The sequence below is a fragment of the Coffea arabica genome, chromosome 5e (assembly GCF_036785885.1).
Source record: "Coffea arabica cultivar ET-39 chromosome 5e, Coffea Arabica ET-39 HiFi, whole genome shotgun sequence".
In the NCBI taxonomy this organism is placed as follows: Eukaryota; Viridiplantae; Streptophyta; class Magnoliopsida; order Gentianales; family Rubiaceae; genus Coffea; species Coffea arabica.
In genome coordinates, this window is record NC_092318.1 from 11,767,612 (window position 1) to 11,839,700 (window position 72,089).

Sequence of the window (72,089 nt, forward strand, 5' to 3'; positions counted from 1 at the left end):
ACTAGACATTCCTAGCTTTAATTTGGTATATAATGTACGTTCTGATTCTTTGTGAGCAAGCCGAACCAAATGTTTTAAGTTCGCTGTCCTGTTGCTCTGTTCATCTGGAATGAAGTGTTCAGGCAGCAACTTGATGCCCGATTTTGAACCAGATGGGTGCCGAATTTGGAAACGATTTCTTCTGTGATATTTTAACTCTATGAATTTATTTTCCAACGGCGTAAGCCATGCTCGATTTCGAGCTATATTGACTGAGTTGTGACTGAAACAAGTGGACTGCTCTGTTTTGGAAAAAAACCTAATGTTTGGACTGGTTTGGAACAAAATCTTGGAGTGAACTTGTTAGTTGATGTTCTTGATATTAAACACTTACCAAAGGTATCATGGATGTATCTTAGACCCTTATTTCACAAATGAACCATGGTTGGATAACTTTCTTGGTTAAACGATTGGAAATTTGGAAAATGAAAGTCAAAGGCAGATTGCCTTAGGATTTTTCTTGAACTTTGGTTGGCTAATTAACTACCTTGCCGAAGGTATTTTTCCCCGAAATTCGATAGAGAGATACTTTCCATATATTATTGAAATACTGCCAATTTTGGTACCAATTCAAGTTCGTTTCGATACCCAATTAAATTACTAAAGTTAGAGGTTCAAATCTGGAAAATTCTCATCCAGTCTTGAATTTGCTCAACTTTGAGCTACCGTATCTCGGTGCTCGAAACTCCGATTCTTGATCCGCTTGTTTTGTTATACACCTCACTTGCAACACTAATTGAGCTGCAAATTTCAGAGGCCGGTTTGCAACGTGTGAATCGTGCCGAATTTTCAAAGTTGGCCGAAATCCAACTTAATGCTGCCTTGAAACCAAGTCTGCACCTTCAAGCCCATTTTTGAACACTTTCCACTTCGATTCATGGAAAAGCATCTTCTAGGAACTTATAGTACTTTCTAAGAGGTTTCCAACGGTATAAATTTTTCCAATTTTCGACTTGTACCGAGTGAGTTACGATTTTTCAAAGATTCATAATAAAGCTGAAAATTTTCCAATTTCAAAGAAATAGAGTTTTTCAAGAACTCTTTACTCTTTTGATATTATCTAAACGTTTTGCCCACGATTTTCATGATAAAAACTCAACTAATATTATACTTCATAAAACGCAAGTTGAACCTCGATTTACGAGTAATTGAGGTTCATTTTTGTGAAATATTCCTTAGATCGTACTAATGTACAATCTTACTTGATAATTGAGATACTTGAGTAATTATCCACTATTAAATGCCAGGCGCACAAGGAGACCTTCAAGAGGATCTCACCGTGGACACTTGAACCTCCAACGAATAATCTTTATTAAATTGCTCGGTGAGTGTCAAGTGTGTGAATCTTTGATACTTGCTTAATTGTGGTAATTATTAGAGATTTTAAAAATAAGGGCGGGTGTGTACTTTATCGCATCCGTTCTGATTTCAAATGAATGAATGAAATGTATTGAATGAATGAATGAAATGCAATGCTATGTAATGGTTACATATGTCGTTGGAGTGAACCTCCTCGACTTTCAAATGAAATGTATTGAATGAATGAATGAAATGCAATGCTATGTAATGGTTACATATGTCGTTGGAGTGAACCTCCTCGACTTTCAAATGAATGGGGGACGCCCAAACTCATAGGCCGACCTTGGACTCGAGCCGGCAATGGGCTTGGTCGGGAACTTGGGCGAGCCATGAGATTATAAGCTCGACCTAATTAGAGGTCTTGCTTGGCATACTCGTGCAGTATCGCCTTACAAAAGACTTGTGGGCCCTTGGGGTGTACGGTGGACGGAGGGAAGTAAGTGGTGATCTACGGAAATGGAAATACCGACCCGGTTGACAGGAGGGTCAATGCGGGAAGGTATACGAATGACATCGGCAGAGCGAGTGGAACTTAGCTCCCGAGAGCTACTATATCCTTGAATTGTTTCTGATTATTTTTTTTCCTGCTCAAATGGTACTTTATTGAAATATCACGGTTTTATTTAATAAAGTTGAGATTGCTATTTGAACAATGTGCTTGCATGTGTGTCCTTGGCCTCACGAGCGTTTTGCTCACCCTGTAGATTTGTTTTCCTTAACAGGACTGGAAATGGAGTTAACGCGGAGAAATCTCCTTTTGGATATATTTTGTTTTAGGGTTTTAGGTGTATTTTGGCTTGACCCCTTTATGATTGTACCTTGGAAGTTTAATGTATCATTCGGATATCTGTGATGTATATTTTGAAATTTAAGTTGTATTATGAACGCACGACGTGCGGGTGGCAAGCTGATAGGTACCTTGTGATGTAACCATGAGAACTGTCACAGTTGGCATCAGAGCCATATGCTGACAGGTTGGGTAATGGATGGATATTGTTAAGCATGAACGTTTCCGCACTATATGTATTCGTACTAATTTGATTTTGGTATCTAGTATCGCTTTAAGGTTGAACGTTTATTGCCTGAGTCCTAGCGAGAGTTAGGCAGGCGTTCCGCGGATACCCTTTGGTGCGCCTTAGGGAGAAGTGGGGGCGTCACACCACATATATAGAGTCAAAAGAGATATGGAGTCCGAAGGGGAGGGGGTTTCCTTCGGGGCTCGAGAGTGGAATAGATAAGGCCCACAAGTTTTGAATTCGCCACTAGGGAATTCACACGAAAGGGAACGAGGAATTCTCAACGAAAAAAGTGCTCTCTGAACCGAACGTGAAAGTACTTTTCCATCAGACGGCTGTTCCCGTAACTCTACTCTCGACTTGGATTATATATCCAAAAAGGTCCGCTCTCGTCCATTCCACACGCTGCCTAGCAGAGGCGTGGTTATCTGAAGTGGATTCTCTCTTCTGCAATAGATGTCGAACCTGCTGTGCCCCATTGACTAAGAAGGGGGCGGGCGCAGCAGCTACATGGACCCCTTCCTTTCTGTTGTTGCCAGCGCTTTCCCGGGCTGAGCCTTTCCTTTAATGATTGGGGGAAGCATTCCCTTATCTGAACTTGGCGGGCATTCTTTCCATCCTTAGTCAAATAGGGGGTGGGTTTGAACATAGGCCCGAACATGATTTGAAGGGTCCTAGCTACGCCATGCGTTCAATACAAAATCTGAAAAGCTGCAGGGATGACAAAAAGAGGGCTTCATTCCTCTCCCGTTCGTCGAGCTCAATTACATCGACCCTCTGTTGCACTGAAAAAAAAGGACCTAAGATAAAAGCGTCTTCTCTTAGGTTTCTTCCTCCCGCGCCCGTCGCCGCCCGGTTCGCATTAGAGGGGAAGATTAGCAAAGCGGGTAAAGACAGAGGGAGGGAGAGCAGCATCTTATTCTCTTCGCGAGAAGTTCCGGAAGAATATGAATACCTTTTGGGGAACTATGATTTTGAAGCGAGTTGAGCTAGTTTCATATTCTTTTGTATAGCTCCTCGATGGTTGGAAACCTTATATGTATTTTGAAACAACATTTCCTTTTGAGTTGTAAATTGGCAACTATATGTGTATATACGTGTTTGGTAATGGTCATGTGTTATTGTGGGTTATAAATGTTAAATTCCAAGGTTTATATGTTTTGTTGGTGATTGAATGGGATTCGGACAGGTTCGGACTTCGAACGGCAGAAGGAAAAAAATTTGGCGGGAAAGGACACAGGCGAATCCGGTCGAGAATCCGGCCAAAACTTGGCCGGATTGCCCTGAATTTTTTTGAATCTGGGCAGTTGGTCACTGCCTCCAATCAGGCCAAGAATCCGGCCGGATTGTGACGTGGCCGGCACTGTTCATGTGCAGCTCCGATTTTTCCATTTTCGTTTCGTGATTTTTGATTCGTTTGAGCGCGCTAATAACTTCCGGAACGTTTTAAACTGTAAATAACCGTCTTAGTAGTCCTGACGAGAGTTCGGTAGGCAGTCCGCTAACCCCTCTGGTACGCCTTAGGGGAAGGTGAGGCTGTCACAGGTGGTATCAGAGCTTAGGTTAGAAATGACCTAGGCAAATTTGAATTTTGTTCCTTAGAACCTGTGTGAGGGAAGTGGTAAGGTATCGTTAAGTGTGATTATGCTTACGTTGTCTAAGATATGAACCCTTTTGCTATTCTTGTAGGCCATGGCTGGAGCAAGTGGAGAGGGCGGGGGTGAACAGCCTCAGAGCCGCCCTCGAGTGATTAACTATCAAGAAAGGCCGGGAGGTCCGATTTGGTTTTGATATACCGCCAGTCGGGCCCGTCGTTGTAATCGTTGTCAGAACCACTCTTACGTCGATCACGTGGTCGTAGCAGTGTTAGGCGAACGGAGGAGACTTAGGCGTGCCGCCGCCAAGGATCACACGGAGATAGTTAGGCTGAGGGGCATCACGAGGATGCAAGCCGATCGGATATGGGAGCTCCGAGAGGATATAGCTATGGAGCAAGAACGCACTAATGCTCTTAGGGAGCAGTTGCAAGGGATCAACCATCGTCTTACCAATGTTGTCCGGGAAGTTAGAGACCGTTCCGACGGCATTATTAACGAGTGCGAGGCGCTAATCCAAGGTGTGATTGGCGCCAATGCGCAAGTGGAGGCTCCTAGTGGTGGAACCTCTGGAGAGGAAAGTACCCCTAGCTCTAGCCAAGGGGGAGAGTCTATGGCCTCCGTAGGGAACTAGGCTAGAACTCCTTTGAACTACTTTTGATTCCATGGGAACCGTAGATCGGGGAAAGAACCCTTAGCTAGCCGTTTTTGTACGTTTGGACTAGTTTTGTATATATAACTTTTGATGACGCCGATCTGTCATAGACTTTCGTTGTTTGTACTTGACTAACTGTTAATGTGTAAATTGTTTGACTTTGTGGTGTGATATGTGTATATGTTTTGCTTGTAAATATTTTGGTTCCTCACTTACATGTACCGTTATTATTAATGTTATATCCGCGTTTTACTCTAGATCGACTAAACTCCATGGAAGGAACACGTAGTGGTCGGGGTCGTGGGCGTGGTGGTAGGCAACCCATAACTGCAGGGGGTAGTCGAGAAGCCATGCCTGAACCCAATCCTGAGCCTAGAATCGACCCTAACGCTCAAGTAGCTGCAGCTATCCAACGAATAATGGACCTGCTAGCTCATGTCGTGGAGCACCAGGGTCAAAACCCTCAACCTCAACCTGTAAACGCTAATCCTGGCAATCACGTAGAGAGCGAGGATAGAGATCTCGTAAGGTTTCAGAAGTTTTCCCCATCCAAGTTTATCGGCAGGCCGAATCCTGATGGTTGGAAAAGATGGTGGACATCTTTGCTACCTTACATTATACGGGGGAGAGGCAGATGACTTTCGCTATCTTTCAACTGGAGGGGGCTGCCCGTTCTTGGTGGAACGTCATACGGCAAAAGTGGGAACGAGAACAGACACCAAAGACGTGGCTAAATTTCATGAGGGAATTCAACGCCAAGTTTTTCCCTCCTTTGGTTCAGGAAAGGAAAGAAGACGAGTTTATTCGGTTTCGCCAGGGGACTCAGACTGTAGCTGAGTACGAAAGCCAATTCACTCGCCTATCCAAATTCGCCCCCGAACTAGTTATGACCGAACAATGAAGGATAAGGCGCTTTGTCCAGGGCCTGAACTTGAAAATCCAGAAAGACCTCGCTGTGGCCCAAATTAACGCTTTTAGTGAGACCGTGGAGAAGGCTCAACGAGTGGAAAGTGCCAGGCTCCAAGTGAGGAATTTACAAGCTAAAAAGCGAGGATTTCCTGGTAGTAGCTCAGGGCAGGGGGATAAGAGTACCCCTCCCAAGTTTGGACGAGGAGCCGGAGGTGGAAGGCAGCCGGGAGTATCGAGAGGGGCTCAATCAAGAGGTGGCCAAGCTGGGCGAGGGCAAAGAGGAAATTTCCAGGAGGGCTTAGCTCTGGCATCTCACGGTCCCTGTGGCCATTGTGGGAAGTCAAACCACATGGAAGACAATTGCTGGAGGAAGGAAGCAAAGTGCTTACGCTGTGGGAGTACTGACCACCAACTCGCCACTTGCCCGGTCCTAAAACGAGATGGAAGGGGGAGCCCACAACAGCCGAGGACCAATTCTGGACCGGCTAAAGGGGAAGGGACTAAACCCAAGGTGTTGGCTCGAGTGTACTCACTAGAGCCACAACAGGTCCCTGACTCTTCCGAGGTCGTAGAAGGTATGATCCCTGTATTCTATCAATTTGTGAAAGTCTTAGTAGATCCCGGTGCCACCCATTCCTTTGTTAACCCCAATTTTATCTGTGAAATCGATATAAAAACTGTTAGTTTACCATATGACCTAGAAGTCAGTACCCCTACGGGGGACCATCGTTTGATCACTAGCATGGTTTATAAGAATTGTGAAGTCTGGGTAGGAGAGAGGAAGTTGCTAGGAATTTGATAACCCTGTCCATTAAGAGGTATGACGTAATTTTAGGTATGGACTGGTTAGCCAGGTATAATGCTCAGCTTGATTGTAAGAAGAAGGTGGTAGAATTTCGCATTCCTGGGGAGGCGACCTTAAGGTTAGATATAAGGGGTAGGTTAGCCTCATCTGCTTTGATCTCGGGTATTCGGGTTAGAAAATTGCTAAGTAGGGGGGCGCAAGGGTTTTTTGCCTTTTTAATCAATACCTCCACTGATAAATTGAAGGTAGAGGCTGTGCACGTAGTGAAGGAATATCCAGACATATTTCCTGATGAGTTAGTAGCCCTACCTCCGGAGCGAGAGATAGAATTCAAAATTGATCTGTTACCAGGAGCGTCACCTATCTCTAAAACCCCGTATCGGATGGCACCTGCTGAGCTTAAGGAATTGAAATTACAGTTACAAAATATTTTGGAGCAGGGGTTCATTCGAGAGAGTGGGTCTTTTTGGGGAGCCCCTGTGTTGTTTGTGAAGAAAAATGATGGAAATTTGCGGATGTGTATAGATTATCGGGGACTGAATAATGTAACGGTTAAAAATAACTATCCACTGCCCCATATTGATGAGTTGTTCGACCCGTTGCAAGGAGCAGTGGTCTTTTCGAAATTAGATTTTCGACAGGGGTATTACCAATTGTTGATTAAGAAGGAGGATATCCCAAAAACTGCTTTCAATTCGAGATATGGGCATTATGAGTTTGCAGTCATGCCTTTTGGACTGACCAATGCCCCTGCCGCTTTCATGGATTTAATGCATTGGGTTTTTAAACCCTACTTGGATCGATTTGTAGTTGTCTTTATTGACGACATTTCGGTTTACTGAAAGACTCGTGACGAGCGTGAACAACACTTAAGAATTGTCTTGCAAACCCTAAGAGAGCATCAGCTGTATGCCAAGTTTAGTAAGTGCGAGTTTTGACTGGAGAAAATTTCTTTCTTGGGGCACGTAATTTTCCAGGAGGGTATCTCGGTTGACCCGGCAAAAGTAGAGGCCGTGACTGATTGGAAGAGGCCAGAAAATCCCATGGAGGTTCGTAGTTTTCTAGGCCTGGCTGGATACTATATGCGTTTCATTAAAGATTTTTTCAAACTGGCCGGTCCTTTAACTGACCTGACGAAGAAATATGGTCGTTTCATGTGGGATGCCAAGTGCGAAGCGAGTTTTCGAGAGTTAAAGAAAAGATTAACCATGGCACCAATCCTAGTTTTGTCAAACGGAATAGACGGTTTTACCGTTTATATCGACGCTTCGCGGGAAGGTCTGGGGTGTGTGTTAATGCAAAACCGGAATGTCATATCTTTTGCCTCTAGGAAATTAAAATCCCACGAGCAGAACTACCCAACCCACGATCTGGAGTTAGCCGCAGTTGTTTTCGCTATGAAAAAGTGGAGACACTATCTGTATGGGGTAACCTTCGAGGTTTACTCAGACCATAAGAGCCGTAGATACCTCTTCTCGCAAAAGGAGTTGAATATGAGGCAGCGACGGTGGATGGAGTTTCTGGAGGACTACGACTGCACTATTAACTACCATCCGAAAAAAGCCAACGGGGTGGCGGATGCCTTAAGCCGGAAGGCTCAGATAGCGGGTTAATGATTAAGGAGTGGGATCTGTTAGAGTCGGTTTGTGACTGGAAATCCTGTTTAGGAAGTCAAAAGGTGATTTTTAGTAATATTAAGGTAACATCCACTCTATTGGAACGAATTAAAAAAGCTCAGAAGGAAGATTCTATGGTACGGAAGTGGGGAGAGAAAGTGGAAAAAGGGGAATTGGTCGACTTCAACTTTAGTCCCGAGGACGTTTTGAAATACCGAAACCGAGTGGTGGTGCCCAAAAATGAAATGTTAAAGAAGAAAATTTTAGAAGAACCTCATCGGTCCAAGTATATGATCCATCCGGGTAGTAGCAAGATGTACCAGGACCTAAAAGGAGCCTATTGGTGGGACAACATGAAAAAGGAAATTGCTTAATAAGTGAAAAAATGTCTCATTTGCCAACAAGTTAAAGCAGAACATCAAAAACCCTCTGGCTTGTTACAACCTCTTGAGATACCCGAATGGAAGTGGGAAAACATCACAATGGACTTCGTTTCCGGTTTACCGCGAACGGTTAACCAAATCGACCCATTTTTTACCGGTGAACATGAAGTATTCCATGGACAAACTGACTCAGGTGTATATGGACGAGATCGTAAGACTACATGGAGTTCCTGTGAGCATCGTTTCGAATAGAGATTCCCGCTTCGTGTCTAGGTTTTGGCAGAAATTTCAAGAGACCCTGGGTACTAAACTCAACCTTAGTACCACTTATCATCCTCAGACGGATGGAAAATCGGAGTGAACGATTCAAACTCTCGAGGATATGTTAAGGACCTGTATTCTAGATTTTGGGGGTAACTGGGGTCAACATATGACCTTAGTAGAGTTTGCTTACAATAACAGTTACCATTCGTCAATTCAAATGGCCCCAAACGAAGCACACTACGGGAGGAAGTGCCGGCCACCGATCTATTGGGATGAAGTCGGCGAGAGGAAGGTTCTAAATCCAACGGCTATTCCATGGATGGAGGAGGCACGAGAAAAAGTCAAGTTGATATGACAAAGACTCCGAACAGCTCAAAGCTAACAAAAGAGCTACGCAGACAACCGAAGAAAAGATCTGGAGTTCGAAGTTAGGGACCGTGTTTTTCTCAAGGTCACACTGTTACGAAGTGTTACAGTGGGTAGAGGAAAGAAACTCCAACCGAGGTTCGTCGGACCTTTCAAAATTCTCCAGAGAATTGGGAACGTAGCGTATCGACTTGAACTACCATAAAATCTGTCCAGGATTCACGACGTCTTCCACGTCTCAATGCTTAAGAAGTTATATCTCGACTCGTCTCACATCTTGCAATCGAAGGAAATTGAGCTAGATGACACACTCACCTACGAAGAGAAATCTGTGCAGTTGCTTGAACGAAAGGTTAAGGAACTGAGAAACAAACGAATTCCTTTGGTAAAGATTTTGTGGAGAAATCATGGGATAGAAGAGGCTACCTGGGAGGTGGAAGAAGAAATGCAAAAGAAATACCCTGAACTGTTTGTGAATTAAGGTGAGAAATTTCGAGAACGAAATTCTTTAAGAGGAATAGAGTGTGAGAATCCGAAATTTTCATATTTTTTAGACTTTATTTTATTTAATTGCACGCCTTTTCTATATTTTCTTTATTAGAAAAATTTTCTAGATATTTTTATGAGTAAATATAGGTTTAAAATCATTTTTCTAGTCCAAATTAGTTTTTGAGATTTTATGAGGGTATACCAGACGTGGGACCCGCTAGTGCTGTTAGTGCGATAAAATTCGGCCAATTAGGTTAAGTTTTGTATACAAGAATTAATTTATTAGGTGTTAAGAGATAATTAAAGGTTACCTAGATGGATTAACATTGGAGAGAGAAAGGAATAGCTTCAAACCAAAACGGTGACAAGTGTCACTTTGTAATTCAATCTTGGACTTTGACCACTATTCATTAACTTTACTAAATATGAAATTTGACCCAAAATTCACTCCCATTTCTTTCTTCTTGGCCGAGCTCTTCAAGAGAGAAAAAGAAAGAAAGTTTCAACCTTCATCTTCCATTTCTTGCACAAATCTTGTAATCCGACCATCCAAACTCGAAATTTCTCCATAAAACCCTTAGCTACGTAGGATTGAAGTAGTTGGTGGAGTGGTTTGGAAAAAGGAGGTACTAAGTTACTTCTTTTCTTGACTTTACAAGGTGAGTGGCTAAGGAATGCTTCTTTTGCTCTTGATAATGTTTAATTAGTGACTTGTGCTAGTTAAAGAAGTGATTTTGTGGAAGATTTCATGACTTTTGGTAGAGATTGATAAATTTTTATTTTTATTCATGATTTTTCTGATTTTATATGATTAATGTTGGTTGGCCATGGATGATGGCTTGGTTTGGTCTAAAATGGTACTTTGGTGTGTTAATTGTAGTTATTTGCGAAAAATTTTCGCTTTATACGGAAAATTTCAGATTTAGGATTTTGAATTGGGGCTTTTCTAGGGTTCTTATGGAACTCTTGAATTGGCTTTCTTTAGAGGGTATTGTAACTCTAATAAGGTGTATTGACTGACGTAGAACTTGTACTTGTTGTTATGGTTGTATTGGTTGAAAATGAATGTTGAATTGTAGGATGGAAATCTGAAATTTTAAGGGGAAATGCTGTCCAAATGTTAGGTTCATATGATTTCTTGGAATTGGGTTGCTAGAGTGTTAATTAGTGATTTTGGGGTTGTCTAAACCCTTAGATTCAAGTGTTCCTTATATCACTTACAAGTGCTATTGGCCTTAAATTAGTGATATGTAGTTTGGGTTTATGACTCGTATTCGAGTCTCATTGTATTTCCTTGCATGATTTAGGGCGTGTCGGTGACCCAAGGCGCTCGTTGGACGGAAATTTGTGAAATCTTCCTTTGCTTGATTGGTGAGTGTACTACTCACATGAATGTTACATCATGGCTTTGTAATACTTGAAATCTATGATTCGAATGCTTATGTAGCTAAGATTGGTTGAGATGAGAGTGTAGTTTATCACTCTCGCTCTCTATGGCTTATATGACTGGTTACTGTATCAATCGAATGTCACTTGAATATATTTGAACTGGTGTCGTTTGAACGTGTATCCAACGACTTTTACTGTTGACACAGAGCTCAACCCCATCGGCAGTCGATTGACTAGGGCCAGCAAGGGTATGGTCAAGGAGATTGACAAGCCATGGGAACTGTTTCTATGGAATTATTGGGTATGAGACTCTTGATTCCGGTATACTCGAGTATTATCATTTTGAACTGGTTGGAGTTCGGGCCCGGTAGGGGTATGTGAGGTGGAAGGAATTGGAGAAAGTGGGGTCTACGGTATTGGTTACTCCTTAAATGTTGACGGAGGGTCAACGGGGAGAGATCAAGTACGGCGAGCGGGAAAATGGCTCTTGAGAGCCGACCGTATCCTTTTAGAAATCTTTGTTGAAATGTGATGCTAGTGATTCACTTATTGAATGTGTTTGGAGTGAGTAGCTTTGTGCTTATATGAACTTCGTTACTTGGGTGATGGTACCACATTGGGCGAAAGCTCACTCTATTGCTTTTGTTTTCCTTACAGGGATATGAATACCTTTTGGAGAACTGTGATTTTGAAGCGAGTTGAGCTAGTTTCATATTCTTTGTATAGCTCCTCGATGGTTGGAAACCTTATATGTATTTTGAAACAACATTTCCTTTTGAGTTGTAAATTGGCAACTATACGTGTATATACGTGTTTGGTAATGTTCATGTGTTATTGTGGGTTGTAAATGTCAAATTCCAAGGTTTATATGTTTTGTTGGTGATTGAATGGGATTCGAACAGGTTTGGACTTTGAACGGGAAAAGGAAAAAAATTTGGCGGGAAAGGACTGCCCTGGATTTTTTTTTGAATCCGGGCAGTTGGTGATGCGGATACGGGTGTGCAATAATTAACTTCAACCTTGGGTCAAGGATCCTTTGGTCCACATTGGCGGTCCGATGACAAGATCAAGATCCAAGAGGGTGAAGGAAGCTTTACGAGCCTTGATCATTCACCATACAAGCAAGGAGCAAGCTAAGTTTGAAGATTTGATGGACCATGAAGTTACTTTGTTCACTTGTACGTTTAAAGTGAAAGAATGATCTCATACTTGTTAGCTTAGTTGGTAGTTGTTTTAAAACTGTCCCGTTTAGTAGTTGTTAGGCGTTGAGTATTTTATTACTTATCGGGCCTTATCGGAAAGCCTTAAAGAGCTGGCTCTTTAAGCTCTTTTATGCGGACCGAATCTCTTCCAGGTTTATGTGGGCCGGATTTTGCCCTAGTTTTAGCCTATAAAAAGGCACCTCTTGTAAGAGTAAAACACAGAATATTACAACCAGAAATCGTGAGGAATTTTCCTTCAAGTTCTTAACCGAACTTACTCTTGAATTCTTGAGTTCATAGCTTAGGATTCAAATCAGACTTTATCGATTAGCTTGTTCCCTAATCGTGGTGTCGCTTCATCCATCCTTATTTGCTTAAGGTTGCTGATTACCTTTGTGTGTCAGAGGTCTTGAGTTCATGAGAACAATCGAGTTCAATTTCTGTTGGGAGAAAAGATCCAACTCAAATAATTACAAGGTTGGGAGGTTCTAGGAGGGTCTTCCCCTAGGGTTGCCTATATCAGTTGGTAATCAGAGCATCAGGTTAATTCTCTTTTAATTGAAGTTGTTCATATCTTGTTAGTTGTGTCTTTTGTCAAAAAAAAAAAAAAAACTGTAGCGATTACTGTTCATCGTACTGTTCCGAATACTGTTCATCGTACTGTAGCGTACTGTTCACGTTACTGTTCAGCCGAGTCAAAAAAAAAAACTGTTTGGGTGTTGTCTTTTTGTGTTTTCTGTCCAAGTTCTTGGGTTTGTTATACTTGTGTTTGGGTTGTTAGGGTTTAAAGACAAAAAAAAAAAAGAGTCACGTACCTTATATTGTTTTAGTGTCCAAGTTGCTAGAGTATTGCTGGAATTTTCTTTTGAGTATTGCTGAAATTCTGTTTTTTGCCTATTTCTTGAGTATTGGTTGTTGTTCTTGCAAACCCTAGACACCACAACATAGTTTGGGGAAGTTCTTGAGCTCCTTGAACAAAATTCTTGAAGTTCTTGAACCACCAAGTCTTGTTTTGAAAGTTCTTGAACAATAAATCAAGAACTAGGGCCTTCTTGAAATTTGCATAACCTTTCATCCATTTTCTTGAACTTGTTGGTGTGATTTGAATTTGTGTTCCTTGAAGAGCCGAAAAAAAAGAGAAAAAAAAAACGAAAGAGAAAAAAAAAAGGAAGAAGAGAAAGAATTGGCTCTCACACAAAGGATATCAAGTTTCCCAAATCTTGAGTTTCCAATTCTTGATTGGTCTCCAATTCTTGATTGGTTTCCCAAAAAAAAAAAAAAAAAAAAAAAAACTTGAGTCTCCAAATCTTGATTGGTTTCCAATTCTTGAGTTTCCAATCTTAATTGAATTTCAACGACTCCAAACTACCTAACCAGACCCCAAGCACCCCAAAATCAGTTTCCAAAATCAAACCTAAACCGCCACAAACACCTTAGCCACACCGCCTTTAAGTTCTTGAGTTTCTAAAATCGGTTGAGCTAGTTTTGCGATCCGATTTGACTGAAATTTGAGGACTGGTTCGTACATTCTTTGAGCACCCCAAAAGCACCATTTATACTCCAAAATACTGACCGGAAACTAAGCAAAGCAACAGCTCAAAAAAAAAAAATGTTCCAGCTTCAGGTAGAGTTTTTGTTTTCTAGGATTCGCAAAAATTCTGCTTTGTGTCTTATTACTTATAGGGTAATTAATTCTGGAATTTTTGAGAGTTGAGTTGTCTTAAGAACTTCGAGAAGGAAAATTGAGAGTGAGTGTGTTTTCTTGAGTGATACACGAGTGCTTTGCAAGGTAGACTAGGATACACTTGTTTTGCAGGTTAGACAATATGTTTCAAGAGGGGAACATGCCTGAGCCGTCTGAAACCGACGTGTCACTCAAACTGGTGCTCCAAGCTCTTCGAAAACAAGCGGAGAGACATGAAGTTGTAATGACACAATTATTAGACAGATTGGCTGCCATTGAGATGCGAGGTACCGGAAATACACACAATAGGGCTTCGAGTGTTCAGAATGTTGAGCATGATGCGGATGATGAGGGGTATCATTCTAACACCTCATTCCGATCAAGGAGAAGCCACAGGGAAGTGAGGGAAGGCCGAGACCGACCTAGGAGAACCGATGACAATCTTGGTTCCATCAAGACTAAGATGCCTACCTTTCATGGGAAAAATGATCCTGAAACTTACTTGGATTGGGTTAGGCGAGTTGAGCAAGTGTTTGAAGTCCACAATTACTCCGAAGATAAAAAGGTGAAACTTGCAGCTCTTGAATTTCAAAATTATGCATCTATTTGGTGGGATCAAGTATGTGCCACAAGAAGGAGAAATAGGGAACAACCGATTGCCACTTGGACTGAAATGAAGCAAGTGATGAGGAAACGATTTGTACCCTTCCATTATACCACGGACTTGTACAATCGAGAGAACGAACATAAACTCAAGCAAGAGAATGAATCTCTCAAGAGGAGGGGTTCCATGCAATCTACCTCTTTAAAGCCGGTTTATGCAAGAGGTGATAAGAAGGTTCATTCAGCATTTTCTAAGACTAAACTTAGAGTTGAACCACCTCATGCGGAGTCATTTTGGGAGACATATCAACGGCTTCTACACCAAAAACAAATGGAGTCAAATGGATGCTATCAAAGTGAGTTTTCTAAGAAGGAGATAGCTGACCCTATTCCCAACAAAGGAGTATCTCATCCTATTGAACCATTTGTTGAGGAGGTTGATGATGAGAAAACAATCGAGGGCGTTAAACTAGATAAAGAGATGGAAAAATCTGATGAGATGAGTGGTAAAAAGGAAGAAAGGAGAGAAAGTGAGACGATTGTGAGCAAAAATGTGAGGGCTTATTGTTTTTCTAACGAACTTACCTTTGATTTATTTAGTGTTTCTTCATTTGTGCAGATTAAGCAAAGTCAAGTGAAGTTAGTCATGCCATGCTCCATTTCAAAGTCACTTATACAATTCACTAGTTTCCATGGAGTTTGTCTTTTAGGAATTGAATCTATTTGGAATCATCTCATGGAACAATTTCAATTCAAATCTGTCCATACCAAAGGGGAATCACGTCAAATCCACCATGAAGGGAGAATTCCGAAATTTGACTCTCATTTGCTACCTATGGGTCATTCATCATCTTTACCTTCTTTTGAGTATAATTTCCATCCTAACACTTGTATTTCTTATCCAGATTTTGAAGAAAAGTGTAAAAGGCTAGCAATGCCTTCTCAAATTGAATCAATTGGTGAAAGGAATGATGAAGTGTCAAAGGGAGTTTTCACACTTAAAACTTGTTCTATACCTTCTTACCATTTAGTTGATAATGTACCATTACTTCTTTACCCGATTTCAAATTTGTTTCAAGTTGAAGTTTATTTTGTTTTTGTAGGTTGTAAAGCTGTCCACAATTTTCCAGTTTTGATTCAAGACTTACAACCTGATTTCGTGCTTATTCCAACTAAAGGTGGTGATCTTTCATGCTTATTCACACAGCCAAAAGCTGGTGGCCAAGTGCTCAATTTGTCAACTTCAACTTGTGCTAGTTCGAGTAACTCTCATGAAGTGGAATTCAATTGTTTGCTACCTTATATGTTGGAAGATGAGAAATTGTATGTCACGCAAGATCCCAAAGCTGTCATTCACAAGTTGTTTAGTGCCTCATCCATGCAACAAGTTACTCCCATTTTATCCAAGCAAGATGATTCAAATCAATGTCAACTAGTGCTGGATTTTACACCTTTGCACAATCAAGGTGTCAATGTGAAGATCCATGACCAAGGACTAATTAGAGAGTTTTGGATTGCCACTTGGGATTTTCACACGCCTTACACAAGCTCTTTCCTACCTTGGCGCATGTCCTTGTTTGAGCGCTTCCCGAAGCTGACCAAACGACATGCAACATGGCTCGTAGTCATTCGTCTACTTCCAACACTGCTGTCCTTTAAGCGCACCATCGATTTGTGGACAACTCACTTTCAAGAGGAGACTTTGAAGATTCGAGGACGAATCTTTTCGAGGAAAGAGGGAATGATGCGGATACGGGTGTGCAATAATTAACTTCAACCTTGGGTCAAGGATCCTTTGGTCCACATTGGCGGTCCGATGACAAGATCAAGATCCAAGAGGGTGAAGGAAGCTTTACGAGCCTTGATCATTCACCATACAAGCACGGAGCAAGCTAAGTTTGAAGATTTGATGGACCATGAAGTTACTTTGTTCACTTGTACGTTTAAAGTGAAAGAATGATCTCATACTTGTTAGCTTAGTTGGTAGTTGTTTTAAAACTGTCCCGTTTGGTAGTTGTTAGGCGTTGAGTATTTTATTACTTATCGGGCCTTATCGGAAAGCCTTAAAGAGCTGGCTCTTTAAGCTCTTTTATGCGGACCGAATCTCTTCCAGGTTTATGTGGGCCGGATTTTGCCCTAGTTTTAGCTTATAAAAAGGCACCTCTTGTAAGAGTAAAACACAGAATATTACAACCAGAAATCGTGAGGAATTTTCCTTCAAGTTCTTAACCGAACTTACTCTTGAATTCTTGAGTTCATAGCTTAGGATTCAAATCAGACTTTATCGATTAGCTTGTTCCCTAATCGTGGTGTCGCTTCATCCATCCTTATTTGCTTAAGGTTGCTGATTACCTTTATGTGTCAGAGGTCTTGAGTTCATGAGAACAATCGAGTTCAATTTCTGTTGGGAGAAAAGATCCAACTCTGATAATTACAAGGTTGGGAGGTTCTAGGAGGGTCTTCCCCTAGGGTTGCCTATATCAGTTGGTCACTGCCTCCAATCCAGCCGGATTGTGACGTGGCCGGCACTGTTCATGTGCGGCTCCGATTTTTCCATTTTCGTTTCGTGATTTTTGATTCGTTTGAGCGCGCTAATAACTTCCGAAACATTTTAGACTGTAAATAACCGTCTTAGTAGTTCTGGCGAGAGTTGGGCAGGCAGTCGTTAACCACTCTGATACGCCTTAGGGGAAGGTGGAGCTGTCACAGTTCACCAGGTGAGGAGCCTTATAAACATTTGCAAGAGTTTGATGTCGTTTACAACAGCATGAAGCCCCCGGGTATTACAGAAGAGCAAATAAAAATGAGGGCATTCCCCTTCTCCTTGAAGGACTCTGCAAAAGACTGGCTGTATTATCTACCACCAAGTAGCAACACTACGTGGGGCCAATTGAAGAAAATTTTTTAGCTAAATATTTTCCTGCGTCCAGAGCTGCAAGTCTAAGGAAAGAAATTTGCAGTATCAAACAGCATCCAAGGGAGTCGCTCTATGATTATTGAGAGCGATTCAAGACGTTGTGCTTCAAGTGCCCTCAGCGCCAAATAAGTGAGCTATTGCTCATCCAATATTTTTACGAGGGGCTACTCTTCAGAGACAGGAGTATCATTGATGTTGCGAGTGGAGAGGCACTGGTGAACAAGACCCCCCGAGCAGTGTGGGAGCTAATTGAAGGAATGGCGGAGAATTCGCAGCAATTTGGTACGAGGGAAGATGTCCCGATATGCAAGATGAATGAGGTAGAGACATCCTCTATCTAGCAGTAGCTGATTGAGTTGACTTCTTTTGTTAGGCAACTAGCTGTAGGAAATGCATCTCAGGCCAAGGTGTGCGAAATTTGCACTGGCATGGGTCATTCTACAGAGATGTGCCTAATAATTCAAGAGGAAAGTGCAAAGCAAGTGAACATGGCTGGTCACGCGGCAACGCCAAGAAAGTCCTATGACCCATATTCAAGTACCTACAACCCCGGTTGGAGGGACCACCCGAACCTCAGCTATGGAGGGAACAGACAGTCTAACTTCGTGCAAAATAGACAATAAGGGTACCAGCAGCAGTACCAACCCCGACCACCTCCGCCATCGAGCTCTAGTCTATCTTTGGAGGAGATGATGAAACAACTAATGGCTACCACCGCGCAACATCAACAAAAGAAGGATTCCGATCCGAACTGCAGAACATAAGAAATCAGATGAATCAAATGGCCATAACAATCAATCATTTGGAGTCCCAAGTCCAAGGTAAATTGCCGTCTCAGCCTGAATTGAATCTGAAGAACATAAGCGCGATGACCCTAAGAAGCGGGAAGGAAATTCAGTGGCCTGAACCTGTGATCCCTAAGGACAAGGATGAGAAAAAGATCGAAAATGAGTTTGAGAGGGACGGCAGCAATGGTACAAATCCGAAGGTATTTCCAGACCCAGTCATTACAGTTAAAACTAACTCACCTCCTTTTCCTACCAGGTTGGAGAAACAGAAGAAGCAGGATAAGGAGAAGGAGATTCTGGAGGTGTTTCCGAAGGTAGAGATCAATATCCCCCTGTTAGACGCAATCAAATAGGCGCCGAAGTATGCAAAGTTTTTGAGGGACTTATGCGTCAATCGAAGGAGGCTGAGGGGAGAATGTGTCAGCGGTCCTGCAGAGAAAACTCTCACCGAAATGTGGGGACCCAGGTATGTTTACTATCCCCTGTAGGATAGGCAACGCTGTGATTAGGAAGGTCATGTTGGACTTAGGGGCGTTAATTAATGTAACGCCTAATTCTATCTTTGCTTCTCTGAACCTAGGTCCATTAAAAGAAACTGGAATAATCATTCAATTAACTGACGGAACCAATGCATATCTTGATGGGTTGGTTAAAGATGTGTTGGTAAAAATTAATGATTTGGTGTTTCCAGCTGACTTTTATGTACTTGATGTGAATGATGATCACTCTCCCGATCCCTCACCTTTGTTATTAGGTAGATCTTTTTTGAGCACTGCACAAACAAAAACTGATGTTAATAAGGGTACCTTGTCCATGGAGTTTGATAGGAAAATTGTGCATTTTAATATCTTTGATAGTATGAAATATCCTTCAAACTCTAACTTTAACTCTGTTTTTTCTGTGAGTGCTATTAATCTTGCGGTGCAGGAAGTGTTTGAAACTGTTGGCAGGGATGAGTTGGAGGTTGCCTTAACCAAGCACCTCGAGTTTGAAACAACTCCTGAGGTGAAGTGGAGTGAAGATTTGAAATGTACAATAGGGGCACTACACTTGTTGCCAACCACAACGACAAGGTATGAAATTTCACCTATTTTCATTCTCAAACCTCACCAAAGAATATTATCATCTGTGGTGTAGGCACCTGTGTTGGAGTTGAAGCCCCTGCCGAAACACTTGAAATATGCGTATCTGGGCGACAACGAAACACTACCAGTGATTATCTCAGCTGCACTCTCAGAAACCCAGAAAGAGAAGCTGATTCGAGTCCTTAGAGAGCATAAAGAGGCAATAGGTTGGACCATCGCAGACATTAAGGGGATAATCCCATCCATTTGTATGCATCGGATTAGGGTGGAAGAGAATGTCAAACCTGTACAGCAGGCTCAAAGGAGGCTCAACCCCCTTATGATGAAAGTGGTGAAAAAAGAAATATTGAAGTTACTGGATGTGGGGATCATATTTGCAATATCAGATAGCCCTTGGGTGAGTCCAATCCAGGTAGTTCCAAAGAATGCAGGAGTGACAGTGGAGGCCAACCAAACGGTTGAGCTCATGCCAGTGCGCAAACCCACTGGATGGAGGCAGTGTATTGACTACCGTAGGCTGAACGCCGTCACAAAAAAGGACCATTTTCCTCTCCCTTTCATTGACCAAATGGTTGAACGTTTAGCTTTTCGGGCTTATTATTGCTTTTTGGATGGATTTTCAGGGTACTTTCAGATAGCAATTGCACCAGAGGATCAAGAGAAGGCAACCTTCACGTGCCCGTTCGGGACCTTTGCTTATAGACGGATGCCCTTCGGGTTGTGCAATGCACCTGCAACATTCCAGAGATGTATGGTAAGCATTTTTTCTGAATATGTTGAGAAAATCATTGAGGTTTTCATGGACGATTTCAGTGTATACGGTGATAGTTTCGATACCTATCTAGATAATCTGAAACTGATTCTGTTAAGGTGTATAGAGACTAATCTTGTGCTTAATTGGGAAAAATGCCATTTTATGGTTGACCATGGGATAGTCTTAGGTCATGTTGTGTCTTCTAAAGGTATTGAAGTTGACAGGACGAAAATAGATATTATATCTTCTTTACCTTATGATACGAACAAGAGAAGTCCTTGGAGTAAAGCCATGAGTTTTTCTTGGCTGGTTGTGAGCATTTTCAAACTGACTAAGATACATGTGAGCTGAATTCTCATTTCCATCCAAATTTGAGGACAAATCCTTCTCAAGTGGAGGGGACTGATGTGTGCACGGACCTTAACCCAAGTAATGACCCAGTCCGAGTTCCATTGGGCCCAGTCACACATGCACGAGCAAAGCTCTTCAAAGAATCCCTCCAAGCCCTTGTTCGAATTATCCAAAACCAACATGGAGTCCATAGAGATATTGAAGGCTTGGAAGGAGACAATCAAGTTATCTACACCATGATCCAAGCCCATGAAGAGTTAAGTAGGCCTCCAAGTGAGTTGGCCGAATAGGGCCTTAGGCCTTGGTGTTAGAGTGCAGTTATTTAGAGTTGGATTAGTTATTTAGTAGAGCATGGGCCGGCCCATTTTGACCCCAAGATGGCCGAATTTCCCTTCCTTGTTTTTCTTAGGGTTTTAGTAACCCTTAGCCTATAAATAGGCTTGCTTTGTAAGGTTTTAGGTAGACGTTTTATCAATAAAATTAGTTACTTTCGTTCCTTCTTCTAAGAAGAGAGTTCGAGCACTTTACTTGCTTTGGCAAGGATTTTGGAGCAATCTTGCGTCTTGTCCTAGATTGTTCTACCGACCTATCCTGTGGAGTATCCACCTTCATTGGAGTCGTCGTCCTACCGTCTTGAATCAAATCGTGTCATTCGTTTGGTTCTAGATCTCGCAATTCCAAGCGTTGGTCATCCTCGCTAGATCCTTGGGCCAACGTGCTACGTGTCTTGAAACGAGTTGATCGAGGAACGTATCAGTTGGCTTCAGAGCTTTGGTAAAGGTATCTTTCGTTATATCCATTGTTTTGTTCTTGTTTCATCTAGTTTCCGTGTTTTCCGCTGCCTTGCCTTGTTTTACAAAAAAAAATAAATAAATAAATTCTGTTCGTATAGTTGTATCCTTGTTGTGCCGTTTTTTCGTTGAAAAAACAAAAAAAACAAAAAAAAAAATCTGTCCGCAATTTTTGTGTCTTGTTGCGTCAATCCTGTCGCGTCTTCGTTGCTCAATTCTGCCGCAAATTGGTCTAGTTGTTGGTCGAAAGTTTGCTCACCAAGTCTGCCTGTTTTCTTATTCATTGTTGGCGTCAATCTGTCCGACATAGTGTGGTGATTTCTGGTCGTCAATTGTGCATCAAATTCTGCCGTTAGCATCACCCTGTTGCTTGTCAAATCTGCCCGCACTTATTTCTTTCTTTGTTGCATCGAATTTCTGGTTTCGTGTTGTGCTCAAATCTGGCCGCAACTTGTTTCAGGCTTTGAGTCATTAGTCGTCTTCAATTCCGTCCATAGCCTTGTGTCTTGCTCGTGCAAAACTGCCTTGGGTAGTTGAGCGTCGCGTGGACAGCAAGAAGGTCGGACCTTGAGGCGGTTAGGGGTTCCTTGCGGCTAGGGTTTCTTTGTTTCACTTGGACACTCTCCTATATTCTCTCCTATATTTTGGGGCACTCTCCTACATTCTCTCCTACATTTTAGGAACACTCTCCTAAATTCTCTCCTACATTTTAGGAACACTCTCCTATATTCTCTCATCCATTTTAGGAATCTCTCATCCATTTTAGGAAACTCTCCTATATTCTCTCATCCATTCTAGGAAACTCTCCTATATTCTCTCATCCATTCTAGAAAACTTTCCTATATTCTCTCATCCATTTTTGGAAACTCTCCTATATTCTCTCATCCATTTTTAGGAAACTTTCCTCCATTCTAGGAAACTCTCCTATATTCTCTCATCCACTTTCGGAAACTACTCCTACACTTTAGAACGCTAGGGTTTCCTTTTCTTTGTGACGCACATACCATTGCTGACCACCACCAACATCCCTTCCAAATTCATCCATTTCACTTCATTTTGCACCCACATTTGTGTCCTACCTTCTTGGTTACTCTTATGGCAAAGGTGGTGACAATTATTGGACTTGAGCGGCATTTATCAACTACCTAAACCAACAGGTAAAGATATTTGGTAAGTCCCTTAGAGTGTTTTATTTGAGTGATACACACGAGGATGAGTGATACACGAGAGTAGAGTGTACATACGTGAGCTTGTGTGTGGGAGGAAAATTCCTTTTCGTTACTAACTTTTTGCAGGCTCCCTCATACATCATGGCGAGTACAAGACGCATAAAAGCTAAATCACAACATTGTCTTCCTGATCCTAAGGGAGTCAAAGAAGTGGCGTTACGTGGCTTAGATGAGCAATTGGACATCGTCACATCGCAATCACTTGGTTGGTTTTATACTCGTTGCGGTGTCAAAGATAAAATTTGTAGCTTGGCCATTGATGAGAGTTGTGAAGTCAATCTTGCAAGTGCTATCATGGTTGAGAAATTAAATCTTCCAACCATTGATAATCTTCAACCGTACAAGTTGACGAGCCCTCATGGTGATGTTTGGGTTACTAAGCACACACTTGTACCTATTCAAATCGGCAAATATGTGGATGAGGTGTTGTGTGATGTAGTCCCAATTCAAGTGACACACGTGTTGTTGGGCAAAGCATGGATGTCGAGACTAGAAGTTAAATATGTCGGACATACTAATAAGTATTCCCTCTTACTTAATAGTCATCGTTTGGCACTTGTATCACTTACGTATGACCAGCTTTGTATTGATCTAGCATACATGGAAAGTGAGCTTGAACGTTATAGAATGGAGAAAAAGCTAGATGAGAGAATTGTGCCTGAAGCGGTAAAACCCGAGGGAGTTGAAAGCAATGAGATGAAAGGGTCAGCCGTTGAACTGGAAGAAGAGATGGAAAAATTTGATGAGATAGGTGGTTAAAAAGAAGAAAAAAGAGAAAGTGGGCTGATCTTGAGCAACCCGGTGAAGGCCTATTATTTTCCTAACGAACTTACCTTTGCTTTGTTTAGTGTTTCTTCTTTTATACAGATCAAGCAAAGGCAAGTTGAGCTGATCTTGGTGTGTTCCATTCCAAAATCAATTGTAGACTTTGCAAGCCTCCATGGAGTTGGAACTTCAACAGTTAAACCCCGTTGGTATCCATTCATGGAACCATGTCAACCCAAATCAGTCCACACCAAAGAGGAGTTGATTCAAGCTCATCTTGAAGGGAACACTCCACATTTTGGGGATGGTTGTGTACCAAGGGTTCGTTTAAAGAACAAGTACTTCAATGACCATTATGATTTTCGTCTTGCCCTTAGTCTACATGAAGCTCCAACATCACCAAATCCGCCTTGGTGCCTTGCAAGTGTGTTCGAGCCGGAGTTCGATTTCATGGGATACACTTCACACCACTTTGAGGACCCCTACCTCATGACCACAAACGATCAAGTTGAGCATACATTGGAGATGGTTTGTGAGATTCAAGGTTCGACAAGGGTTATTTTTCAACTTAGCACGTGGGTTTTGCATTTGATGACATCTGTAGCCATCATAACAAGATTGCACCGAAGGCATGTAACTCGTCTTGTCACCATTCGTGCTTCAATTTGTGGGCAAATTGCTTTCAAGAGGAGAGGAATGATACGAACAAGAGGAGTCCTTGGAGTAAAGCCATGAGTTTTTCTTGGCTGGTTGTGAGCATTTTCAAACTGACTAAGAGACATGTGAGCCGAATTCTCATTTCCATCCAGATTTGAGGACAAATCCTTCTCAAGTGGAGGGGACTGATGTGTGCACGGATCTTAGCCCAAGTAATGACCCAGTCCGAGTTCCATTGGGCCCAGTCACACATGCACGAGCCAAGCTCTTCAAAGAATCCCTCCAAGCCCTTATTCGAATTGTCCAAGACCAACATGGAGTCCATAGAGATATTGAAGGCTTGGAAGGAGACAATCAAGTTATCTACACCATGATCCAAGCCCATGAAGAGTTAAGTGGGCCTCCAAGTGAGTTGGCCGAATAGGGCCTTAGGCCTTGGTGTTAGAGTGCAGTTATTTAGAGTTGGATTAGTTATTTAGTAGAGCATGGGCCGGCCCATTTTGACCCCAAGATGGCCGAATTTCCCTTCCTTGTTTTCCTTAGGGTTTTAATAACCCTTAGCCTATAAATAGGCTTGCTTTGTAAGGTTTTAGGTAGACGTTTTATCAATAAAATTAGTTACTTTCGTTCCTTCTTCTAAGAAGAGAGTTCGAGCACTTTACTTGCTTTGGCAAGGGTTTTGGACCAATCTTGCATCTCGTCCTAGATTGTTCTACCGACCTATCCCGTGGAGCATCCACCTTCATTGGAGTCATCGTCCTACCGTCTTGAATCAAATCGTGTCGTCCGTTTGATTCTAGATCCCGCAATTCCAAGCGTTGGTCATCCTCGCTAGATCCTTCGGCAAACGTGCTACGTGTCTCGAAACGAGTTGATCGAGGAACGTATTACTTGGCTTCAGAGCTGAAATTTTGGGCTGAAATTTTGCAGGTACAACGAGGACTTAGGAAGCTATAACTTTCATGTTTTGGAAAAACCCTGAAACAATACGTAGCATAAAGAAAAATGGAGCCAAAATTCGGGTTCTGGGCTGCCCTGATTTCCAGTTTGAACAGTTTCGCGCGACGCAAATGCATGATCCGTTTCTATGGTTCTCATGCAAGTTCTAACCAACTTCATACCAAATAAACAAACATATACCAGCTCCTAATTGCTCCACAAAAGACCCAAATCTCCTTTCCCAATTTAACCCCAAAACCTAACAAACACCAACCATATTCTATACTTTTAATCTTCCAAGTTCAATTAACCTCCAAACCTATCCAATCAAACCCTAATCATTTAAACCCTAACTCAACCAAAATAACTTCCCTTTAAACTAGGGTTTCATGGCCAAATCTGATTTTTGCTAAGAACCACCCATACAAGCGAAATTAATACATCAAAAACTCCATTTACAAGCCAAAAACCAACCAAATCAACTTAATGAATCATGAAGCAAGAAACCCTAACTTTTCAGAGCCTTGACCGAAATTGAGGCAGCAATATATCACCAAAATAACCCATCAAACTACACAATAATCACCACATAAACCAAACAAGTTCACAATCACAACAAAAACATCACTTTCATGGCTTCAAAACTCAATCACCAAAAATTAACTTCCAAGTGAGATAATTTACCTTCAAGTAAGCCTTGTAAGTGTGGAAGCTACCACAATCAAGTACCAAAGTTGTTTCCTTAATCTCCAAGATCAAGATGGAAAGCTAGAAGAAGATGAACTTGGAAGAAATTTTCCTCCTCCCTTGGCTTCTTGGTCTCAGCCCTCTCTCCCTCTTCTCCCTTTGGTTTTGTTTTGTTTTGTTTCTTATGTTTATCTTGTAAATCCTATGATATAAGATTAGTCAAAGCCTTGGAAGATATTTTTCCATCACAACCAATCACATAAAAGCTCACATTTTGCTCCTTAACCTTTACACCTTCACTTTCTCTTTCCTACACTCTTGCCCATAAATATATGAAAAGCTTTCAATTAACTCCATAGGATACAAACTTAATCTAGTTTAAAACTTTTAACCACACTTAATTGCTTCACTAATCACGCTCCTATATTAATCACCTATACTTAATCATACTTTATCCTACATAAAAGTAATTAAACAACAACCTTTTTGTCATAGGCAAAATTAGGGTTTTAAACCCAACTTAGGACTTCTAATAAATTATAACACTAGAGGTTTTGCTAGTTTAGGGTTTTTAACCTTTTAAAACCTACTTAACCTTTGAAAAATAAATCGAATCCTATACTTACATGTACCAAAACACACACTAGTATATCTAATTTTTAACTATAACTCGAACTTGTGATTAATGTAAAACTAGGGTTTTATAAATAATCCAAACTAGAGTTTTCTAATAAATTAGTACAAAATAGAACAAAATGCTCTTAATATCATATAATATCGAAATTAATGACTAACCGGGGTCTCACAACCTCCCCCTCTTAGAACAATTTCGTCCTCAAAATTTATACCTTTGTTCGTGAACAGAGAAGGATACTTCTTTTGCATGTCTTCCTCCACTTTTCAGGTGGCTTCCTCCATATCATGATTTCTCCATAAAATCTTCACCAAAGGTATCCATTTATTCCTTAGTTCTTTCACCTTTCGATCCAAAATCTGCACTGGTTGTTCTTCGTAGGTGAGGGTTTCATCTAGCTCCACGTCCTCAGGGTGTAGAATATGAGTGGGGTCGGGATGGTATTTCTTGAGTAAGGAAACATGAAAGACATTGTGAATTCGAGACATACTGGTTGGCAATTCCAGCTGATATGCCACTGTCCCGACTCGTCGTTGAATCTTATATGGCCCTACATATTGGGGTTTCAATTTCTTTCCTTTTTCTAGCCGCAACGGTTCCCCTTAGTGGTGTAACCTTTAGGAACACCATGTCTCCTACCTCAAACTCCAAGTCTTTCCTTCGATGATGAGCATAACTCTTCTGCCGGCTCTCAACTGTTTGTATTTTCTGGCGAATAATTTTGACCTTTTCTATTGCTTCTTCAATCCATGGTACTGTGGTCGAATCTAATACTTTCCTCTCACCTACTTCATCCCAAAAGATTGGCGAGCGGCACTTGCGCCCGTATAAGGCTTCATACGGTGCCATTTGTATGGTAGAATGATAGATGTTATTATAGGCGAACTCGATCAAGGTGAGGTGTTGGCTCCAGTTCCCTCCAAAATCCATAACACACGATCGGAGCATGTCCTCAAGGGTTTGTATAGTTCTCTCCGATTGTCCATCTGTCTGAGGATGGTAAGCTGTACTTAAGTGAAGTTTAGAGCCCATAGTTTCTTGCATCCTTTGCCAGAATTGTGACACGAAACGGGGATCTCTGTCTGAGACAATACTCACTGGTACTCCATGTAGCCGTATAATTTCATCTAGATACAGTTGAGCTAGTTTTTCTAGGGAGTACTTCATGTTCAGGGGAAGGAAATGAGCTGATTTGGTTAAACGGTCCACAATTACCCATATGGCATCATGTCCTTTTTTGTGTCCGTGGTAATCCTGAAACAAAATCCATCGTAATGTTTTTCCACTTCCACTCTGGCACTTCTAAGGGCTGGAGTAACCCTGAGGGTTTTTGGTGCTCAGCTTTAATCTGCTGACAGGTTAGACATGTTTGTACAAATTGGGCTACCTCCTTCTTCATACCATCCCACCAGTATAACTTTTTCAAATCTTGGTACATCTTTGTCGTACCCGGATGTACAGTATATCGTGATCGGTGAGTTTCTTCCAATATCTCCCTTTTAATGCCTTTATCCTATGGTACAACCAACCGATTACGATACCTCAATATCCCATCTGAGTTTATATTAAAGTCAGGTATCGTCCCTTTTCCAACTTTCTCCTTCCATTTTTGCACTTGAGAATCATCTTTCTGAGCTTCTTTTATACGAGGTATTAGAGTAGAAGTTATCATAATATTGCTAAAAAGCACTGCTGAAGACTTAAGTTGAGGATTCCATTCCCCAACTTTCTCAAATAACTCCCACTCTTTTACCTAAAACTGGACACCTGAGCTTTACGGCTAAGAGCATCAGCTACTACATTAGCTTTCCCTGGATGATACTTAATGATGCAATCATAATCCTCTAGGAATTCCATCCACCGACGTTGCCTCAAATTCAACTCTTTTTGCGAAAATAAATACTTGAGTCTCTTTTGATCGGTGAATACCTCAAAAGTTATCCCGTACAAATAATGACGCCACTTTTGAAGAGCAAAAATTACGGCTGCTAATTCCAAATCATGGGTGGGGTAGTTTTGCTCATGAGGTTTTAACTTTCGGGATGTGTACGCTATTACCTACCCGTTTTGCATAAGTATATAGTCTAAGCCCATCCGAGACACATCTGTATATACCACAAAACCATCCTTTCCGTTGGGCAACGTCAAAATTGGTGCGGAAGTTAATCGCCCTTTCAACTTTTGAAAACTGGCCTCACACTTTGAAGTCCAGATAAATTGATTATGAATTTTGGTCAAATCCGTTAGAGATCCAGCTATCTTGAAAAAATCCTTGATAAAGCGGCGATAATATCCTACCAGCCCTAAGAAACTCCTAACTTCTGTTGGGCTTTCTGGTCGTTTCCATTTGGTGACCACTTTCACCTTAGCGGGGTCCACCGCTATACCCTCTTTTGAAATAACGTGGCTTAAAAAGGATACTTTCTCCAACCAAAACTCACATTTGCTAAATTTAACATATAATTGGTGTTCCTTAAGAGTCTGCAGTACTAGTCTCAAGTGTTGGTCATGGTCCTCACGAGTCTTAGAGTAGACCAAAATATCATCAATAAATACCACAACAAATTCGTCTAGATATGGTTTAAAGACACGGTGCATGAGATCCATGAACGCGGCTGGAGCGTTGGTTAATCCGAAGGGCATGACAGCAAATTCAAAATGTCTGTACCGCGAATTAAAGGCGGTCTTAGGTACATCCTCCCTTCGTATCCTCAACTGGTAATATCCCTGCCGAAAATCCAATTTAGAAAATATAGCTGCGCCTTGCAGTTGATCAAGCAACTCATCAATAGGTGGCAGGGGATATTTATTCTTAATGGTGAGATTATTCAACCCTCGGTAGTCAATGCACATTCGTAGTTCTCCATCTTTTTTCTTCACAAACAATACCGGGGCTCCCCACGACGATTCACTTTCTTGTATAAATCCTCGATCCAGCAATTCTTGTAACTGTGTTTTCAACTCCTTAAGTTCTGCAAGAGTCATACGATAAGGAGTTTTTGATATTGGCTCTGCTCCAGGATGCAAATCAATCTTAAATTCTACTTCCCTCTCCGGAGGTAGTGATGTCAATTCTTCGGGAAACATCTCAGGAAATTCACATACCACCGGTACATTTTCTACCTTCAGTTGATCCACCGGAGCATTCATTAACATCGCCAAATAACCTCATGCACCCTTGTATAGTAATTTTCGAGCCTGAATCCCAGAGATAAGAGTAGAGGAAATTAACTCTCCTCTTACATCTAATTGTAATGTAGGCTCACCCGATATGTGAAAGTCAACCTTCTTAGTACGGCAATTCAACCGTGCATGATATTTGGCCAACCAGTCCATCCCTAAAATGATATCATATCCCTTAAGAGCTAACTCAATAAGGTCCACCAACAATTTCCGTTCTCCTATCCATATCTCACACCCCTTGTAGACCACATTGGCAATTAAACTCTTATTGGTAATAGCGGTTTTTATTTCTAAATCATACGGTAATTTTTCAGCTTTAACATCTACATGATGTGATGACTCGCAAAAACTATTATTTTATGCCCAATTTATGGCTTAATAAATTATTTAATTGGATTTTATTTCCAAGGAATATTTTCTAGTCTTATTAGACCTAAATACATGGTAATGTAACTTCGTTATATTTTTAAAATGATTCGTTTCAAAAATTAATTTCCTAGAGCGCGTTTCGTAAAAATAGTGAATAGTGCTTGGAGATTTTATCCGCGTAGTAGCACAATAAGCTTGGAATATTGGAGACTTGTACTATGGTCCTAAAATAGGTAATTTTATGAATAAATATTCAAGTGATAGTTAGTAGTGCAATCGTTATAAGAATTTTCGAAAGTTTCGCGTTATAGCGGTAAAATTGACGGTACGCGTTTTCACACGCGCGACTTCATTTGAGGGACTTTAGACCCTTATTTCGGGACAATTAAGAGTGAATAATATTTACATGAATATATATGCATTGGAGGTTTAGTGCACTAGCGAACCAAAAGCGCGAGAAAAATCGAGTCCAAACGCATCCTAATTGCACTATTTCAAGTTGACTTTGAGATGGGTTTTGCACCACACAATGAATCTTACTTAGGAAGCCACAATTGAACCAACACCTTCTCTCTCCTCACTTCATTTGGCCGTGCAACAAGAAAGGAGAAGAGCTCTCCATTGTTCTTCATTTTTCATCTTCAATCCATGCACCAAAATTCATCCAAATCACACCAAACTTGGAGACCACTTAGCAAACCACTTGGAGACTATATCTAGCTAAGGAAGAGGGGAGCTTTCACGGTTTCTTGGAGCTTCAAGAGGGCCGAAAATTCTGACCTTGCAAACCAAAGGAGTAGGTAATGATCAACCCATGGATTCTTATCTTTTGGAGATTATATGGCAAGATTAAGCTCATGCATGCACTTAGTTACTTGATTATGGTGTAAAAATGTGATTGTGGGCTCTTGGAATTCCCACACTTGGGTTGTTGTTGCTGATGTGATAATTAATGGTGATTATATTGTTGGTTTAGTGATTATAATGATGCATTAGTGGTGGGTAATTAGTAGAAACTTCATTGGGTGTGAGAAGCAAAAACTTCCGATTCTACCCCTGTTTTATTCGGCCATTTTAAGGCCAGTTTTTAATGAACTAATGGCTTGAACTGGATGCTTATATGATGTATTAGAGGTGTGGAAAATTTCATTGAAAAATAACGAGGTTTGAATGGGCAAATGAATTTTTTTTAGAAACCAGCAAATCTGGAAACTGATTCGCGTTTGACTCCGACCAGCAGTAGTATTTTGGCTATAACTCTGTCCTCGGACTGCTCTGTTTTGGAAAACCCTAATGTTTGGACTGGTTTGGAACCAAATCTTGGAGTGAACTTGTTAGTTGATGTTTTTGATATTAAACACTTACCAAAGATATTATGGGTGTATCTTAGACCCTTATTTCACAAATGAACCATGGTTGGATAACTTTCTTGGTTAGACGATTGGAAATTGGGAAATGCAAGTCAAAGGCAGATTGCCTTAGGATTTTTCTTGAACTTTGGTGGGCTAATTAACTACCTTGCCGAAGGTATTTTTCCTCGAAATTCGATAGAGAGATACTTTCCATATAGTATTGAAATACTGCCAATTTTGGTGCCAATTCAAGTTCGTTTCAATACCCAATTGAATTACTAAAGTTAGAGGTTCAAATCTGGAAATTTTTCTCCAGTCTTGAATTTGCCCAACTTTGAGCTACCGTATCTCGGTGCTCGAAACTCCGATTCTTGATCCGCTTATTTTGTCATACACCTCACTTGCAACCCTAATTGAGCTGAAAATTTCAGAGGCCGGTTTGCAACGTGTGAATCGTGTCGAATTTTCAAAGTTGGCCGAAATCCAACTTAATTCTGCCATGAAAACCGACCCTGCGTCTTCAAGCTCATTTTTGACCACTTTTCACTTCGATTCATGGAAAAGTGTCTTCTAGGAACTTATAGTACTCTCTAAGAGGTTTCCAACGGTATAAAGTTTTCCAATTCTCGACTTATACCGAGCGAGTTATGATTTTTCAAAGATTCATCATAAAACTGAAAAATTTTCCAATTCCAAAGAAATAGAGTTTTTCAAAAACTCTTTGTTCTTTTGATATTCTTAAACGTTTTGCTTACGATTTTCAAGATAAAAACTCAAATATTATTGTACATAATAAAAGGCAAGTTGAACCTCGATTTACGTGTAATTGAGGTTCCTTTTTTTGCGAAATAATCCTTAGATTGTACTAATGTACAATCTTCTTGATAAGTGGGTTAATTGTATGATTATTCGCTATTAAATTGCCAGGCGCGCAAGGAGACCTTCAAGAGGATCTCACCGCGGACACTTGAACTCCCAGAAAATAATTCTTATTGAATTGCTCGGTGAGTGTCAAGTGTGTGAATTTTGATACTTGTTTAATTGTGGTATTTGTTGAAAGTTTTAAAGATAAGGGCGGGTGCGTACTTTATCGCACTCGTTCTAATTTCAAATGAATGAATGGAATGTATTGAATGAATGAATGAAATGCAATGTTATGTCATGAATGCTTGTGTCGTTGGAGTGAACCTCCTCGACCTTCAAATGAATGGGGGACGCCCAAACTCATAGGCCAACCTTAGACTCGAGCCGGTAATGGGCTTGGTCGGGGACTGGGGCGAGCCATGAGATACACATAAGCTCGACCTAATAAGAGGTCTTGCTTGGCATACTCGTAGAGTATCGCCCAATAATAGACTTGTGGGCCCTTGGGGTGTACGGTGGACGGAGGGAAGTAAGTGGTGATCTACGGAAATGGAAATACCGACCCGGTTGACAGGAGGGTCAATGCGGGAAGGTATACGAATGACAACGGCAGATCGAGTGGAACTTAGCTCCTGAGAGCTACTATATCCTTGAATTGTTTCTGATTACCTTTCATGTTTGATTGATTGAGTATTGAAAAGACATGGCTTTATTTATTAAATTTGGGATTGTTATTTGACTAAGTGCTTGCATGTGTGTTCTTGGCCTCACGAGCGTTTAGCTCACCCTATAGTTTTGTTTTCCTTAACAGGACCGAATCTTGGAGAAATATGGAGAAACCATCCGTTGTACTTTTGTTAAGACTCCTGTGATATATTTTTACTAGGCCCTGGTTTGGGTTGTATGTTTGGAAATTGTAATCTTGAAAGTTTGGGCCCTGACGCGTATTTTGAATTTAAGTCGTTTTATGATTACCCGATGTACTGGTTACGCGTTAAGTGACTTGTTAAGCTTGAACGCTTCCGCATTATTGTATTTATGTTGCTCTCTTCGAAGTGTTTAGTTCGGTTTGAAATTGAATGGAATTGCTTGAGTCCTGGCGTGAGCTGGGCAGGCGTCCGCGGATACCCTTTGGTCCGCCTTAGGGAGATGTGGGGCGTCACAGTTGGTATCAGAGCACTAGGTTAGAGGTCTATATGGGAGACATATTAGATACTCTACCTTTAAGACTCGATATGGGATGACTTAATCCTACCCTAAGTGATACTTGAGGCGAGCTAGCAACTAAGTTAGTCCTACCTCAGGTGACGAATGGGATGAACCAACGATTAAGATAGGCATGCATTGCAGGATATTGGAACTGAGTAGTGATTTAAGTTTCTAACCTGAAAAATATTATTATTGTTATTATTTTGCAGGGATGGCTGATGGAAACGGAGCCCCGGCAGCTAACGGGAATGGCCATGCGAATGGTCATTACGAGCCTCTTAGGACTATCTTCTACCGAGCTCTAGCGGGAGGAGATCGAGTTCGCTACTCACCTTACGATAGATACCCTCGATGTTCGTGTAGGTTGACTTTCGCCTACCCGAACCACTTAGTGCTTGCTTTGGACGACGAGCGTCGTCAGTTGGTGGATGCCAACCTTGATCTACAGGCTGAGGTAGATGAGCTTAGGCAGATGGTGGGCGCTCAGGGTGAGCGGATTGCCGAGCTCGAGGAGGTGCTGGAGGGTGAGGTAGCCACATCTGCAGTGGTTAACCAGGAGCTTCGGGATACTAGGGCTCGACTTACTAGGCTAGGACGGGATGTCCGTACTCGGGCTTTCGAGATTCTGGCTGATGCGACTAGTTTGGTTGAGGACGCTGCTGAGGTGATTCCTGATGAGGAGGAGGAGGATCCGGAGGAGGATCCCGAGGAGGAGGTTCCTCCTGATAGCCCTGCTATGGACTAGGATCTTGGTCGTTGACCCCTTTTGACTTTTGACTGGTACAGTTAGGACTAGTTAGGGTGACGCGAGTGCTGAGGCCATTGTATTTTGCATGCTTGTGTGGCCTACTTTTGGGCACTTGTTCTTACTTTAGTCTTCTGTGACTAAAAGTATACTTTTGAGCACCTGTGTGCTATATTTTGTGAATTGTCCCTAACTTGCTAATTGTACAAACTTGACATGCTTATGAATGTAAATTATTGTTAATTTCAATGCTTTCTTGGTTAGTTCTAAATTCGATATAATTCTTGTTTTCTGCTTAAATTAATTTATTTCTTGCACTAGGCACGTCTAGACTAATGGAAGGATTAAGAAGTGGTCGAGGCCGTGGGCGAACGTCTAGACAGGCCCAACCTCAGGGGGGTGACCAGGGATCGGCAACTGGACCGACCCAGGGACAGGAAAACGTTGAGGGTAACCAAGTGGCTACTGCCATCAATAGGATGACTGATATCCTAGAACGTCTAGCGGAGAGACAGGGTCCTGGACCATTTAACCAGCCTGGGGGCCAGGATAGAGGAGAGGATAGAGCCTTGGAAAGATTCCTAAAGTTTAACCCGCCTAAGTTTATGGGTGAACCTGACCCCGAGATAGCGGAGAATTGGTTAGAAAGGATGACCAATATATTCGCCGCACTAGACTACACTGAGGATAGGCGAGTGAACTTTGCTGCTTTTCAATTTGAGGGAATGGCCCGTGCTTGGTGGGATTTAATGAAAGGAAAATGGGAAAGAGCTCGAACCCCTTGGACTTGGGAGAATTTCACAAGGGAGTTTAACGAAAAGTTTCTTCCGCCCTTGATCCAAGAGAAAAGGGAGGACGAATTTATTAAGTTGAAACAAGGAACCCTTACTGTAGCAGAGTATGAAGGGAAGTTCACTAAACTTTCCAAATATGCTCCTGAGTTAGTAGCCGATGAACGGAGGAGGATTAGAAGGTTCATACAGGGACTTAATGTGGAACTTCAGGAGGGCTTGGCTGCAGCCCAAATCTCTACTTTTACTGAGGCTTTAGAGAAAGCGCAAAGGGTTGAGAATGCAAGATCTCAAGTGAGGGATTTCCACAATAGAAAAAGGAATTTCCCTAGTCGCACTACTGGGCAGACCAGTAAGTTCGTACACCCTTCTAAAAAGGGAAGAGGAGAAGGAGGAACGAGAACTACTGGAGCTTCTAGGGGAGCTATATCGAGGGGAGGTCGTAGCGGGACGACTCAAGCTAGGGGAACACCATCTGTTGGATCGACTGTGACCCCTCAAGTTACTTGTGGGTATTGTGGTAAACCCAACCACTCTGAGGATGACTGCTGGAGAAAGCTGGGAAAATGCTTACTGTGTGGGAGCACTGAGCATCAGATTGCAAATTGTCCGAAATCGTCAAAGACAGGGGGAAACCTGCAGAGACCTGAAAAATCGACCTCTAAGCAGACCAGTGCCGGAGGGAGTCGACCGAAAGTACCGGCTAGGGTCTACGCGTTGGACTATCCACAAGCTCCAGAGGCGACCGAAGTGGTCGAAGGTACAATTCCAATCTTTCACCGCCTAGCTAGGGTTTTAATTGATCCGGGTGCAACGCACTCTTTTGTAAACCCTGACTTCATGAGTGGAATAGACTTGAAGCCAATTAAGTTACCATATGACTTGGAGGTTAAAACACCCACTGGGGACAAAAGTCTAATTGCTAATATGGTGTATAAGAATAGTGAAATTTGCGTGAGGGAAAGAAAATTGCTGGCCGATTTGATAGGCTTAGCGATTAAAGGATATGATGTGATCCTAGGGATGGATTGGTTAGCCCGTTATAATGCCCAACTGAATTGTAGGACGAAAATTGTAGAATTGTGTATTCCAGGGGAGACAACCCTGAAATTGGATGTGAGGGGTAAGTTAGCCTCGTCTGCACTTATTTCGGGAATTCGGGCTAGAAAGTTGTTAAGTAAAGGAGCTCAAGGGTATTTGGCTTTTCTTATTAATACCCCTAGCGATAAGGTGAATCTGGAGGACACACCGGTAGTAAAAGAATTTTCTGATGTGTTTCCTGAAGAATTGGAGTCTCTACCCCCGGAACGGGAAATAGCTTTTAAAATTGATTTAGCTCCGGGAACAGCACCTATATCAAGGACACCATACAGGATGGCTCCAGCTGAGTTGAAGGAGTTGAAGTTACAATTACAGGATTTGTTGGAACGGGGTTTTATTCGAGAGAGTGATTCCCCGTGGGGAGCCCCAGTTTTGTTTGTAAAGAAGAAAGATGGGAGTTTGAGGTTATGTATAGATTATCGAGGTTTAAATGATGTTACGGTTAAGAATAAATACCCACTACCCCACATTGATGAACTGTTTGACCAATTGCAAGGGGCGGTAGTGTTTTCAAAGTTGGATCTAAGGCAAGGTTACTATCAATTGAGGATTTTGGAAAAGGACATACCTAAGACTGCTTTTAACTCGAGGTATGGGCACTTCGAGTTTGCAGTAATGCCTTTTGGGTTAACCAATGCACCTGCCGCTTTCATGGATTTAATGCATAGGGTTTTTAAGCCTTACTTGGATCAATTTGTGGTGATCTTCATTGATGACATTTTGGTGTATTCCAAGAATGTGAAAGATCATGAGAAACATTTGAGAATTGTTTTACAAATCTTGAGGGAACATCAGTTATATGCTAAGTTTAGCAAGTGTGAGTTCTGGCTAAAGGAAGTGACTTTCTTAGGACATATAATTTCTAAGGATGGGATTAAAGTGGATCCAGCTAAAGTGGAAGCTGTTTCGAAATGGAAACGACCGGAAAACCCAACGGAAGTTCGGAGTTTTATAGGACTGGCAGGGTATTACCGGAGATTCATCCAGGATTTTTCGAAAATCGCTGGACCTATGACTGAGTTGACCAAGAAAAATGGAAAATTTATTTGGAGTTCTAAGTGTGAAGGAAGTTTTCAGGAGTTGAAAAGACGGTTGACTAGAGCGCCTGTTCTAGCTCTACCAAATGGACATGATAGTTTTGTGGTTTACACCGATGCATCTAAGGAAGGTTTGGGATGTGTTTTGATGCAAAATGATAAAGTGATAGCTTATGCCTCTAGAAAATTGAAACCGCATGAAGGAAATTATCCGACCCATGATTTGGAGTTAGCGGCTGTGGTCTTTGCTTTGAAGAAATGGAGACATTATTTGTACGGAGTAACATTTGAGGTTTTTACCGATCACAAAAGCCTTAAGTACTTATTTTCTCAGAAAGAGCTGAATTTAAGGCAACGCAGATGGATGGAATTTCTGGAAGATTATGACTGCATTATTAAGTACCACCCTGGAAAGGCCAATGTAGTGGCCGATGCTTTGAGCCGTCAGGTACAAATGGCTGGATTGATGGTTAAGGAATTTCGATTGTTGGAGGAAGTTAGTTATTGGAATCCTCGATTAGAACCAAGGAAAGTGATTTTGGGGAATATTGTGATAACCTCCACTCTATTGGAACGTATTAAGGAATCTCAGGAAAAGGACCCTGAAATGCAGAAGTTGGTGGAGAGAGTCAAGATGGGAGACCAGACCGATTTCACTTTGGGATCAGATGGAATATTGAGATTTCGAAATCGGGTGGTTATGCCAAAGGATGAAGGGCTTAGAAAAGAAATTTTGGAAGAGGCACACCGATCAAAGTTTACAGTACATCCAGGAGGGAATAAAATGTACCAAGACTTGAAAAGTCTATATTGGTGGAAAAATATGAAGAAGGAAATTGCCCAATTTGTTCAGACATGCTTGGTTTGTCAACAGGTTAAAGCCGAACATCAGAAACCATCTGGGCTCTTGCAACCTCTAGAAATACCTGAGTGGAAATGGGAAAATATTACCATGGATTTTGTATCAGGCTTACCAAGGACACAGAGAGGCCATGATGCTATTTGGGTGATAGTGGATAGATTGACTAAATCGGCTCATTTCCTACCGATTAACATGAAATACCCGTTAGAAAAGCTGGCCAGGTTGTACTTAGATGAGATTATTAGACTACATGGTATACCTGTGAGTATTGTGTCGGATAGGGATCCAAGATTTGTTTCGAGGTTTTGGCAAAAGATGCAAGAAGTGTTGGGGACTAAGTTGAACTTTAGTACCACCTATCATCCCCAGACTGATGGACAATCTGAAAGAACAATTCAAACTCTTGAGGACATGTTGAGGACTTGTGTACTGGATTTTGGAGAGAATTGGAGTAAGTTTTTGACGTTAGTGGAATTTGCCTACAATAATAGTTTTCACTCTTCTATTCAAATGGCTCCATACGAAGCACTTTATGGTCGGAAGTGTAGATCCCCAATTTGTTGGGATGAAGTAGGTGAACGGAAAATCTTAGACACGACTACTGTATCATGGATTGAGGAGGCTAATGAAAAGGTGAAATTGGTACGGCAAAGAATTCAAACCGCTCAGAGTAGACAAAAGAGTTATGCCGACAATCGGAGGAAGGATTTGGAGTTCACTGTTGGAAATATGGTATTTCTCAAGATTACGCCTTTAAAAGCAAGTTTGATGTCCGGAAAAGGGAAGAAACTACAACCAAGGTTTGTAGGGCCTTATAAGATTATTCAGCGAGTTGGGAATGTAGCCTATAAGCTGGAATTACCACCGAGCTTATCTCGTATTCATAACGTGTTTCATGTGTCCATGCTTAAGAAATATCATCCAGACCCCTCTCATGTTTTACAACCGGAGAATATTGAGATCGATGAAACCCTGACCTATGAGGAGAGACCGGTAAAACTTCTGGATCGAAAAGTGAAGGAATTGAGGAACAAGCAGATACCACTAGTGAAAGTTCTATGGAAGAACCATGGAGTAGAGGAAGCAACATGGGAAGTTGAAGAGACAATCAGAGAGAAGTACCCAGACTTGTTCATCAACCAAGGTAAATTTCGAGGACGAAATTTTCTTAAGGGGGAGAGGATGTGAGGACTCGCAAAAACTATTATTTTATGCCCAATTTATGGCTTAATAAATTATTTAATTGGATTTTATTTCCAAGGAATATTTTCTAGTCTTATTAGACCTAAATACATGGTAATGTAACTTCGTTATATTTTTAAAATGATTCGTTTCAAAAATTAATTTCCTAGAGCGCGTTTCGTAAAAATAGTGAATAGTGCTTGGAGATTTTATCCGCGTAGTAGCACAATAAGCTTGGAATATTGGAGACTTGTACTATGGTCCTAAAATAGGTAATTTTATGAATAAATATTCAAGTGATAGTTAGTAGTGCAATCGTTATAAGAATTTTTCGAAAGTTTCGCGTTATAGCGGTAAAATTGACGGTACGCGTTTTCACACGCGCGACTTCATTTGAGGGACTTTAGACCCTTATTTCGGGACAATTAAGAGTGAATAATATTTACATGAATATATATGCATTGGAGGTTTAGTGCACTAGCGAACCAAACGCGCGAGAAAAATCGAGTCCAAACGCATCCTAATTGCACTATTTCAAGTTGACTTTGAGATGGGTTTTGCACCACACAATGAATCTTACTTAGGAAGCCACAATTGAACCAACACCTTCTCTCTCCTCACTTCATTTGGCCGTGCAACAAGAAAGGAGAAGAGCTCTCCATTGTTCTTCATTTTTCATCTTCAATCCATGCACCAAAATTCATCCAAATCACACCAAACTTGGAGACCACTTAGCAAACCACTTGGAGACTATATCTAGCTAAGGAAGAGGGGAGCTTTCACGGTTTCTTGGAGCTTCAAGAGGGCCGAAAATTCTGACCTTGCAAACCAAAGGAGTAGGTAATGATCAACCCATGGATTCTTATCTTTTGGAGATTATATGGCAAGATTAAGCTCATGCATGCACTTAGTTACTTGATTATGGTGTAAAAATGTGATTGTGGGCTCTTGGAATTCCCACACTTGGGTTGTTGTTGCTGATGTGATAATTAATGGTGATTATATTGTTGGTTTAGTGATTATAATGATGCATTAGTGGTGGGTAATTAGTAGAAACTTCATTGGGTGTAAGAAGCAAAAACTTCCGATTCTACCCCTGTTTTATTCGGCCATTTTAAGGCCAGTTTTTAATGAACTAATGGCTTGAACTGGATGCTTATATGATGTATTAGAGGTGTGGAAAATTTCATTGAAAAATAACGAGGTTTGAATGGGCAAATGAATTTTTTTTAGAAACCAGCAAATCTGGAAACTGATTCGCGTATGACTCCGACCAGCAGTAGTATTTTGGCTATAACTCTGTCCTCGGATGTCGAAATCATGTGCCGTCGGTGGCGTTTGAAACTAGACATTCCTAGCTTTAATTTGGTATAAAATTAACGTTCTGATTCTTTGTGATCAAGCCGAACCAAATGTTTTAAGTTCGCTGTCCTGTTGCTCTGTTCGTCTGGAATGAAGTGGTCAGGCAGCAACTTGATGCCCGAATATGAACCAGTTGGGTGCCGAATTTGGAAATGATTTCTTCTGTGATATTTTAGTCCTATGAATTTATTTTCCAACGGCGTAAGCCATGCTCGATTTCGAGCTATATTGACTGATTTGTGACTGAAACAAGTGGACTGCTCTGTTTTGGAAAACCCTAATGTTTGGACTGGTTTGGAACCAAATCTTGGAGTGAACTTGTTAGTTGATGTTTTTGATATTAAACACTTACCAAAGATATTATGGGTGTATCTTAGACCCTTATTTCACAAATGAACCATGGTTGGATAACTTTCTTGGTTAGACGATTGGAAATTGGGAAATGCAAGTCAAAGGCAGATTGCCTTAGGATTTTTCTTGAACTTTGGTGGGCTAATTAACTACCTTGCCGAAGGTATTTTTCCTCGAAATTCGATAGAGAGATACTTTCCATATAGTATTGAAATACTGCCAATTCAAGTTCGTTTCAATACCCAATTGAATTACTAAAGTTAGAGGTTCAAATCTGGAAATTTTTCTCCAGTCTTGAATTTGCCCAACTTTGAGCTACCGTATCTCGGTGCTCGAAACTCCGATTCTTGATCTGCTTATTTTGTCATACACCTCACTTGCAATCCTAATTGAGCTGCAAATTTCAGAGGCCGGTTTGCAACGTGTGAATCGTGTCGAATTTTCAAAGTTGGCCGAAATCCAACTTAATTCTGCCATGAAAACCGACCCTGCGTCTTCAAGCTCATTTTTGACCACTTTTCATTTCGATTCATGGAAAAGTGTCTTCTAGGAACTTATAGTACTCTCTAAGAGGTTTCCAACGGTAAAAATTTTTCCAATTCTCGACTTATACCGAGCGAGTTATGATTTTTCAAAGATTCATCATAAAACTGAAAAATTTTCCAATTCCAAAGAAATAGAGTTTTTCAAAAACTCTTTGTTCTTTTAATATTCTTAAATGTTTTGCTTACGATTTTCAAGATAAAAACTCAAATATTATTGTACATAATAAAAGGCAAGTTGAACCTCGATTTACGTGTAATTGAGGTTCCTTTTTTTGCGAAATAATCCTTAGATTGTACTAATGTACAATCTTCTTGATAAGTGGGTTAATTGTATGATTTTTCGCTATTAAATTGCCAGGCGCGCAAGGAGACCTTCAAGAGGATCTCACCGCGGACACTTGAACTCCCAGAAAATAATTCTTATTGAATTGCTCGGTGAGTGTCAAGTGTGTGAATTTTGATACTTGTTTAATTGTGGTATTTGTTGAAAGTTTTAAAGATAAGGGCGGGTGCGTACTTTATCGCACTCGTTCTAATTTCAAATGAATGAATGGAATGTATTGAATGAATGAATGAAATGCAATGTTATGTCATGAATGCTTGTGTCGTTGGAGTGAACCTCCTCGACCTTCAAATGAATGGGGGACGCCCAAACTCATAGGCCAACCTTAGACTCGAGCCGGTAATGGGCTTGGTCGGGGACTGGGGCGAGCCATGAGATACACATAAGCTCGACCTAATAAGAGGTCTTGCTTGGCATACTCGTAGAGTATCGCCCAATAATAGACTTGTGGGCCCTTGGGGTGTACGGTGGACGGAGGGAAGTAAGTGGTGATCTACGGAAATGGAAATACCGACCCGGTTGACAGGAGGGTCAATGCGGGAAGGTATACGAATGACAACGGCAGATCGAGTGGAACTTAGCTCCTGAGAGCTACTATATCCTTGAATTGTTTCTAATTACCTTTCATGTTTGATTGATTGAGTATTGAAAAGACATGGCTTTATTTATTAAATTTGGGATTGTTATTTGACTAAGTGCTTGCATGTGTGTTCTTGGCCTCACGAGCGTTTAGCTCACCCTATAGTTTTGTTTTCCTTAACAGGACCGAATCTTGGAGAAATATGGAGAAACCATCCGTTGTACTTTTGTTAAGACTCCTGTGATATATTTTTACTAGGCCCTGGTTTGGGTTGTATGTTTGGAAATTGTAATCTTGAAAGTTTGGGCCCTGACGCGTATTTTGAATTTAAGTCGTTTTATGATTACCCGATGTACTGGTTACGCGTTAAGTGACTTGTTAAGCTTGAACGCTTCCGCATTATTGTATTTATGTTGCTCTCTTCGAAGTGTTTAGTTCGGTTTGAAATTGAATGGAATTGCTTGAGTCCTGGCGTGAGCTGGGCAGGCGTCCGCGGATACCCTTTGGTCCGCCTTAGGGAGATGTGGGGCGTCACACTGCCGAAGGGTCAGTCACCTCTTGTTGACCCATTGCTTATACTCTGCCCGATACTTTGGGTCGATTTTCCCTGTGTTTGTCGGCTTAGTTGTGGTCCCTTCTGTCGGTGGCTTAGGTCCCTCTTTCTGCATCTTAGCGCGTGGAGCAATTAGATGTTTCATACTGCCATATTTAAAATATTTTCGTACCGAACTATTTTTCCAGTAATTATCGGTAGTGTGATTGCCCCCACAGAAACTACAGATCTGCTTAATTTCTATAGTTGACCCGCCATGCTGGGCACCCCTCTGGGACCCTTGCCCTACCTGACCTCTTCCAAAATTACCCCGGTTTGGGGTCCCTGTGGGTCGTGGACCACCCGTCCCTCGACCCATCTTAGAGGGTAGCTCGTTTCTCGAACTCTGTCCGGCGGTGAAGTTGCTCGTGCTAGGTTGCCTCCTTTTCCAGTCATGGAAGGCTTTGACTTGTCCCCTGCCAACCTCAATTCTCTGAACCTTTTCTAGTGCCTGGCTGAACGTGTCCAACTGAGCAGCCGCTAAAGCTTCCTGAATCTCCACGTTTAAGTCTTGAATGAAGCGGCGAATTTGCTTTTGCTCTGTTAGTACCAAGTCCGGAGCGAAACGAGAGAGTTTCGTAAACTGGGTCTCGTATTCCGCCACACTGGATGCCCCTTGGCGTAGGCGGATAAAATCATCCTCACGTCTCTCTTGTACAATGGGTGGCAAATATTTTTCATTAAATGCCCGCGTAAAGTTGACCCACATCCAGGGGGTCTGTTCCCGCTTCCACTTAGCTTTAATCACATTCCATCAAGTTGGGGCGGCCCCATCAAATTGGAAAATAGCAAAAGATATCTGCCGCTCCTCTGAATACCCAAGCGCGGTAAATATATCCAACATGCGGTCCAGCCAACCCTCCGCTACGTCAGGGTTAGGTCCACCTATAAATTTCGGGGGTGCAAACTTTTGGAACCGTTCTAAGGCACGGTCCTCTCCCTTGTGATTACCCGCATTATTTCCAGAGTTTTCGGTATTACTCCCCTGGCCCTGACCCTATTGATTAACCATCCGTTCTAACAGGTCGGCCATTCGCTGGATGGCTGTGGCTACCTGATTCGGCTCATTTTTCATTTTCTCTCTCGGGGCCTCGTTCTCGCCCTCTACCTCGACCTCGACCACTGGAGTCCATTTAGGTTCAAAAGTCTATAAATCGAGACATAACGTGTACTTATTATTCGAGATATGAACAAAATAAAGAACACAAAAATATAAATGTATATACACGAAAGACACACAAAAGACAAACCCAAAAGATTGTACTCAGATATATACATATATTCACCATGTCACACCAAAAGGATATACAAGTTATCCGACATCCGGTCGGTACAAAACTCATTAAATACATGAGCACTCCGACTCCAAAAATCTAGTCAGTCACCAGAGAACAAAAGAAACCAGCCATACTGATTAAACAAAAGCATGTCAGATGGTCAAAAGAAAATCCAAACAACGGCCCTACGCGCCTCCCCAAGAGCCTCAGTCCCCAACAGAGCCTAGAGTGTCCACCTCATCCATCGGCTCCGGACCGATAGCTCGTGGTGGTGCCTCCGCGGTCACATCCAACAGGACCTCACAGTCCAACATGATCTCCCGGGCCCGCTCTCTCAGCTACTTCTTCATAGCGAAGAGGTGCTGGTGTGTGTCGTGGAGCTGACGACGAAAAGCGTCCGTCCTCTCCTCATCTCTGAGGCCCTGCACCAACTCTCTAATGCGCAGAACCTGCCCGTGAGCCACCCCTCTGGCCTCCTCTAGCTGTCTAACCAAACGATCGTTCGCCTTCCCCAGACGACGTCGCTCATCGTCCACCGCCAAGACAACCTCGTCTGGGTAGCCAAACATGTGTCGGCACTCACATGGCCGATTCTGCCGGCCAAAAGGTGAGTACAGCATATACGGCCCCCCAAGCCTTCTCTGAAATCGAAGCACACGCCTGCGTAGCACTTGGTTCACCGGGCCCCCTACACTGAGAGGTCTCGGTCCTAGTCCAGATCCACTAGGTTCCCCGGTCTCCATACCTACAAAACATGTACAAAACAATTCACAGAAAAACAATTCACCTAGTCCGTCTAGGTCTTAAGATCGGGCCCCAGATTCATCATATTTCACAATTCGCAGAAAATCACCCCGAGTTACAAGGTCGAGGGGTTCAGTCCCAAAACAATTCATATCCACATATCATGTACAAATATATGCACAAATGAGGGTTTCGGTCGAGTGTGATAAATTACACTCTCACCTAAATACCCTTTTATTCACATTAAAACATATAAGCAACTTATACATCAAAACGGCCTGAATACTTACGTAAAGAGCAAGTATAGCAAAAGTGCAAAAATCCTACTGGCTCCGCCTAGCCTGCTATCGTCTGCAATAGAAGATTGCACCACATTACTACACAAACAACTAATAAAATGCGTAAATAAAGCGAAACGGCAAAACGGACACACGCGCGCGCGGAAACTGTGAACGGAAACGGAAATGGCCGGCAAAATGGAAACGGGCAGATTTGCCGTCCCAAACTGTTTTGACTAAAAGTTAGGCTAGGAATGTCGGATTAATGTATGTGAGACCCCGCTATGAAGCTAAGAGAACGAGTTACAACTTTCATGAAGGCCCTATAATCCAGATCACAACGGAACTAGGGCAAATATGCACAAGACAGTCTCAGCCGTTTCAATTCAGGTTACCGAACAGGCCCTGTTTGAATGACCATAACTCATGACTCATAAATCAGAATTAAGAAATTCCAGAGGCGTTGGAAAGCTCATTTATAAGACTATAACTTTTTTGTTTTAACCAAAAGCTGAATCAGTACAGAACATAGGAAAAAATGGGTCCAAAGTTCGTGCTCAGAACTGACCCGCTTCAACGGCAGTTCTGGCACCTTACATTGTTTTGGGCATAACTCAGGCTACACTGATCGGATTGGGCTGAAATTTTGTAGGTACAACGAGGACTTAAGAAGTTACAACTTTCATGTTTTGAGCAAACCCTTAATAAATACGTAGCACAAAGAAAAAGGGATCCAAAGTTTAGGTTCTGGGCTGCCCTGATTTCCAGTTTGAACTGTTTCGCGCGGTGCAAACGCATGATCCGTTTCTATGGTTCTCATGCAAGTTCTAACCAACTTCATACCAAATAAACACACATATACCAGCTCCTAATTGCTCCACAAAAGGCCCAAAATTCCTTTCCCAATTTGACCCCAAAACCTAACTAACACCAACCGTATTCTATACTTTTAATCTTCCAAGTTCAATTAACCTCCAAACCTATCCAATCAAACCCTAATCATTTAAACCATAACTCAACCAAAATAACTTCCCTTTAAACTAGGGTTTCATGGCCAAATCTGATTTTTGCTAAGAACCACCCATACAAGTGAAATTAATACATCAAAGACTCCATTTACAAGCCAAAAATCAATCAAATCAACTTAATGAATCATGAAGCAAGAAATCGGGGAACTCAAAAAGAGAAAACAAGGATTGAAGAGCGAAGTTCCTGGAGTGACTGAGTCATGGGTATGGCTCACGAACGATAGCTCCTTGCTCTTCTTGCCTGCTTTAGCAGCTTCTTATCTAAGACCGTCTTCAATAGCAGCGCTTATTCCAACAACACCAGCAAGAGCGGATACTCACCTAAGAGCAGCCCTTAGACCACCTAAAAGGGAATATTTATTATTCCTTTATTGAGAATTCACATTTGAAAGCAAGAAAGGAATCATACGCAGTTTTCTTCACCCCCCGAGGGGGAGAGCGAAGCGAGAGCCTTGACCGAAATTGAGGCAGCAATATATCACCAAAATAACCCATCAAACTACACAATAATCACCACATAAACCATACAAGTTCACAATCACAATAAAAACATCACTTTCATGGCTTCAAAACTTAATCACCAAACTTTAACTTCCAAGTGAGATGATTTACCTTCAAGTAAGCTTTGTAAGTGTGGAAGCTACCACAATCAAGTACCAAAGTTGTTTCCTTAAGCTCCAAGATCAAGATGGAAAGCTAGAAGAAGATGAACTTGGAAGAAATTTTCCTCCTCCCTTGGCTTCTTGGTCTCGGCCCTCTCTCGCTCTTCTCCTTTTGGTTTTGTTTTGTTTTGTTTCTTATGTTTATCTTGTAAATCCTATGATATAAGATTAGTCAAAGCCTTGGAAGATATTTTCCCATCACAACCAATCACATAAAAGCTCACATTTTGCTCCTTAGCACTTACACCTTCACTTTCTCTTTCCTACACTCTTGCCCATAAATATATGAAAAGCTTTCAATTAACTCCATAGGATACAAACTTAATCTAGTCTAAAACACTTAACCACACTTAATTGCTTCACTAATCACCCTCCTATATTAATCACCTATACTTAATCATACTTTATCCTACATAAAAGCAAATAAACAACAACCTTTTTGTCATAGGCAAAATTAGGGTTTTAAACCCAACTTAGGACTTCTAATAAATTATAACACTAGAGGTTTTGCTAGTTTAGGGTTTTCTAACCTTTTAAAACCTACTTAACCTTTGAAAAATAAATCGAATCCTATACTTACATGTACCAAAACACACACTAGTATATCTAATTTTTTACTACAACTCGAACTTGTGATTAATGCAAAACTAGGGTTTTATAAATAATCCAAACTAGGGTTTTCTAATAAATTAGTACAAAATAGAACAAAATGCTCTTAATATCACATAATATTGAATTAATGACTAACCGGGGTCTCACACTCAAACCTGTTGACACTCCATCAACGTTTGGAGTAAAGAACCATATCATAGATCCCACTTTACATCACATTCCTTCCACCGAACATTTCCCTTACAGGGCCCGAACACCTCACAGTAACAGAGAGGCAATACTCGAGTATACCACAGGGTCGAGAGGATAATAGTCCACTCGACTAACAGTAAACCCATAGTTGGTTATCGAATCGCCCAGGCCCTTGCCGGCTCGACTCAAATAACAACCATTGGGGTATGAGCTCAGATATCACAGGTAAGTCGTTGGTCATAGTCCCAAACGACATTAAGTCATACACAAATACAGTTTCACAGTTAAATAGGAAGAGTCATACAGATAAAAGAACGAGAGCGATGAAGCACACTCTCGTCTCATTCAAGCCAACCAAGTTCACATATTCAAGGATATCAATCATTTAAGCATTAAACCAGATAATGGTACACTCACCGAATCAAATAAGCAAATTCACAAGTTTCTGTCCGACGTATGCCTCGGATCACCGGCACGTCCTATAAACAAGTAAGAAATAACAATTGAGACCCGACCACGAGTCGAATACCTATTCAAGGAACTACTAAAGCAAGACCAAAAATAACTAGAAAGGGAAATTTAAGAAACATTTGGTGCTAAAAGCATAAACAACCTCAAAACATTTCATTTCTACCCAATTTCAATTCAAACTCAAAGGAACTCAATATCCTCAAACTTTGGACAGCATTTCCCCTAAATGTCATCCTTTTCCAACCTACCAACAACCACCAAACTTCATCCAAAACAACCGCAAGTGCAACTACACCTTATAGGTTAGTGAATACATTTTCTTAGTGTCACAATACCCTTCAATCACAATCAATCATGAGTTCAATAACCAACCATAGGAAACCCTAATTTTTGAAACCCTAAAATCGAAATTTACCCTACAAGCGGAAATTTTCCGCAAACAACCACAACTAACATACAAGAGCTTCATTTTACACCATATCAAACTACCATTCCATGTCCCAACAATAATCATCATATAAAATCAGAAAAATCACCAAAAATTCTAAAATTTATCAAACTCTACTTTAAACCATAAAATCTTCCACAAAATAACCTACTTAACCACTACGACCCACTAATTAACCATTATTAAAGAAGAGAGAGAACTTTCTTATCCAACTTACCTAAAAACTCAAGAAAGCTAGTAACTTAGGACTTCTCTTTCAAAACTCACTCCACCACCTTCTTGGATTCCTCATAGCAAGCGATTTTTATGGAGTAATTTGAGGTTTGGATAGTTGGAACAGAAGATTTAGCAAGGAATGGAAGGCAAAAGTTGAAGATTTTCTCTATTCTTTCCTCTCAAGAAGGTCGGCCAAAGGAGTGGAAATGAAGATGATTTTTGGGTCAAAATTACTTTTAAGAAGGTAAAAGGTCATGGTCAAAAGTCCACCTTCGAATGAAAATGCGACATGTGGCACCTTTAACTTTTATACCTATCCTCTTGTCTCTCCAAGATTAATTATCTAGTTTACCTCTAATCACCTCCTAACACCTAGTAAAATAATATTCTTCAGTACAAAACTTTACCTAGTCATCAAAATTTTATCGCGCTTAACGCACTAATGGGTCCCACGTTCAAAATACCTTATTATTGTCACATGAACTAACTTATACTAGAAAAATGATTTAAAAACTATATTTACTGATAAAAATATCTAGAAAATTTATACAGTAAAAGAAAATATAGAAATTGCGCGCAAAGAAATAAAATAATGCTTAGAAATTAAGAAAAATTTTGGGTTCTCACACTCTCTCCCCCTTAAAGAATTTCGTCCTTGAAATTTCTCACCTTGATTCACAAATAGCGCAGGGTATTTTTTTGCATCTCTTCTTCCACCTCCCAACTTGCCTCTTCTATCCCGTGGTTTCTCCACAAGATCTTTACTAATGAAATTTGCTTGTTTCTCAGCTCTTTAACCTTTCGGTCGAGTAACTGCACGGGTTTCTCTTCATAGGTGAGTGACTCATCTATCTCAATCTCCTCCGGTTGCAAAATGTGAGTTGGATCGGGATAATACTTTTTAAGCATCGAGACATGGAAGATGTCATGGATTCGAGATAAACTTGGTGGCAACTCGAGTCGGTACGCTATTTTTCCAACTCGTTGAAGAATCGTATAAGGTCCTACAAACCGTGGTTGAAGTTTCTTTCCTCTACCCATAGTGACACTTCGTAGTGGCGTGATCTTAAGAAAAACACGGTCTCCAACTTCGAACTCGAAATCTTTCCTTCGGTTGTCCACATAGCTCTTTTGTCGGTTTTGAGCTGTTTGGAGTCTTTGACGGATCAATTTAACTTTTTCTTGTGCATCCTCCATCTAGGAAATGGTTGTTGGATCTACAACCTTCTTTTCCCCTACTTCATCCCAATAAATGGGCGAACGACACTTCCGTCCGTAGAGGGTTTCATACGGTGCCATTTGAATGGACGAATGGTAACTGTTATTATAGGCGAACTCTACTAAAGTCATATGTTGGCCCCAATTACCCCCAAAGTCTAGAATGCAAGTCCGTAACATATCCTCGAGGGTTTGAATTTTTCGCTCAGACTATCCATCCATCTGGGGGTGATAAGTGGTACTAAGGTTGAGTTTGGTCCCCAAGTTCTCCTGAAACTTTTGCCAATATCTCGATACAAAACGAGGATCTCGGTTTGAAACTATACTCACTGGGACCCCATATAACCTCACAATTTCATCCATGTACAACCGAGCCAACTTATCCATGGAATACTTTATATTCACAGGTAAGAAATGGGCCGATTTGATTAAACGATCAACGATCACCTGTCGCGCCCCATTTTTTATAAGAAAAATAATTTAGTTTAGAAAAATGAATTTTTGATTTTTGGAAAAATGAGTTTTGTTTTTTTAGAAAATGAATAAAGGAAAAGGGCCGAAATTGGGCTTGTAATGCGACGATTTGGGCCCAAATTATAGTTTAAAAACGGTTTTTGAAATAAAAATCGGAGTCGCCACTTGGTATTGAATTAAGGTGTACCAAGTCACCTAAAAAAATAAATTTTTAAAGAAAAAAGTAGAAAACCCCTTTTTAAACGACTCCAAGTCTACGAAAATCAGAGAAAAAGATTCGGGAGTCACATTTGAAGAAAGGGAAGGCAAGGATAAGAATCCAAGGCACCCTTTCAACCTAGCCAGGCTAGTTGCGCGATTTAGTCAAAGATTTTCTCATTTTAACCTAAAGATTTATCACATTTGGATGTACTATATAAATGCAAACCCTAGACCTAGGAGGGTATCGGGGGGTTGAAATGTATCTTCAAAGCTCAATTGGTGCCAATCACATTAATTGTGATGCCCAATGTGGACTCTTTGGAGAGGTCGCGAATAATGCAAAAATATGAGACTCTAAGAAAAGAAAAGGAAAATAAAATAATTATACAAATATACGTGACCTAGAGGAATGCATCATGTTAGGTATGGGGGACTAATATTCGTGACTCAATTTTCCCTTTAATAGAGGGAATACGAGCGTGCTATGGCTAGAAAGCCAAACTCGTCCATATCCCATACTCAAGGGATTATCTCTAGTCTAATCAGGCAAAATGCACTAATCTACCCCCTAATTTCCTAAATGAGATGCAAATCTAAATGTTATATATACATAGGGGTAAGGGATATGTTTTAGGGGAAATATTATGTGAAAATGATAAAGATCCTAAAAAATGGAAAAATATGCATGAAGTGTAGTGTAATCATACAAACATGATCTAACGAGAGAGGTCCCTAAGGGTCTAGCATTGGACTAGCCCATGTCTATGAATCCTCACTAGCATTGGACTAGTGGGAAATCGGAACAAAGAGCCACAACTAGCGTTGGACTAGTGTGGTGACGGGAAAGGAATCACAGCTAGCATTGGACTAGTGTGATGACATGCATTTATTACAGTCTAAGAAAATCAGATAAACACATAAATCACATAAGACACATAGCACATAGGCATGATATCTAGATGCACGTCCTAAGAAAGCGGTAACACATAGCACATAGGCATGCAAATCACACACAGCAAAAATAAAACGAATAAATCCCTATCTATTACATTAGGGGAAGGCCCTACTACAATCTAATGGGGGGCAAGTGAGAATAAATAATTAAAATAAATACCTAACTATTACAAATTTGGCATTTAAATGCCTTCTAAATAATCAAAATTGTACTAAAATAAATATACCAAAACTAAGCTAATAAAGCTAATAAATAAATGAAATAAATAAATAAATAAACAAAACATTCAAGAGGCATGCCATTAAACACGTAAAGTCACATAGGGCACGTAGAGTCAAATAAAGTGAGAAATAAGGGATAGAGGTTACCTCCCTTGCAATGGTAATCAAATGACGGAAATATTAGCTTCAAAACAATAAAAAGGTCAAGGCACCAATCAAATGGTAAAATATAAACAACAAATCACCAAATCCCTCCTAAATTGCAACTTAAATGTAATCAAGTAATGCATAATTACAAAGAAGGTAAATTATTGGTCAGATTTCTAAAATAGAAAAACTACTAAGGATCCAAAAGCAAACATTGACCAATCCTTCAAATCCAATTAAAGGGTTTTGGGGACTTAAAAGGTCCCTAAGTAATGAAAGGGTCAGGTGATGGTTCAGATTGCAATTACTTTAGGACCCATTTACAAGAAATTAGAACGTGATTGGGCCTTTGTGAAGCGAGAGGAGCCTTGAGGGGTCAAAGTGCAATTTTTGGGAACTTTTTCATGCAACCCATGCAATCCACGAAGGAAAAACAAGCTTCTGCAACACTTTGCTCTTAAGCTTTCAGCAGCCAAAACAAAATCTGAACGTAGCTTGCTTTCAAATTCAGATTTCAAACCCAAACACATAGCTTTAAACTAGACACAAGCTACATACTCCCCATTATCCAAACAGCCAGTAAATCTTAGAAAGATCTCATGTAAAATTCTGGAAAAAACATGCAAAACATTTGAAGAAACAAAAACTGCTGCAACTTTCTTATCATTTCATCAACACAGACAAGCTGACCGAATATCAGATTTTTTTTGGCTTGGGTCAAAAACAAACATTGCAAGTCTCACTCATGAATTAAACCAAATACTATATCTTGTTGCAGGATTAAAACAGCAAATCTAATTGACTAACAGTAAAGGAAGGAGATAATAAAAAAGAAAAAAAAAAGAAGAAAAACAAAGAAAGATGCAGCAGGAGCTTCCCTGCTACTTCATGCTTCTACGCTACAAATTTGCAGCTTTCTCCCTCACACGGACATTTTATGCAAAAAAAATCAGATGAAACCCAGCAACTAACATCACATAAACTTCAAAACAGTCCAAAGAGAACCTAGCTTTAAATCTATACATGTCAAAGGATCCTGAAAAAAAAAAATCAAAGCTGGGAATTTTCTACACTTTTCATTGCTACTCTCTGCAGCCTGCTGTGCTTCGTTACCAACCGAAACATTACCAATAAAACATTAATTTGGAATCAACAAAACACAAGACACCATCCCCCCCCCAATCGTCAACGAAGCCAAATACTAAACCTTTATTACGGGATCAGGGCAGAAAATATGGAAAAAAAAGAACGCCAGGAAAAGAAAGAAAAAGCAAAACAGAATGCAGCGAAAGCTTTTACAATGGCAAAGCAAGAGTGCAGCAAAAATTCTTGTCGTTTCTCTGTGATTTTTATAACTTATTAGCGAACCCACAAGATTACATTAGATTTCAAAAGGCCATCATAAAACACAAGATTGAACCATGCAAACTAATAACCCATTCAAGGTTCACTCCAAGTTATATTCAAACACAGTTTCCTGCTGCAAATTCGCTGCTATGGAATTCATAACGGAACCAGGTAACAAAATCCAAGAAATATCAGGTTTTCAAACCAAGCAGCAAGATTATGGAGTTCAAGCATCAAGATTCCATCTTGGTACATTTAATGTCAAATTGGTGCTATAAAACCAGAACTATCATCTCATAAGATGAGCAAGAAAAGTGCAGCAAAAGGAAAGAATAATGCAAGCAAGTTTCTCTTCGCTACAACTAACATCTGAACCCAAACGTCATCCTCTAATTTCAAGCAACCAAAATACAGCCACTCGACATCTACACTCACACAAAAACCTTCTGCTGCAATTTCATTCAGCCGAAGTCCACTCATGTGGAAAACTCAGACGAACCCCACTGTAATGATTTGGCCCATCTATATTCATATTACCCGAATAACATTTCCCATTTTTCAGAAGATCTGACCGTGTTGCTAATCACAGAAATGCAAAAAAGGAAGAAGCTTGTAGCGAACTGAAGCTAGATTCATCGAAAGTTACTGCCTTTTAACCATACCATCTAATCATTGAATATCCACTTACTCTAAAGCCTTTACATCTCAAAACATCAGAAATCACAGAAAGGTGAACTACCAGATGTATGTACAAGAAAGGAACAAGAAAACAGATGACATGAAACGAAAAACTGCTTTTACCTCAAGACAAGCACGTTGCTTTTGGAAACGAAAAACCCCAAGGAACGCTTGTTGCAGAAACTCTTAATGCTGATGAAATCGCTCCTTCTTTCTTGGTTTCCTTTTGTTCGATCTCCCCAGATCTTTTAAGCCGTAAAAACCCTCTCTTTTTCCCGTTTTTCAGCTTTTCCCGTGACCTTTTCTCTCATTTTCTCTCTAGCTTTCTCAACCTCCAGATTCCCTGCTCTCCGCCGTCACTTCCTCCCCTTTTCTCGTTGCTCTCCCCCTTTTTTTTATCTCCGGTCGCTTCTCCTCTCTTTTCTCTCAGACTTCCGCCGCCTGCTAAACCTCTAGAGCTCTCTGCTAAAACCTCTCTGTTTTCTTCCTTTTTCTCTCACGCAAACCCCAGCCACCACCTCCTTGTTTTTTTCTCTCCTCACAGCCGCCAACGAGCCTCCTTCCTTTCGGCTCTCCCTTTGCTATCCTTTTATAGGCGCCGAATATTCCTAGAACCTAGGATCAATGGTGCCTGTTTTTCTCCCGGTGATTATTAAGCCATTAGATAACTTTTTGTACTAAGATTCCTTGATGATTCGGATGGTGAGGTGACCAGAAATTTGAGGAGCAAGAAATAAAATGAGTGGAACCGGGCTCTTCGTTTTTTTTTTCACTTGAAACAAGCCTAATTTGATTTTTTGCTGTTTTTCTTTTCCTTTTTCATTTCCAAATGAACCAGTTAATTAATAAAAAAATAACAAAAAATAACAAATTAAGTAAAATTGAATAAAATAGACAAATACTAAAAAATAAAACAAAATTGCTATGTTTTTTTGTTTGATTGATGATCTTCTTTGGTTTCCAGTGGATTAATTAACAAAAACAATTGTCTTAACAAAAAATGAGAATGAGATAAATTAAGCAAAGAAATAATAGTAAAAATAAAAATAAATAGATAAACAAAAATCACCTAGAATAAATAAAAAGAAAGGCTAAAATTTTGGTGTCTACATCACCCAAACGACATCATGTCCTTTTTGAGTCTTTGGTAATCCAAAGACAAAATCCATCGTAATATTTTCCCACTTCCATTCAGGTATTTCAAGAGGTTGCAGCAGTCCAGAAGGTTTTTGGTGTTCAGCCTTAACCTGCTGGCAGACTAGACATGTTTGTACATATTGAGCAATCTCCCTCTTCATTTTATCCCACCAGTATAACCGTCGTAGGTCCTGATACATCTTATTACTACCCGGATGGATGGTGTATTTTGATCGATGGGCTTCGTCCAGAATCTCTCTTTTCAAATTTTCATCCCTAGGCACCACTATTCGATTCTTAAATCTCAAAACTCCCTCATAACTCAGGTTAAAATCAGGAATTTCCCCTTTCTCCACCTTTTTCATCCACTTCTAAACCATCGGATCCTCAGTTTGGGCCTCTTTAATTCGACCCAATAGTGTGGATGTCACATGGATATTTCCAAAGGTTATCTTCTTACGTTCCAACCTAGGATTCCACTCACCAATGGCTCCTAACATTTCCCACTCCTTGACCATTAACCTAGATATTTGAGCCTTCCGACTTAGGGCATCAGCTACTACGTTAGCCTTACCCGGATGGTAGTTGATTGTGCAGTCATAGTCTTCTAAGAATTCCATCCATTGGCGTTGCCTCATATTCAACTCCTTTTGGGAGAAGAGGTACTTAAGGCTCTTATGGTTGGAATAGACCTCAAAGGTTACCCCATACAGGTAGCGTCTCCACTTTTTCAGAGCAAAGACAACTGCAGCTAGCTCCAAGTCATGGGTGGGATAGTTTTGCTTGTGGGTTTTCAATTTCCTAGAGGCAAAGGCTATCACATTCTTATTTTGCATCAATACACACCCCAAACCTTCCCTCGAAGCATCAGTATAAATAGTGAAATTGTCCTTCCCATTAGGCAAGGCCAGAATAGGGGCCATGGTTAACCTTCGCTTCAATTCTTGAAAACTACCCTCACACCAGGCATCCCATAGAAATCGACCACTTTTCTTTGTCAAATCAGTTAAAGGACTGGCAAGTTTCGAGAAATCCTTAATAAACCGACGGTAATAACCTGCCAACCCTAAGAAGCTTCGAATCTCGGTGGAATTTTCAGGCCTCTTCCACTCGGTCACTGCCTCTACCTTTGCCGGGTCTACAGCAACTCCCTCATTCGAAATCACATGCCCCAAGAAAGAAACCTTCTCCAGCCAAAATTTACACTTACTAAATTTGACATATAACTGATGATCTCTTAGGGTTTGTAAGACCAATTCTAGGTGTTGTACATGCTCCTCTCGGGTTTTTGAGTAGACCAAAATGTCATCGATAAACACAACGACAAATCAGCCTAGATAGGGTTTGAAAACCCGATGCATTAACTCCATAAAGGCGGCAGGGGCATTGGTCAGTCCAAAGGGTATAACGGCAAATTCGAAATGCCCATATCTAGAATTGAAGGCAGTTTTAGGCACATCTTCCTTTCGGATCAACAATTGGTAGTACCCCTATGGATGCCCCCACTTCTCCCAAGGGCGAACCCAAGGGTATCGGCGGGACGCCTGCCCAACTCTCTCTAGGACTCGGTACAATCCATAATTCAAAACTTGGAATGCTTCAAATAACTTCAATATATATTCAAAGTACTCCAAAGTATTGCATGCTTACAATTAGTTAGCTTTCAAGCTTGATACAACCCAAAAGAATATTTACCATAGCCATCTGCTGTAATACAACTTAAAGTTTTCCCCAAAAGAAAACAATCTAACACTATTCACGAGCACTCTTGGTCTCGAACCCTGTTAAGGAAAACAAAAATATGGAATGAGCCACACAACCCAGTGAAGTTCCAAGACACTCTAGCAGTTCTAATAAATCAAGTAATTTGATCATACTCGATGTATGATTTAAGGTTGTATATTGGCACATTAACATGAGACAGTTATCATTGTACGAGTAATTTGAGCATAACATAAGCATGATTCAAGGTTGCATCTTGGCGTATTAGCATGATACAGTTATCAGTGTGCAAAAATAAACACACATTGAAGGATACGGTGTTCCAGTGGAACCATTTCGATCAACTTCACCTTATAGTTCCAGTGATCCCCTCGGTTGTCTGGCCATCACCTTATCCCTCCAGTGGTAATACTCGAGTATATCGAATTGGTGTCCCAGGGTTCCAACCTACCCGATCGAGCCTAGTCCTGGCTCGAGTAAGTTAGTAACTAAGGGCAGGGCCCAGTTCAGCTTAGATCTTACAACATGCACAAGTAATCAAGTAAATTAGTGAACGGTAAAAATTTATCCTTTTAGTAGGTCGAGTGAGATAAAGTACACACTCACCTTAAAACGGTGGTCAATTTCATGTGAACATGTAATTTACGATAATCAAGTAATCAAGTAGTCAAGTAATCAAGTAATTAGATAATCAAGTAAATCGGTAAACAGTGAACGTTAAACGGTAAACGGTAAATAATCTCGGTTAACGGTAAGAATTCATCATTTTCGTAGGTCGCCCATTGGCCGTTCCCTAATTTTACCATTTAAGAGTAGAGGAGATTCACTCCAATCGACTTATGCAGTCATAGCATAATCAATCATTGAAACACTTCATGTAAATATGCATTTCAAGTATTTCACATCGAGTAATTCAAGTACATTTTACTTAAGTGAGAACGAGTGCAGTAATATACACACTCGACTCAAAATGATGGAAAAGTCCATAGGAGCAATTATCGATAGTACTTAACAATTAAACACATAATGACCATGAAGTAAACATGTCATAAAACTATTCAAATCACGTACTCCTATATTGAATACTCACCAATTCAAAACAAGTGAGTAAGTGCTCAACAAGTGTTTAGGCGTCCGCTTTGAGTTCCTCTTGAAGGTCCCCTTGAGCGCCTGAGCAAGTAATAATTAACTTTACTTAAAATCATGCATTTACCAAGAAGGATGCACATTCAATTAGACTAAATTAAAGTCTTAAAAGAAAACTTCAATTCTCTCTACTCGAGGTTCAAGAGTGGAGTTTTAAAGTTCGAAGAGAGTCTAACATCGTCCATGAAATCGAGTTCAAAACGTTCAATCTATATCGAGAAAAGAAGTCAAGGTTCCGAAATTGCATTTTCTATGAAATTGGCAAAATTCAGCTTTGTGTGTCAAATTTAGAAAAATCATATCTTGCACTCAATAGGTCCAAAAATGAAAACATTGGTACCATTGGAAACTAGTTCCGAAGTACTAAAAATTCCTAGAAGACATTTTTCTAAGATTCAAAATGGAAGACACTCAAATTTTGGTTTAAAGTGGCTGACTTGGACTCCCAAGACAGATTCGGGTTGGTTTCTGGCAAACTTTGCAAATTCGGCAAAATTAACACAATGCGAACTAGCCTCCGAAATTTGGAAATCAATTAGAGTTTCAACTAAAGTTTAAAATAAAATAAACGGAACAAGAATCAAAGTTTTGAGCACCAAGATATAGCAGCTCAAAGTTGGCTAAAAATTCCTCATTGATCAAGAATTTCCAGATTTGAAACATGAACTTTGGGACTTCAGTTGGACATTGAAATAGACTCGGAATGGCACAAAATTTGGTAGTATTACTCTACCATATAAGGGCTATTCCTTTGTCAAATTTCATATAAATATTCGTTCGGGAAGTCAGTTAACAAAGCCACTAAAATTCCAAGAATTTCCAAGGCAATTCCGCCTTGTACTTCAATTTTCCTTTTTAAAAGCTTTGTTCCACACAATCAACTTCAATTAATTCAAATATTGAAACTAATGTTCCATAAACATCCAATAAGCAATTTAGAAGTAATTGACATCAAGGTTTTCAAAATATAACTTTCCAAATCAGATTTGACCATTCGGCCAAGAGAAAAGAAAAAATTTTCCAGATTCGAAGAGCAACTTTGGGACATCATTTGTATATCGAAATGGTCTTAGATTGACACTAAAATTTGTACAATTCAACTTCCATGTGAGGACTACTCCTCTACCAAATTTCATTTGAAAATTCATACGGGAAGGTAGTGAACTAAACTACCAAAGTTCAAGAAAATCCCAAGACCAATCTGTCTTTTGCTTTCTTCTTCCTTTTCAAACATTTTGCCCAATGAAAACGATTCAAATCTGGTCCATTTATGAAACAAAAGTCTGAGAAATATCTAATATACATTTGGTAAGTGATTGACACCAAAATTTTCAAAATAACAAGTCCCAAACAAGATAGGCCATTGATCAGTCCAAAATGAGGGTTTTAAATCATTGAGTCAGTTTCGGATTTCGGCCATAACTCACTCAATTCAACTTGGAATTGAGCGTGGTCAGTGGCGTTGAAAACTAAATTCATAGAGATACAATTTCTTTGAATAAATTATTTTCAAAATCTGTCCACGGCTAGCTCATATTTGAGCATCAATTCGCTGCTCAAAACAGAGCTCCTAGTGTAGATGCGAAACAGGACAGTCATGTTCAAATGATTGGTATGGACTATTCAGGTGGAATCAGAATGTTCATTTTATACCGTTGGAAATCTGGGAATGTCTAGTTTTCATTTCCGCAAACGGCACTCGATTTCAAAGTCGGAGTAAAAAGTTATAGCGAAAACAAAAACACTGCCAGAGCAGTTACGGGAAAATTTCCAGTTTTTGCTGACTTCCGAAAACACATCATTTGGCCAACCAAATCATGAATTTTTTTGATGAAACTTTATGCACCACCCATACAACATGTATACATCATAAAAAAGTCAATAGAACCACAAAATTTTGCTCTAAGGGTCACGGACATTCACAGGGGCAGAAACGAAAAGTTTTCCATCTTCACTCCCTTTGAGCTTTCATCCATAATATCACTCATTTCTACTAATTTAAGCACTAAACCAACATTAATAACATCAAAACACCACAAATCAGTCCATCAAGCCATAGTGGGAGTTCATAGAGCCCACACAACAACTTTCCAACATCAATAAAGCTACCCACAAGAAGATATGAACTTATAAGTGCTATATTACTTCCATAAATCAAGATTTGAAGGTTTGATCGTCACTTACTTTGCTAGATGTTTCAAGGCAGAATTTTCGGTCCTCCTTAGCCCAAGAAAAGCCGTGGAAAGCAAGCTCTTTTGTAGCTTATGATGACCACCAAGTGCTTAGCAAAGTGTGGATGAAGTTGAGGTGATTTGGTGAAGATTTAGTGATGAAATGAAGAAGAAAATTGAAGAGCTTTGGTTGTTTTTCTTCTCCTTGTGGCCGGCTGGAATGAGAGAGAGAGAGAGAGAGGTTTTGGCTGCAAATGAAGCTTCCAAGAGAAGCTAAAATGTGTGGCTCTAAATCGTTTCAAAAGTCAACTCTCTCTCCCGCGCGTACGCGCGCGTTACGTGCTCGATTCCTCTCGAGTTTATTTCACTTGTACACTAAAACTCTAGTACACTTCCATTCATACTATTATTATTCACTCTTAGTAGCCCCAAAATAAAGGTTTTAAGTCCCTCAATTAATCGCGCGCGCGCGAAAACGCGTACTTCCAATTTAAGCGCGACAGAGTGAAATTTCTAATAAATTCTTATAACGATAGTATCACTAACTAATAATTAAACACTTAAACATAAAAATACCTATTTTAAGACTAATGTACAAGTCTCCAATTTTTCAAGCTTATTGTATCCTCGATTCGATTATTGTCTCCAAACGCATATTCACTATTCTCACTAAACGAGTTTACCAAAAATTAATTTTTGTAACAAGTCATTTTAAAAATACATGTAAGCCATAGTTCCATGTAAATAAGTTTAAAATGGTTGAAATAAATTATTCAGAGAAAACAGGTGAGTAAATAATTAATTAAGCCAGAAAAATAAAATAAAAATAAGAAAATTTCAGGTCCTTACAACCCCTGTCGGAGGTCTAGCTTTGAAAATACTACTGCACCTTGTAACTGATCAAAGAACTCATTAATGTGGGGTAGTGGGTATTTATTCTTAATGGTCATGTTATTCAATCCCTGGTAGTCTATACACAACCTCAATGTCCCGTCCTTCTTCTTGACAAAGAGAACGGGTGCCCCTCAGGGAGATCCACTCTCACGGATAAACCCTCGCTCCAACAGATCTTGCAACTGTAACTTCAACTCCTTGAGTTCAGCAGGTGCCATCGATATGGGGTTTTAGAAATAGGTGACGTCCCCGGTAATAGGTTAATCTCAAATTCTATCTCTCGCTGCGGAGGTAGATTTACTAATTCGTCAGGAAACACATCCGGATATTCACCCACTACAGGTACATCTTCTATATTCAATTTATCGGTGGGAGTGTTAATAAGGAAAGCTAGGAACCCTTGTGCCCTTTACTTAGTAGTTTCCTAACTCGAATACCCGAAATCAATGCGGATGAGACTAGACTACCCCTCACATCTAGCCTTAGTCGGAAACCCACACCACCAGCCTTAGTCGGAAGACATATCCTACGACAGGCCACCCAGTGATGCCATGGGCCTAAAGAAAACTTGTAAATAATTTTTCAATCTGATGAATAACACCTCTATGAGAATCTAGGTCCGATAACAGATAAATCGACAAGGATGATAGAATTGACTTGATCAACAAAATCTGCACTTCAAATGATAACCATCTCGCACTCCATTGTTGGATGCGAGCCGCAGCCGAATCAATAATATCCAAAAAAAATTCTTTCAACTTCCTACCAGCAAACATCGGACAATCTAGGTACTTAATAGGAAAACTTTTTTGGGCAAAACCCATCAACTTGCCAACTATCAACATCCTTTGCGGACTAACCTTCGGATAGGCAAGAAAACAACTATTGGAAACGTTCACTAGCTGGCCTGAACACCACTGATAATCTTGTAAGACCTTCATCACCGACAAAAAGAAGATCTATCCCCCTTTGTAAAGATTAGAATATCATTCGCGTATGCCAAATGGGATACCAATGGACAATTTTGAGTGACAAAATAAGGAGAGAAAGATGGATGATGAAGCAAGCCATTCAATCCCCTTGACAACACCTCTGCCAAAATTATAAACAAAGCCGAGGAAAAGGGTTGCTTTGTCTTAGGCCTCAAGAGGAGGGGAAAATCCACATGGACGGCCGTCAATCAAAACAAAAAACATACACGATGAAATAATTCTCCAATTGCCTAAGACAATGCATAAAGTCCAATGGTTAGGCTTTACAAAAGCTTCATTATGATGTTAAGGTTAAGTTGCACTATTTGGATAGTGAGAATTCTGATAAACTGAAATGATTTCTTGAGATTGCCTAGTAATTTTGGTAGAGTAAGCCTTTTCAGACCACTTATACCATTGTGTCATTGCTTCCTTTCGAAGAGATAATGATTGATATTCTCAAGATTCTGGCGCTGATGAATCTTGGGATTAGATATTGAAATGCATTCATTAAATAGTTTTTGTGTATTGAATCTCATTGGATGAGGTTAAATTAAGAATGTTACACATAGTAGAAAGGGATCAAGTAAAGTTATTAACGAAAGTTTTTAAACAATAAAATAGTAACACATATTTGACCAAAGTTAAGAGGGAATATTAACAAATAAAATGCATAATTAGCTCACTAACAAATATCACTATTAAAAGGTGTGAGAAAGAGGGTGGGAGATGGAAAAATAATAGACATATGGAAAGATATATAGATGGATACCAAGAATAGAGAATGGGAGTGGGAGGAAGTGACAACAAGGAGAAATCCAGAATGGGGCATAAGTAAAGTGAGTGAGCCCATAAAAAAAGGAAAATGGAATGATGAGGTGCTCTCCAGAATGTTTGATTATCCTTATCTTATTTTGTTTAGTGTATTTATTGATTTTTGCCAGGTTAATGGATTAATTGCCATGTTGAGTCATGGAGTTGCGTATCTTTATTGTCTATTTGTGGAGAATTTCAATACATCTGTTGTCTTACCTACCAAAGGGGATGAAAGTCTTTAGGGAAGGAAGCTTACAACTACATTGTTTTCATGATTAGATTCATTCAAGCTTGTGTGTCTTTATTATCTAATTTTGATGGAATGCTAAGTGCTGATTGTCTTGTTTTGGATATAGATTTTGGAGTATTTCACATGCTAGGAGTGGATAAAAGAGTATGTGTATCAATTTCCATGGATACATGTTCAATGGTTAAAGAATTGATTAGTCTTGAAACATGTAATTAATCATGTTCTGTTTGATCCTGGTGATATGGCAACAAATTCACTTGTGGATGTCACTAATCAATGGCTCATTGAATTGACTACGCATGGTAAATTTATTATTGTTCAATTAGCCATTGACAAGGTAAGTTTTTCATCTAGAATTCTTAGTTATCATAGTGAAATCGAGAAGTTTGATTTGCCTATGGAGGCATGGCTTTTTCCTAATGTGTCTTTGTATGCTTTTAATTCTTATTTTGATGATATGAATGAGTGTTCTTTGTGCATCCCAAAGGATATGCTTCTTGATTTGCTGACACATTGTGAGACTCTTGAGTTAATTGGAATTGTCTTTAGGGTTGTCTATGTGTGTAATGCAGATAATCATCGTGAGTTAATAAAGTTTGAAGAGCTACCTATTTTCATTATATTGATCATTCTAGTAATGATTTAAGTTATTTTGTGAATTGCAATTGTCTTAGTTGTGCGAGTCTTGTTTTGAGTTCTTACGTGTTGTTTGTTTTCCTTAAGTCATGTGATCATGATTTTTGTCCTTGTATTGTCCCTATTAACTCGAGTTGGACTGTGTTTAAAATCATTTGTTTGCATGAAGTTGTTTGTTCTAGCATATATGTTATCCAAAGCAACTCTATTGTCCATGCACCTGGTATGAAGCATCAACTTGATCTAGTTCATATGGATAGAATACTTGTTTGGAAGCTTAGGTATTGCCTCGATGCTTATGCTAACTGATAAGTGTTTATTATATATGGTTATTAGTAGCATTATTTGTTTATTTTTGGTGTAAAATAGGATCTTTTATGGTGTAACTTGCTCTCTAAATCTCTTAATTTTGCGAGTTTCATTTGAGCAGATTAATGTTCAAATTTTGGTTATAATTGTAGAAGTTGAGACAAGATATGAACGTTGGATCGAGATGATATCTCTTAAACTCCATTAGCACATGATTCAATGATAAATTGGAAAGAGAATAGGACACAACATGCAAGTATTATCAATGAAAGGCATGAACAATAACATGAATCTCCTGGATGTGATTTTCGAGGTGAACTGGAGCAAAAAGAAGCAAGAAAATGTACCAGCACTGAAAACGCATCCTCTGAATACGCGGGCTCATGTCGAGTATTGTCTCTTGTTTCTCTGCAACTTGTTTTGCAACTTGCTCTGTTTTCACACTTCTTTTCAGCTCAATTGCAGCACAGAATTTCAGCTGCACATGCTCAAGAATCTTTAGGGAAGAGAAAAGGAAGCTTTATGTCATTTCATTTGTCACTTTTTGACTCTCTTAACACTATATATGTAAGAATCTTTAAAGAGAGTAAAAAAGATAGAGTTATTATCAGATTTTTTTTTATTCTCTCTAGCTAGGAACTTGTAAGAAACTCTTGGAGAATTCATTGTACAACTCATTTTGTTCAAGCAATAGAAGGTTTGGGAGCTTATTCATCATCTTGACTAAGTTTTCTCTATCTTTTTCTTTACTTGTGATTCAATATGTGTTCATGCAATGAAGTTATGTTCTTTCTTACTTTATATCACATGAATAGCTAAATAGCTAAATTTCTAGATCTAGGAAGTAGGTGAAACTTATGGTTACTTGATATGAGTTGAATATGATTTCCACTTGTTACCTCTTATATTAACTTGTCCATTTATGTATGCTTATCACTTGTTGTTGCTTGATCACCAATGGCAAGTTTTTGGTTATTGTTATTCAATGAAAATTGGTAATAATGATGGAACAATATAAATGGAACTTAAGGAGTAGACTCAAGAGAATAGAGGTGCATTTAAGTGGATTACCTTTGCATTTTATGAAGAACTAGAAAGTAGATCTAGTTATTCACCATGAGAATAGGGAAAACTAGATTAGTCTAAGCCACTACATTATGAAAATGAGTTTTGGTAAATATGAAAATGAATCCCTAGTTAAACATGAGTAGTAATAAGAGGTAAATCTATTCACTTGTATCTTTTTGTGCCATAAGTGGACTCTACATGCCTAGACTCAAGTATTTAGCCAGATAAAGATGTAAGGTAACAAGTAAACACAGTTTTGTACTACAACAATGAAATTACAGTTCAATTCAAGGATACGGGTGGCTTCCAAAAGCCAAATCCACTTGAGCTTGATCATACAAGAATCCGTTGACTCTTCGTCAACGTCTGCATTTAAAGAATACAATGTCCGTAGAACTCCACTTTCTCCAATTCCCATCCACCAGTCACCTCCTTACTGGGCCCGAACTTCTCAAACAGTAAGTAGGTAATACTCAAGTATACCGGTTTCCAATTTTCAGTAAACAATCCCCAAGGTTTATCGACCTTCTCAACTAAGCCCTTGCTGGCTCGATACAATTGACTCACCTATGAGATTGGGTACCCAAATAGTAGCAGTAGTTGATGGGGTATCGCCCAAACAACTCAAACACAGTCACATATAGAGAAATCACAACTCATAATAGCAGTATATAGAGCCTCAGTGGAATTAAAAGAGGTCGAGTGCGATAAAGTACACGCTGGCCTCAATTTTATGAAAACAGTGTTTAGCTCAACCGGTCACCAATCAAGTATGCAGATATTCCACATAGACAGTTAACAGGTAATGAAACACTCACCTATCAAGCAATGAAGTGTTGAAACGTCAAGTCCCTCGGTTACGTTCACCACCGTTTCCCAATCCTAGGGCAAAGAGTGAAATCGTTAACAAACTAGGTTCAATTCCAACCCAAAAGTGAGCTCATTCGGTGACCAAGTGAGTGGCTAAATCGACTCAATTCACCATGCAAGTTAGTCCCAAAATGCAGTAAAAGTTCATGAGAAAACAAGTTTGACAAGTGCAAGAAATTTGGGCAAAAGAAAAGTTTCATTCATGCTCAAAGTGTTCTTCGCAGGTAAAACTGTCGCGCCCGTGCAGTCTCAAAAAAATGGCTATATCTCACTGTAGGAAGGTCGGAATCAGGTGCTGTTAGTGGCATTGGAAACTAGACACATAGAGCTTTCCAAAGGTACCAAATACACACTCTAGTTCATCTCATATCAGAACCAGTAACTCGGAAAATTTGGCTAATTTTCTAGTCCTGATCAGCCCTAAAACCCTAGAAAAATTACACTAGTTCTTGATACTAACTTCACTTGTTTTGGTTCAATTTCATCCAAATCAGTCCCCTAGGGTTCATATACAGAGGAGCAAGTTATATAATACCATTGGAGCTCAAAATGCAATACACAATATAATTAAGAGGATCAAAACAGTCTAGCCAACCAAAAGAGCCAAATCAGTCCACTATTAGCTCATAACAACTACTTTTCTTGCTTAGATTCCATTTTAATTCACACCAAACCATGAACCAATGTTTAGCCAAGATTATTAGGCTTAAATAGGGTACAAAAGAACCACAAAATCAAGGAGAAACCTCCCACTTCAAAGCCAGTAAGCCCAAGAGAAACAAAACAGTCCACTAGTTCTTCATGTAACACCAACCTTCATCCTTTCATTGTTTTTCACTTAAACAACATGTCAAGTGTTATCTTTAACTAAAAAGGGGTCTAAAACATGTTAATACTTCAAGAAAAACCATGAACAAGGATTAGACAAAACATTAAACACATGGTAGGCAAACCAACTAACCCTATTACCACTTGTTTAGCTCAAGGGGATTCACCACAAACATCCTGCAAACAACTTCTAGTTTGCCATTAAAACTTAAAACATTTCATATAACACAAGAAAACTAGGATTCAAAGTTCATGTACCTCTCTTATATGAGGCTTGAAGCACCAAAACAAACCAACAACACCAAAGTTCTAGGCTTGAAACACACTCTAGGGTTGAAGGTAAATCACTCACCAACTCAAGCTCTTTCTCTTATAATTTTTGTTCAAGATCAAACTAAGGTTGGAATAGCAAGAAGATGGAGTTTTTTTCCTTCCCTTGGAAGCTTCAAGGAGGTCAAAATTTTGGAGGAAAATATGAAGAAAACTTGGTTTAAAATTCCTCTAATCTTTTGGTCAAACAAGGTAGATGGCTAGGGTTTGGCCACTTGGCCCAATCTTGGCCCTTTCTTCTCTTAATCTTTGACTAATGATGCTTCTACTCTCCAAATGTACCAATACCTATTTAACACCTCTAAACTATCATATAAAGTCCCTACCACAAATAAATGAATACTTGGCCAAATATATCTAATGAACTAAATAAATAAAAATTGCCAAGTCTAGGAAATGTTACAATTCAAGTAAGAACAATAAAATGCAATGCAAGGGAAGTGTTATGAGTGATCTAGTTCTAGGATAATGCAAGTAATTTATGGTAGAATTTTATTCCTACGTGAGGGTTCTCACACTCTCTCCCCCTTAAAGAATTTCGTCCTCGAAATTCTCACCTTTCAATGAATAGCTCAGGATACTTTGCACGAATGTCCTCTTCCACTTCGCAAGTAGCTTCTTCTACTTCATGATTTCTCCACAAAACCTTTACCAAGGGTATTTGTTTAGTCCTTAATTCCTTTACCTTTCGATCTAAGATTCGTATCGGCCTTTTTTCATAAGTCAGAGATTCGTCAATGTCAATTTCTTCTGGATGATACTTCTTCAACATAGAAACGTGAAATATGTCATGAATCTTGGATAGACTCATTGATAACTCCAATCGATATGCCACATTCCCAACTCGTTGAAGAATTTTGAATGGTCCCACGTATCTCGGTTGAAACTTCTTTCCTTTTCCTGCCGTGAGACTTCAAAGTGGTGTAACCTTTAGAAATATCTTGTCCCCAATTTCAAACTCCAAATCCTTTTATCGATTATCGGCGTAGCTCTTCTGTCGACTTTGTGCTGTCTGAAGCCTCTGACGTATCACTTTCACCTTCTCATATGCATCCTTGATCCATGGTACTGTAACTGGGTCTAAAACTCTTCTTTCCCCTACTTCATCTCAGAATATTGGTGATCGGCATTTCCTTCTATAGAGAGCTTCATACGGTGCCATTTGTATGGAAGAATGGTAACTATTATTATATGCAAATTCAACTAATGCCATGTATTGTCCCCAGCTTCCACCAAAATCCAAAATACAGGTCCTCAACATGTCTTCAAGTGTTTGAATGGTTCTCTCCGACTGTCCATCAGTTTGGGGATGGTAAGTGGTACTAAAGTTCAACTTGGTCCCCAAGGCTCCTTGTAATTGTTGCTAGAAACGAGAAATAAACCACGGGTCTCTGTCAGAAACAATGCTTACTGAGATCCCGTGCAATCTCACTATCTTGTCCATGTACAGTTGGGCCAATTTCTCCAAAGAGTATCTCATATTTATAGGTAAAAAATGAGTAGACTTGGTCAACCTATCTACTATTACCCAAATGATGTCATGTACAGTTGGGCAGCATGCCCTTTGTATTTAGCTATTTTCCAGCCACTTATGGCTTCATTATTTTCCTCAACTCAGCCCAAATTCAATACATAAGCAATCTTAACACAATAGCTCTTCAACTAGGATCAATATCATCCAAATACAAGTCAATTCTAGCAAGGAAAACACCAAGACCAAAGCTGGAAACTAGTATTAAAGAAGAATGTCTAAGTGATAGGTTTGTCATCTTTCAACGTTTTGGTCACAACTGAAGCCACGCTTATCGGATTGGAGAAATTTTATGGCATTTCGAAGCTAAGACAAAGACCTACATTTCCTATGAAGAAATCGAAACCCAGTTCTTGCATTTTCAATTTCCAAATTTGAAATCTTAGAGAAAACATAAAGCTGTCGGTTAAATAGGGCATTTGGACAGTCAGGGGTATTTTAGTCATTCCACAAGTTACAGTATTCCGATTCAGCTGAAATTTTGTAGGTAGATAGTTAACTTATTTCCCTACAACTGTCATGTTTTGAGAAAGTGCTAATTTGGCCTTTAACATGGATGAATATGCAGGTCAATTTGGTTCCAAAAACAGGGCAGAATCACTACAATTGCCGGAATTTGATGTTTCAATGCTTAAAAGTAACATTCATGCCTTTAATCGCTACCCCCAAGTCCCTATCCAAGCTCATCAACATCATATACTGGATAAACAACATTAATCAAAATTGAAAATTGCAAACCCTAGCTGAAAATTTCACCTTACCATCAAAAACTAGGAAATTGACCATTACAAGCCAAGATTAAGAATTTCTATACCAACTTTAGCAAGATTAAACAAGAGAAAAGCAAGTTCAAGCCTTATACCTTCCAAAAGCTCCTTGTAAGTGAGAAACAAACCACTATCTTCCCAAAATTTCAGCACACCAAGCCTTCCAATCACCAAGAGGTAAGTTTAATCGGTTTGGTTTTATTGATTTCTCTCAAACACGCTTGATTCAAGGGTTGAAGTTGCAAGCTTTCTTCCTCTCTTTTCTCTCATAAACTCCTGGCCAAGACCAGCAAGAAATGAAGAAAAATCAGCCAAGAACAAAGATAAGAAGGAATGAAAATTTACTTGGTCAAAGCTCTCTAGGTTTCCAACAAGTGTCACCATAAGATTCCATCTCATTTTTTTTCTTTTCTTTCCATTTCCTTAGTCAAAAAAGATGGCTGGATTAAGGGTAATTTAGGAAGGACTAGATGAAATTAAAACAAGAAGATTAGGGTAAGAAAGTAGTGGTCAAGTGGTGTACTCGATCGGGAGCAAACAGTGCACGTCGATTCAAGCCGATTTTCCTTAACTCACGCGTATTAGTATTTTAACTTATGATTCACTAACTTCTTAATAGCACTTCCAATCACACACTTCCCCTTATCTAAAAATCACTCTTAACTAGCAAAGTTAATACACACACCTCACTAATTAATCACACTACTAAAATATGCAAAAACCCTAATTTACGCTAACTATAAAACTAAACATGAAACTCTTGATTCTATGATTTATTGCAACTATTGAGGGAGTTAATGAGTAGTAAAGATATAATAAAGTAATTTATTCAAAATAAAAGGGAATTTTAAGAAAATATGAAGAATTTTGCAAGTCCTCACACTCTTTCCCCCTTAAAAGAATTTTGACCTCGAAATTCATACATTTATTCATAAATAGCTCAAGGTATTCTTCTTACATGTCCGTCTCTAACTCCCAGATCTCCTCATTAGTCAAAATTTTAGCCAAACAATGGAAAACATGAATCGTACCTTCTACCGCTTTAGACGGATTAGGCACTTGCCGGTGGTTTATGTTATACACTTTGGCAGGCACTCTGGATCTATTCCCTCCCACATTCCGTTGTTTAGGGTTTGAGTTGTCAGCTGGCTGGGTATCACAACTCAGTGGACAATTGGTGATCTGGTGCTCAGTGCTTCCATACCGTAATCACTTTCGAGCCTTTCGCCAGCAATTCTTTTTTGTGTGGTTGGATTTCCCACAGTACCCACAAGATACTCGAGGGCTGAGGTCTGACCTCCCTGCTCGGTACTACTTTCTTGTCCTCTTCCACCTGAGGCCCCTCTTGAAGTAACTTCCTTAGGTGTCCCCAAAATTTTCTCACCACCATCTCCTCGACCCACCTTGGAGAGTAGCATACCTAGATCACCTTGTTCCTGCCCTTGGTCTCCACGAAGCACACCTTTCTTTCTTGCATGAAAAGCCTTTTCTTGTGCCCTTGCAATCTCTATCCTCTAGGCTTTCTCAAGAACCTCGGTGAAAGTATTAATTTGCGCAGCCGCCAAGGCTTCCTGTATTTCTACATTCAACTCTTGCACAAACCGTCTTACCCTCCTTTGCTCCGTAGCTATCAATTCAGGAGCAAATTTCGATAACTTGGTGAACTGAGTCTCATACTCAGATACACTTAAGCTTCCCTGACGTAACCTAATGAAATCGTCCTCTCTTTTCTCCTGAACTATTGGTGGGAGATATTTCTCATTAAACTCACGCACGAAGTTCAACTAGGTCCATGTTGTCCCTTCTCCCTCCCACTTAGCCCTTATAACGTTACACCAGGCTCTAGCAGGTCGCTTAAACTAAAATACGGCAAAAGTCACTTGCCTATCCTCCGTATAGTTTAAAGCAGCGAAAATGTTGATCATTGTTTCTAACCACCTCTCAGCTGTTTCGGGGTCAGATCCTCCAAGAAACTTAGGAAGAGAAAACTTTTGGAATCCCACTAGGGCCCTGCCTTGCCCCATGTCAGGGTCCCTAGGTTGATTAACAGCGGCTTGACCATGCTGCTCTACTAGTTGAGCAAGAATATTGGTCATTTACGGAATTGCTGTTGCTACCTGATCCCTCCCTTCGGCTCAGAGTCCAGGTTGTGGCTCAACTGTTTCATCTCTCTCCTCTCTCGGTTCCCATACTGGTTCTTGTGCCTGTTTAGCCCCACGGCCAAGGCTAGAACCGCGTCGTCGGTTAGTTTCACAGCCTCGACTTCTCCTACCCTCCGTACCTCTTGTGAAAAATAGACGATATAAGTGTAAGCAAAATAAATTAGCTATAAAGCTCGATAAAAACATTTCCAACTCATAAGTGAAAACAATAGAACACATTTAAAATAAAATACTCTCTTTATATACATAACATAACAAGTTACATACCTTATGGGACATTAACCCTAGGTATTGCTCAGGCACTACCCTTAATCAAAACTTGAAAAGTACAACCAAGTACGTACACGTGAATAATAAGGGACCGAAATCTCACTAATATCTTCAATATCTTCCAAGACCGGACTAATCGCATTCCCTGTGCCTTGGTTTTCGCCATCCAGACTTATCCTACTATTACTCGAGATATCGACTTATCATAAAGGCATCACTCTTTGGTACTCGGGTGCAGAAATCCGAAAATATGATAATTCACCACTCGATTTAGCTAGTCTCAAGAGGAAATCAACCACTTTTGAGATTCTCACCCGATATACATATCTAATGTCCTCAACAATAGACATTTGTTCCACACTTAACCAGCCAATCCCCACAGTCCGAGAACCCTCTCCCGGTACAAGTTCGATAAGAGCTCTGATACCATTTGTGACAACCCCACCTCTCCCTAGGGCTTACCCAATGGTTTAACAGACTGCCTGCCCAACTCTCGCCAAGACTCACTCACTCACTTCAAGAAAATAGGATGCAACCTCGAGAGTAGAAGAAATAACAATTCCCAAATTTGGAACGTACAAATACATTCATTTCTATTTCAAT